The sequence below is a fragment of the Muntiacus reevesi genome, chromosome 17 (genome assembly GCF_963930625.1).
Source record: "Muntiacus reevesi chromosome 17, mMunRee1.1, whole genome shotgun sequence".
NCBI lineage: Eukaryota > Metazoa > Chordata > Mammalia > Artiodactyla > Cervidae > Muntiacus > Muntiacus reevesi.
In genome coordinates, this window is record NC_089265.1 from 14319641 (window position 1) to 14391729 (window position 72089).

A 72089-nucleotide genomic window follows, 5' to 3' on the forward strand; every position below is an offset into this window, starting at 1 on the left:
TTACTACAATTGTAAATATACATATAAGTGATTAAATAACTTACTAGGTGCAATTAAAGATTTGACTCTGAACTTTGTTCAGAGCAGAGTGACCTACAGGGCAGAGATGGGGCAATTCCTTCTTCCTGTCCAGCTTGCCACTCTTTTCTCCCTTCTCCTCCATCCCTTTTACTTCATTCAAGTTCTGGTAAAAATAGTACAGAAAATATGACTAGAAAGAGTATACTGCTTAGCAGGGGGTAAGATATTGACAAGAAGGCAAAACCATCAGAAAGACCAAAAACTACAACCAGCTCAGAAGCCCACTGATGAGAGAATGGACAAACTCATATTTGATAAAATGGTATGTTATTCTGAATCATGAAGCAGAGTGGAAAATATCAACACTTAGACTAGGTGAAAGAAGCCTTATATAAAATTGCTCATACTGTATCATTCATTTCATATGAAAGTCTACAACAAGTTAGAAAAAAATGAATCTGGGTCACAAAAGTAATAGAGCAGAGGCCACTTGTGGGGGTGGCAAGTAGGGTTTACTGAAAAAAAACAAGAAGAAATTATTTTCAAATGATGATTTTATGTATCTTGATAGTTGTTTGGATTCCACATGTGTATAATTTTTGTCACAATTTGTTATCAAAAGCTTAATGAAGACATTTAATATTTATTGACTTCATTGTAAATTATATGTGAAGAATAAAGAACCATTTAGATTTAAAAAGAAAAGTATATAGGCTTCAGACTTAAATATTTAAGTTCTGATTCTACCACTTAGCAGTTATGTGACCCTGAGAAAATTATGTAGATAACACTCTGTGCTTCAGTTCTCTCCTCTGAAAAACAGGGATGGCATACTTACTTTTTAAACTTGTTCTGTGCTAAGTCATCTCAGCTGTGTCCAACTCTCTGCAACCCTCTGGTCTATAGCCTGCCAGGCTCTGTCCCTGGGATTTCCTAGGCAAGAATACTGGAGTGGGTTGCCATTACCTTCTTCAGGGGATCTTCCCAACCTGGGGACTTAACTTTGATGGGTAGTGAAGACAGATGATGTGTGTAAAATTCCTACTACTTTACTTAGCGACAGTGTTTAAGACACTCCTGTCACTGCCTTTCCTTCCATTGTCAATGGAGAATAGTTGAATGGGTATCTTCAACGTGCAGATGGTCAAATACTGGCATGCCCACCATAATGCAGCAAAATGCCATCTGCTCCAAGGCTGTGCACTGTGCAAACATGACCTTTACAAGAAGAGCAGAGGTTAACTTGAGTGATGGTAGATATCACAGAAGTGCTAGAGGAGAAGGTGGGCTAGTTACTGAAACCCTGATGGCACTTACAGTTTTCAAGGAAGGGAAAGAGGAGTCAGGCTCACGAGGTGACCTGTGATCATGTGCTAGGGAGAAGGGGTAGAGAACATGGACACAGGCTAGCGTTTGTCTCTAACATGAAAATTATAGAAAGACGACAAGGGGCTGGTGAGGAAATACTTGTCAAATGTCCATAAGTGCACTTAATGTCACCATCAACTTTCTAAAACATTTTTTGATGTGGGATTGTCCAGTAAGTGATATAAGCTTTCTTCTGCTGAAAATACAGAGAGAGCTGGTGCAGTGTTATCTTCTTGGAACCAAAGATGGCTTGTGTCTCTTTACCTATGACCCATTTTTCCCAGATCTACTGGAATATAAAGGGGAGAAAATAATACTGAGGATACAGAACTGATTTCTTAAACTCTTTCTTTTTTTCTCCAGACATTGATGTATGCAGAGGGTGAACAATGGAAAGAGTATGTTTATCCTAAGTCTGGGTACACCTTCTGGATACATTACACATACACTTGTGTCTGACTCTTTGCGACCCCATGGACTGTGACCCACCAGGCTTCTCTGTCCATGGAATTCTCCAGGCAAGAATACTGCAGTGTTTGGCCATTCCCTTCTCTGGGGGATATTCCCAACCCAGGGATGGTACCTGTGTCTCTTGCATCTCCTGCAATGGCAGACAGATTCTTTACCACTGAGTCACCTGGGAAGCCCCACAAGTGGAGATACTATGTAAATAATAAACATATCACATCCCATTTTAAGCCAACTAATATTCAGTGTAGTATTAATAGTGTCTTAATATTCTTTATCTGGAGGCAAACCTGAAGTCATTTTAGGGTTGCACATCCCTTGAATAACATGGGTCTGGCAGACCTATATTAGAAAAGTCTCGAGCTAGTACTTTGCCAACAAAGATCCGTCTAGTCAAGGCTATGGTTTTTCCAGTGGTCATGTATGGATGTGAGAGTTGGACTGTGAAGAAAACTGAGCACTGAAAAATTGATGCTTCTGAACCGTGGTGTTGGAGAAGCCTCTTGAGAGTCACTTGGACTGCAAGGAGATCCAACCAGTCCATCCTAAAGGAGATCAGTCCTGGGTGTTCATTGGAAGGACTGATGATGAAGCTGAAACTCTAGTACTTTGGCCACCTCATGTGAAGAGTTGACTCATTGGAAAAGACCCTGATGCTAGGAGGGATTGGGGGCAGCAGGAGAAGGGGATGACAGAGGATGAGATGGCTGGATGGCATCACCGACTCGAGGGACATGAGTTTGAGTCAACTCCGGGAGTTGGTGATGGACAGGGAGTCCTGGCGTGCTGCAATTATTGGGGTTGCAAAGAGTCGGACATGACTGAGCGACTGAACTGAACTGAGGCTCCGGATATAGTCTCTCCCAGACAGCAACTGCACCCATCAGGCCAGGCTCCTCTAGAAAGTTGAGTGGGTGGACTCTTTCATTTTGTGGCATCAGGAGACTGATGGTTAATTGTTGATCTGTGTGGGAGTGGAGCTAGCAGTGTTAAGGACAAGGAGAGCAATAGTGATTGCAGTGTAACAGCCTCTGGATACACAAGTAAAAATGCTTCTGCATCGGAAACTCAACAAGACCTGCCACTTAATGTGGGTTTCCGCAGAAGCAGACTCTTAGCCTAGAATTGAAATGTACAAAATTTGTTGAGAGGTTCAAGGGACAAGAATGGTTGTAGGGAAAACAAGCCTTCAAGGTTCATATGCACCCTTTATATTCAAATCCCCACCATTAAATGAGCTCCTAGGTTAGCCTCTGACAAATAATAACAATATAATAAAAACACTTTGTGCCATTGAGAGAATTTCCATATTCAGTTTATCTTTCAGAATCTCGATGATGCCCCCCTCCCCAACTTAAGATGATCTGATTGCCTTAGGTTAAAGGAAATTAAAAAGCAGAATTTCTGTTTGTAAGCTTTTCCTTCCTAAATACCTCCTATCCTTAATCCTCCCAACACATATTATCTGTACTTGCTAATATTGGCCTGAAGACAGGTACATTTTCCCAAATCCATTGGTTTCTATATCTCTTATGTCCCATTTTCTGTTTAGATGGGTTCTCTCCTCTAATGAAATGACCAGGAGCTTTCATCCAGGCCAGTTTTGTTTACCCCAGGGCAGTGAGAGGTCTGTGTGACGTGCACCAGCATCGGACTCTGCAGCCTTGTCTTACAGTTCTGATTTCAACTGTGTCAACACAGATTCCATAAAGTTGGCTGAAGGAGTGACCTATGGAAAGCCTCTCTAGGGCAGGGACTGTAAATCTAATTTATGATTTTTACCCTTGAACAATAAACATCATTTCTCTGTGCCTTCTCTTTCCTCATCTGAAAAGCACGTGCAACATACTGTATCTCACAGAAGTGTAAAGAGGGTTAATGATATGTTAAGAGTTAACCAGGTAGTTGACATAAGAAGTATTCCAGAAGCAGTTTCTCATATTATTATGCAGCCCAGTTCTTTCATTTCACAGATGGAGAACTGAGGCCCAGGATCACAGAACTAGAATTAGATCTTATCTCTGATACCAAGGTCAGTGCTTACTTGAAGGAGTGAAATTTGCTTCATCTTCTTGTTGTGGAGTATTTGTTTCTGTGTATATTCACATATATGCACATAATACACACCTAAAGTACAGATAGAGCATCCTATTAATGTTTTAGAATTTGCCTCGTGGCTCCTGGAGTGCAGGAGACTGGATTGGGAAGACTGCAGTGCAGGAGACTGGATTGGGAAGGTTCCCTGGAGGAGGAAATGGCAACCCGCTCTGGTATTCTTGCCTGGAAAACCCCATAGGAAGAGGAGCCTGGCGGTCTACAGTTCATAGGGTAGCAAGAGAGGCAGACGTGACTTAGGTACTAAACAACGATTTGTATTTTATTGCCACTGTCAAAGGAAAAAAAAAGCTCATCAGCTTTTTTTTTAGCATGAGCTTCCTTGTTATTCTTGCTTTAGGATGGTTTTTGACATTTTTCTTCCTTTTTCTCTTTTAACTAAACTAAAAGTTCTCTTTTAACTAAATCCTTTGTCTTATTTGATAACTTCTCTTAAGTGGAGTATAAATTTATTCATCAGCCTAAAAACTACCTTTTAAGAGTATTCTTTTTTTGGTGGCCAATTCAACTACTTATCATAATATCTTCTATTATGGAAGAAATAGAAGCATGCTAAGAGTGACTTATCTCTGTGAGATGAGCTGTGGGGGTCTCCTATGAGGAGCAACACTTTCCATCTAATCCACTGAACCAGTAGGACTGCTTTGATGATAAGGATGATATTTGAAATACTCCGGGTAAAAGTAGCCCTGACCGAGTTCAGTAATTCTGCTCTTACACTGGCCCAGCTTGCCATCAGTCATTTATGATGCATTGCAAAGAGTATTGCTTCCCCTGAGAGAGAGTGCTCTTACCAAGCTTGTTATTGTGGTAGGTGCTATTTCCCTTGGATACCTTGGGGCGGGGGCTTCTAATATGTAAACTAAGCTTCACAATAGTGTCAGCATTATATGATTTTTTAAAGAAATTCTGCATATATATAGAACACACCTCAGGAAGAAAACCAGAATGTCTTAAGGGGGGTTCAGGATTTTTAAAAATAATTCTGGCATAATTTTGCTGATTTTTCTAAAAGGAAGTACAAAAGATTTGAAGATCAAAATGATCTCAGACCAGTAGCATCAGCATCACTTGGGAGCTTATTTGAAATGCAGAATCTCAGGTTTTTACCCTAGACTTACTGAGTCAGAATTTGAATTTTAACAAGATTTCCAGGTCATTCATATTGCATTAAAGTTTGAGAAGCACCAGTCTAATATAGTATTTAATAAGCCTAGTGCATGCTAGAATCACCTACGTAGAGCAGTACCTAAGCCCATCACCAGAGATTATGCTTTACTTTTTTGAAGTGGGGCCGAGACATCAGTCTTTTTTAAAAGCTCTTCAACTGATTCTAATACCTACCCATGGTGAAGAACTACAGGCTTAACCATGTGATAAGCAGCCAGCGGATGACTTCAGAGATCCCTGGTTGTGTTGGTTTCAGCACAAAGCTTAAGAGCATTGCCTCTGCCTCCAGAGCAGAGAATAGGATGAAATGCTTATCTCAAAGCTGGCAACCAGCAGAGTACTAGTGGGCCCCACAGCGATAGGATTATTCTTGGCTAGAGAAGATAGCAGTCAGCAGTAGAGTTTCTACCCCATCCACAGTGCTCTCCTGAGGGTGGATGTCTAGTGCCCTTCAAATGGCAGAGAAATGGAGATTGTCCCATTCTTAGCATTCCCTATTTCAGAATCATTTGTAATTCTGCATTTTAACTTTGATATATCACTCTTTTTCTTCAATAATGACACTGCCAGAAAATCCTACTGTCTCTCTTCAAGTCTATCTTCATTCACATAAGGGAAAAAAAAAAAAAAAAAACCACTATTTTTGCCAAAAGTTTGCACTTTCATCTCAGGTTCAAAGGATTTGTTAACAAAATAAGCCACATGTTATATACAAATAAATAATGTAAATATTTATTACAGAATTTTCTAGCTTACTTTCAGTATACTAACATTAAAGAAAACTGAAGTCGCTCAGTATATACAAATAAATAATGTAAATATTTATTACAGAATTTTCTAGCTTACTTTCAGTATACTAACATTAAAAAAAAGTGAAGTCGCTCAGTCGTGTCCGACTCTTTGTGACCCCATTGACTGTAGCCCACCAGGCTTCTTCGTCCATAGGATTTTCCAGGCAAGAATACTGGAGTGGGTTGCCATTTCCTTCTCCAGGGGATCTTCCCAACCCAGGGGTTGAACCCTGGTCTCCCGCATTGCAGGCAGATGCTTTAACACTGTGAGCCACCAAGGAAGCCCAGAAAGAGAGGGAGAAATAGAAAGAATAGTGAATACATCACCAAATTGGGTTTTGACCAACACCCAGACTTAAACAGTGCTGGCGAGTAAGTCCCCTTTCACAGCACATCTGGAGTCCCAGTTGGAAAAAGGTCCCAGGCAGCCTGTCAACTCAATGGGTGAGACTTAAAAGATTGTAGTTAGGGGTTCCTCTTTATCATCCCAGGAGGCAAACTGGTATCATCTATCTGTGAGCAAAACTGCAGCTCTAGTATTATGTTAATTTTTTACAATGCTGTTTGCTTCATTCTGCAAATCTTGGAATGTTGCTAAGACTTAAGTCCCTGGAGTGGTTGGTCAGACCTCCTCCAGGGTCTTAACAAATTCCAAGATCTGCTCCCTATCTGTCCATTGTGTTTCTCTTCCTACACTCCCTGGTGTTTTTGCTGGTGGCTCAGATGGTAAAGCTTCGGTCTGCAATGCAGGAGACCTGGGTTTGATCCCTGGGTCAGGAAGATCCCCTGGAGAAGGAAATGGCAACCCTCTCCAGTACTCTTGCCTGGGAAATCCCATGGATGGGAGCCCTGTAGGCTACAGTCCATGGGGTCCCAAAGAGTTGGACATGACTGAGTAACTCACTTTCATTTTTCTCACACATACAGCAGGTGTGACTGGCAGCCACAGCAGTAGTCAGGGCCGTGTCCAGGTAGGTCAGAAGCAAGGTCAGAGGCCTGCTCTGCTTGGTCTCTGAAGTCTAAACAAGACTATTTAATTTCCCTAACCCTGACTTGGGCTTCCCTGGTGGCTCAGAGGTTAAAGCGTCTGCCTGCAGTGCAGGAGACCTGGGTTTGATCCCTAAGTCAGGAAGATCCCCTGGAGAAGGAAATGGCAACCCACTCCAGTATTCTTGCCTGGAGAATCCCATGGTGGGAGGAACCTGGTCGGCTACAGTCCACAGGGTCACAAAGAGTCAAACACAACTGAGTGACTTCACTTACTCACTCAACACTGACTGAACTTTTTAACTGCTTTACTTCAAATTCGTGGTGAGAGTGATTACCCAAAGAACAAATACAGTTTTGAAATTCATAATAAAGCAGTGTAAACCGAGCTGTTTGTAATTATACAAGACTTCAGTCCCAGATACATACAACTCCGAATCTTTCTTGAGGTCAAAGAAAAATACCTTTCTCTTTCAAAATACATAATCTAAAAGACCTCCTTTCAATATCCCAAAGGAAGTATCTTTTTCCTTTCATGAATTCCTGTTGCAGTTACTGTTTGCACACATTTATTTCATCATTAATAATGAACTGATTTGCCATATTTCTTTTGTCAGTCTTTTGAACTATGTTTAATTTGTGCTGTTATTTCACATTTCACAACTTTATGGCTTTTTTTCCTTCACAAATTCAATGAAGGCAAAAAATATCGTGACCCACCCCCCTTTATATCACATGACTCCATCTGTGTCACGTGACCCCTCTTTGCATCAGTTCCTGGGCTTTGCATCACTTTTCCAGGCATTTTTTTCTTTTTTTAATGTCAGCTCCCCAGGCATTTTTTCCTGCGACCCTGTTTTCTCTCATATTTACTGGTACTGCTATTGAACAGAAAGTCATTTTTTTGTTTGTTTGTTTTTCAGCTCATCAGAATGTAATACTTATCATATTTGAGCCAATTGGCTTATTTTGGTTTTGCTCATTAAAATTTTTCCAATTTATTTCTCTCTTTATTAACCATGTATCTATAGTGTAATGCTGTTTTTAACCTGTCAATTGGGTAGTATTAAAATGCTTCACATATAAGAACAAACTCTGGCTTTTTAAATAGCTCTCAAAGTTAGGCATTGCTGAAAAAATATATTTATCTGTCCATCTTAACAGACAATAGTCTGCCTCCTCAGGACAGAGGCTTGTTTATAGCAGTAGGCAGGCCCTCATTCTAAGAGCTATTGCTGCAGTGGGCCCCTCTGGACAGATCTATCAAGTTCCATTCCATGAGGTCTGACTGTGTTGTGAAAACCTCTGCTTATCAATGAATCTTTGCATGAAAAGTCACACAGGATAAGGCATACCACCTTCCATAGAGCAAACCACACAGATTCCAATCTTATAACATCGAAGCCATTCCATTTAGAGTGATAGAAAAAAAGGAATTTACTTAAGAAGGGTTAGATTTGTCTAGACTATACTCTCTCTTGTTGAGAATATATTCTCAATAAGGCCAAAGAATGTTCCGCCTCCATTTTTTTCTTGAATTGTACTTATGTGACTACATGTATTTATTACTCAAGGGACAGAAAGTTTTTTTTTTTTTTTTTAATATTATTTTATTAGTTGGAGGCCAATCACTTCACAACATTTCAGTGGGTTTTGTCATACATTGATATGAATCAGCCATAGAGTTACACGTATTCCCCATCCCGATCACCCCTCCCACCTCCCTCTCCACCCGACTCCTCAGGGTCCTCCCAGTGCACCAGGCCTGAGCACTTGACTCATGCATCCCACCTGGGCTGGTGGTCTGTTTCACCATAGATAATATACATGCTGTTCTTTCAAAACATCCCACCCTCACGTTCTCCCCCAGAGTTCAAAAGTCTGTTCTGTACTTCTGTGTCTCTTTTTCTGTTTTGCATATAGGGTTATCGCTACCATCTATCTAAATTCCGTATATATGTGTTAGTATGCTGTAATGTTCTTTATCTTTCTGGCTTACTTCACTCTGTATAATGGGCTCCAGTTTCATCCATCTCATTAGAACTGATTCAAATGAATTCTTTTTAACGGCTGAGTAATATTCCATGGTGTATATGTACCACAGCTTCCTTATCCATTCATCTGCTGTTGGGCATCTAGGTTGCTTCCATGTCCTGGCTATTATAAACAGTGCTGTGATGAACATTGGGGTGCACGTGTCTCTTTCAGATCTGGATTCCTCAGTGTGTATGCCCAGAAGTGGTATTGCTGGGTCATATGGCAGTTCTATTTCCAGTCTTTTAAGAAATCTCCACACTGTTTTCCATAGTGGCTGTACTAGTTTGCATTCCCACCAACAGTGTAAGAGGGTTCCCTTTTCTCCACACCCTCTCCAGCATTTATTGCTTGTAGACTTTTGGATAGCAGCCATCCTGACTGGCGTGTAATGGTACCTCATTGTGGTTTTGATTTGCATTTCTCTAATAATGAGTGATGTTGCGCATCTTTTCATGTGTTTGTTAGCCATCTGTATGTCTTCTTTGTAGAAATGTCTGTTTAGTTCTTTGGCCCATTTTTTGATTGGTTCGTTTATTTTTCTGGAATTGAGCTTCAGGAGTTGCTTGTATATTTTTGAGATTAATCCTTTGTCTGTTTCCTCATTTGTTATTATTTTCTCCCAATCTGAGGGCTGTCTTTTCACCTTACTTATAGTTTCCTTTGTTGTGCAAAAGCTTTTAATTTTCATTAGGTCCCATTTGTTTATTTTTGCTTTTATTTCCAATATTCTGGGAGGTGGGTCATAGAAGAGAAAGTTTTTAAAGCTGGAGTTTCAAGAAGTTATCAGTAGGAGAACTGGGAAAATAAGATATGATAAGATCACTTCAGTTGAGTTCAGTCGCTCAGTTGTGTCTGACTCTGAAATCCCATGGACTGCAGAACATCAGGCCGCCCTGTCCATCACCAACTCCCGGAGTTTACTCAAAATCATGTCCATCACGTCAGTGATGCCATCCAACCATTTCATCCTCTGTTGTCGTCTTCTCTTCCCACCTTCAATCTTTCCCAGCATCAGGGTCTTTTCAAATGAGTCAGTTCTTCACATCAGGTGGCCAAAGTATGGAGTTTCAGCTTCAACATCAATCCTTCCAATGAATATTCAGGACTGATATCCTTTAGGATGGACTGGTTGGTTCTCCTTGCAGTCCAAAGGACTCTCAAGAGTCTCCTCCAACACCACAGTTCAAAAGCATCAATTCTTTGGTGCTCAGTTTTCTTTATGGTCCAGCTCTCACATCCATACAAGACTACTGGAAAAGCCATAGCCTTGACTAGATGGACCTTTGTTGGCAAAGTAATGTCTCTACTTTTTAATATGCTGTCTAAGTTGGTCATAGCTTTTCTTCCAAGGAGTAATCGTCTTTTAATTTCATGGCTGAAGTCACCATCTAGAGTGATTTTGGAGCACCAAAACTAAAGACTGTCACTGTTTCCATTGTTTCCCATCTATTTGACATGAAATGATGGGACCTTAGACCTTCAGATCTTAGATTTCTGAATGTTGAGTTTTACACCAATTGTTTCACTCTCCTCTTTCACTTTCATTAAGAGGCTTTTTAGTCTTCTTCGCCTTCTGCCATAAGGGTGGTGTCATCTGCGTATCTGAGGTTATTGGCATTTCTCCCAGCAATCTTGCTTCCAGCGTGTGCTTCATCTACCCCAGCGTTTCTCATGATGTACTCTGCGTATAAGTTAAATAAGCAGGATGATAATATATAGCCTTGATGTACTCCTTCTCCTATTTGGAACCAGTCTGTTGTTCCATGTCCAGTTCTAACTGTTGCTTCCTCACCTGCATACAGCTTTCTCAAGAGGCAGGTCAGGTGGTCTGGTATTTCCATTTCTTGAAAAATTTCCCACAGTTTGTTCTGATCCACACAGTCAAAGGCTTTGGCATAGATAGTAAAGCAGAAATAGATGTTTTTCTGTAACTCTCTTGCTTTTTTGATAATCCATCAAGTGTTGGCAATTTGATCTCTGGTTCCTCTGCCTTTTCTAAATCAGGCTTGAGTATCGGGAAGTTCACGTTTCACGTGCCGTTGAAGCCTGGCTTGGAGAATTTTGAGCATTACTTTGCTAGCATGTGAGATGAGTGTAATTGTGCAGTAGTTTGAGCATTCTTTGGCATTGCCCTGTGGCCATTGCTGAGTTTTCCAAACTCCCTGACGTATCGAGTGCAGCACTTTCACAGCATCATCTTTTAGGATTTGAATTAATAGCTCGAAGGGAATTCCATCACCTCCACTAGCTTTGTTCATAGTGATGCTTCATAAGGCCAACTTGACTTTGCATTCCAGGATATTTCGTTCTAGGTAAGTGATGACACCATCATGATTATCTGGATCATGAAGATCTTTTTTGTATAGTTCTGTGTACTCTTGTAACCTCTTCTTAATATCTTCTGCTTCTGTTAGGTCCATACGATTTCTGTCCTTTATTGAGCCCATCTTTGCATGATATGTTCCCTTGGTATCTCTAATTTTCTTGAAGAGATCTCTAGTCTTTCCCATTCTGTTGTTTTCACCTATTTCTTTGCATTGATCACTGAGGAAGCCTTTCTCATCTCTCCTTACTATTCTTTGGAACTCTGAATTCAAATGGGTATATCTTTCCTTTTCTCCTTTGTCTTCTGCTTCTCTTCTTTTCTCAGCTATTTGTAAGGCCTCCTCAGACAGCAATTTTGCCTTTTTGCACTTCTTTTTCTTCTTTGCACTTCTTTTCTTGAGGATGGTCTTGATCCCTGCCTCCTATACAATGTCATGAACCTCCGTCCATAGTTCTTCAGGCACTCTGTCTATCACATCTAATCCCTTGAATCTATTTGTCACTTCCACTGTATAATCGTAAGGGACTTAATTTAGATCATACCTGAATGATCTAGTGGTTTTCCCTACTTTCTTCAATTTAAGTCTGAATTTGGCAATAAGGAGTTCATGATCTGAGCCACAGTCAGGTCCTCGTCTTGTTTTCATTGACTATATAGAGCTTCTCCATCTTTGGCTGCAAAGAATATAATCAATCTGAATTTGGTGTTGACCATCTGGTGATGTCCATGTGTAGATTCTTCTCCTGTGTTGTTGAAAGAGGGTGTTTGCTATGACCAGTGCATTCTCTTGGGTAACCTCTGTGAGCCTTTGCCCTGCTTCTTTCTGTACCCCAAGGTCAAATTTTCCTGTTACTCCAGGTATCTCTTGACTTCCTACCTTTGCATTCCAGTCCCCTATAATGAAAAGGACATCTTTTTTGGGTGTTAGTTCTAAAAGGTCTTGTAGGTCTTCAGAGAACTGTTCACATTTAGCTTTTTCAGCATTACTGGTCAGGACATAGACTTGGATTACTGTGATATTGAATGGTTTGCCTTGGAAATGAACAGAGATCATTCTGTCGTTTTTGAGATTGCGTCCGAGTACTGCATTCTGGACTCTTTGTTGACTATGGTGGCTACTCCATCTCTTCTAAGGAATTCCTGCCCACAGTAGTAGATAATGGTCGTCTGAGTTAAATTTACCCATTCAGTCCATTTTAGTTTGGTGATTCCTAAAATGTCAACGTTCACTCTTGCCATCTCCTGTTTGACCACTTCCAATTTGCTTTGAATCAAGGATCTAACATTCCAGGTTCCTATGCAATATTGCTCTTTCCAGCATTGGACTTACTTCCATCACCAGTCCCATCCACAGCTGGGTGTTGTTTTCCTTTGGCTCCATCTCTTCATTCTTTCTGGAGTTATTTCTCCACTGATCTCCAGTAGCATATTGGGCACCTACCGACCTGGGGAGTTCATCTTTCAGTGTCCTGTCTTTTTGCCTTTTCATACTATTCATGGGGTTCTCAAGGCAAGAATACTGAAGTGATTTTCCACCCTTTTCCAGCAGATCACATTTTGTCAGAACTGTCCACCATGGCCCATCTGTCTTGGGTGGCCCTACACAGCATGGCTCAGAGTTTCACTGAGTTATACAAGGCTGTGGTCCATGTGATCAGATTGGTTAGTTTTCTGTGGTTGTGGTTTTCCGTCTGTCTGCCCTTTGATGAAGAAGGTTAAGAGGCTTATGGAAGCTTCCTGATGGGAGAGACTGACTGAGGGAGAAACTGGGTCTTGTTCTGATGGGCAGAATCATGCTCAGTAAATCTTTTAATCCAATTTTCTGTTGATGGCTGGGGGCTGTGTTCCCTCCCTGTTATTTACCTGAGGCCTAACTATGGTGGAGGTAATGAAGACAATGGTGACCTCTTTCAAAATGTTCCATGCAGGCACTGCTACACTCAGTTCCCCCAACCCTGCAGCAGGCCACTGCTGACCCACACCTCTGCTGGAGACTCCTGGATACTCACAGGCAAGTCTGGGGAAAATATATGAATATTGACATCACACAGTATTCAATGGACATGAGTTTGCATAAACCCTGGGAGTTGGTGATGGACAGGGAGGCCTGGCCTGCTGCAGTCCATGGGGTGGCAAAGAGTCAGACACAACTGAGCGACTGAACTGAAGTGAACTGAACATCACTCAAGAAATTCGTAGACTGGTGGCACAGCCTGATAAACTGATCATTCTAAAATGTTAAGGAATTTAGGAAAGTTTTACACAAAAATCGTTTGCCAGAATGAGCCTTGGGTTTCCCTGATAGCTCAGTTGGTAAAGAATCCACCTGCAGTGCAGGAGACCCTGGTTCGATTCCTGGGTTGGTAAGATCCCCTCAAGAAGGAATAGGCTGCCCACTCCAGTATGCTTGGGCTTCCCTGCTGGCTCAGCTGGTAAAGAATCTGCCTGCAATGTGGGAGACCTGGGTTTGATCCCCGGGTTGGGAAGATCCCCTGGAGAAGGGAAAGGCTACCCACTCCAGTATTCTGGCCTGGAGAATTCCATGGACTGTATAGTCCATGGACTCGCAGAGAGTCTGAGATGACTGAGTGACGTGAATATATATATATATGATGAGCCTTGATGGTAGAGAGTGTTAGTCATTCAGTTGTGTCCAACTCTTTGCAACCCCATGGACTATAGCTCGCCAGGCTCCTCTGCCCATGGAATTATCAAGGCAAGAATACTGGAGTGGATTGCTATTCCCTTCTACAGTGATGGTAGAGAAGAGCATAAGACGCAAAGTGCCTAAAGGCATGAATTCCAGAAACAGCTTTGAATGTCTATGTGCACCGCAAGATAAGACATTGTGATTGAGCATAGTAATGAGTCTGTGACAAAGAGTGAGGATAACTATGGAAAACAGTGAGATGCTTGGATTGATGAAACCTTGCCTTACATTTGTCAATTAAGTTTGGCCTTAATTATGCAGTCATTTGTTTGTTATTAATAGTATTGTAATAAGAGAGTGACCTAATGTAATTTGGGTTTTTGAAGAAAATAACTTCAAGGAAAATGTGGGAAATGGTTTAGAATGGGAAAAACAAAGCCGATTTAGATACTGCAGTAGTTCACACAAAAGATTCTCTCTCCTGATGAAGTAGACTCACTAAGACTTGTTACTGATGAGGTTTGGAAGGATGCGTATGTAGGAGGCTTTGAAAATTGCTTTGAGTTCATGCAGTTGACCAAATTATTTTGTTGGGCTGGACAAAGAGATGAATGAGAGTAAATGACAGTTCAGGCTAGGGCATGTTTATATTCGTAGGGCTGATTCTCGATGTTTAATAAGTGGTAGAAGCTATGAACTTGCATCTTGGAGGTGTGGTCTTTGTGAGACTTAGAAATTTGAATTTTTACAAAGAGTTCTTAAAGCAGAGGAGATTTTCCAGGAAGTGAAAATTTAGAAGGGGAATGATCAACAAGGGAAAAACAAAGCAGGAAGAAAAAGAAAATTTCACTAAGGTAGGGTAGAATGAGAAGGGATGGGGTGGGAGTGAAATTGGCAGGAATGCCTGAACAAAGAGGGACAGATGCCATAGACAAGTCAAATAGAAGAAGGACTGAAAATGCTCAGCAGCCTTGAATGTTGATGAGTTTGTTAAGAGCAACCACAGTAGGTTAGTTATCAGGACAGAATGTAAATTGCAGTTTCTGTTGGTAACAAATGTTCAAAGCAGGTCCCACAGGGAAGAGAAGACATTATTTGGTTGCTTCAGGTAAGTAGATTAATTTAGGGAAGGTTTAGGGAGTATTGCATTTGTTGGTTGTGGAACAAAAGGATCTAGAGAGAAGAGCTTGAAGATAAAATCCTTGGGAATCAAACTGTGTGCTGATTGAGAAGAGAAAGAGTAAAATTAATCTTGAGATTCTAGAGACTCCTATTTTTCCATGACAGCATGATAATTAATGATAGACTTAAAAATGGGAGGACTGAAAATTTAGGAGTTATCACCCCTTGGTCTGTAGTTTTCTGCAAAGCAGATAAGTTTGTCTGCTGAGGGTGGAAGCCTCAAGAGTCTGAATAGAGAGAGTGATGAGGGCTTGGATACAACACAGTATTGAAGACTCAGCACAGGGTGGAGATCATAAATTTATAATGATACAAATTAACAGAGAATTCTTTTCAGCAGCACCATACAGTTCATGAGGGAGAGTCGAGCAAGAAAGTGGACTGATTTATCTCCAGATTGTCAGCAAATCTAAAGCAAAGAACAAAGACAAGTGAGTCGAATATGCTGGTAATAGTGTCGGTCAGATAGTTGAGTAGCCTGCATAGAAAAAGAAAGCTAAGAAGCTTTTAGCCTAGGGAAGAGTGGACATTCTGAGAAAAGTAGGGACATTTCATGGAAGTTAGTGGATGGGAGAGTTGCAAGAGTTGATAATCAGAGATGGGGTTTCAGAAAGATGGCTAAGTCATGATGTGATAAAGTAGAGAAGAGATGAAATTAATAAATTATGAAGTGAGTATTTAGACTAAATTTATTCCATGGATGCAGTGTAAGCTGTCTTTTGTGATAGCAGGGTTGGGCTGAAGACAAAAAAGCAAGAAGTATATGTAGCATATGTTTTACATATATATATATATATATATATTTATATATACACACACACATATATATATATATATGAATGACAGAGAGCTGCTAGGAGACTCAGGTTAGTTTTCCCATTGTCTTGGGACAGTGAGGTGTCCAGACTTCAGCTGAATCATCTGGTATTTGAGCTCTCTGTTTACAAACCAATGGAGAAAACACCAGGCATATTGTTCAGGCTATTTATGACCTTAACTAGGATTCAACTATCACTTTAAAGCCTCACATTATTCCTTTTTTTTATGCTTAAGTAATATAAGCATCCTCTTAACTTTCACCTCCTTCATGAAACTTTCCATGATGTTCTTTGTCAAAATCTGTCTAGCTTTCTGTCTTCTATATCTCTGTTATAGTATTGGCCACATTCTTCCTTTTATTCTCTTTATTTATCAAGATTACACATTTTCAAGGATAAGACTTCACTTTTTAATTCCCACAGCCTTGGTGTGTTGTCTTGTTAGAATTGGGTACTCAGTAAATCCTTTTTGCATTGATATGGTCATTATCCTCTCATTTTGACTTAGTTCATAATATTGGCTGCTCAGATGATAAAGAATCTTCCTGCAATACAGGAGACCTGGATTCTATTCCTGGGTCAGAAAGATCCCCTGGAGAAGGGAATGGCTACCCAACTCTATGATTCTTGCATGTAGAATTCCATGGACAAAGGAGCCTGGTAAGCTACAGTCCATGGGGTCTCAGAGTTGGACACAACTGAATACCTAACACTTTCACTTTTCACATGTGTTGACTCTCATATATTTGTTTACATAAAGTCTAAAGATAACTGAGTAGTAGGTTTTCATGACAGATATTGTGAATGAATGGTCCAGGACGTGGAAAAAAACCAACAAAAAAAGAGCTTTTATGGGTTGTAAGAAGCTGGAAGTTATATAAAAACACTGAGCACCGTGTAAGTGGGGTAAGTGAAAGAGGTGGGATGGATAGATTTCCAAGATGTTTGCCAACTTCACAGTTTTCAGTGGGAAAACAATCTGTCTGCAATCAATTTTCTACATGTACCTATGAATTCATTAGACCGGTTTAGAAGGAAGAATTAAGACTCTGTGTACATTTGTGTGTGAGAGGAAGACAGGAAGTTGAATCTCCCTAAGGCTTTTGTCTTCATTGCTTCTCATGTGTCATTGTAATTTTCTCTTTGTCTCTCCATCCACCACAACCCTACCTAATTGAAGCCATTGATTTTAAGCCTGTCCCTGTACCTTAATAACACTTATTTAGAAGCTCCCCCTATCTTTTTGCACATTTCAGATGAGAGTCACTTTAATCGAGTTATGTTCATGGGAAATAAATCCTGTAATTCTCCCTAGTTTGAACTCAGTTAAGTGCCCCTGGCCTCTTTAGGCAGCTGATGAGCACACTCCTCCAAACTAAATGGCTTCTTTGACGCCGGACACCAGGGTGAAAGCAGCCATTAGTCTACAGTCCTTGGAGAACCTCTGTCTGGAATTTAATTCTTCAAATAATTTTGGGAACTTGACAAAGCCTTCAGCTGCTTGGGGGTCACATATTAGAAATTTAAAAGAAAAAAAAGCAGCAGTCTTTTCTGTCTCATGGTAACTCTGGTCATTTTTCACTGCATTTACTTTTCAGTATTATTGTATGTAATTTTGTATCAGATTTTATTCTATGAGATATGTTTACATTATGATCCCTCATTTAGATGAGCTTCATTGTTTTAAAATCCATTAGGAATTTTGAGATGCATTCTTTGACTAAGTAAATGGATAGTTCATTTATAATAACTAAACTAGCATTATGCCCTGTGTTTAGTAACATGAGTAGACCCATTCCTTTGACATAATTTAATGGCAAATACTTAAGAGATTTAACAATTTTAGTTTGATAGGTTCTCCTGAAAATAACTATTACAACTATATTTGTATACATATTATGTGTACGAGTATGATTATATATGTGTATGTGTGTATATAAACATATACATATTATTTATAAAGATATATATAGATAGATAGATTATATGTATATATAAAGCTATTTACCAGATAATGACTTTGTTCTAAGTGCTTTGAATAGCGATAAACAGAACAGTTTCTGTCCTCAAATAACATACTATTTAGAACCAAATTAGAGTGTACAAAACGTACTATAAAATCTGTTTTCCTTTTGTTTCCACATTAACTTTGTTTTAATGGAAACTCTGTTTGTGACAGATGTCTGGTCCCATATTAGCTTCTTTTCAATGCGTCTCTCAGGGTCCAAGTTACCACACACAGATCTGGATCTGAGCTGCATTTGTGTATCAGGATAGACCTTCCCTAACATTACTTTCCCTGTCTTCTTGTCATAAAGTTTGCTCATTTTGAAGATTCAGGACTCTTTACCATCTAATTCCATAGTGCTATTACTTTTTAATATATACCCCTATCTCTTTCCTTCAAACTTCCCAGCTCCAGTTTTCTTGCTTCTCTTTACAAAAAGAAAAATATTTTAAGAATTGATTCTAATAGTAATCTAACATAGAAGAAGCCATAAGTATTGTTGAAATGACTTGTGGTAATTTTTTTAATACTGAAAAGACTTTGAAGGCAGACTAAATTTTCAACAGTGGGAGTATGGTATATCCACTTCAGGTAAGTTTTTTCTGGCCCCCAGACTCATAGGGTAGTCTAGAGTAGAGCACAAAATTCATTTTACACAATGCCAGTATAAATGCATTTTATTGTCACTATTATTTTTGCTGTTAGGTTCCCTACATGAACATCTCCAATTCAGTTTGGCCCAAACATTTGATTGTTAATTGGAAAAATCTTCTGGATTTACTTATTCCCTTTTCCTTCTCACTGGCACACACATAATATAGGCAGGTATCTTTTTTATGAATTAAGGCCAGAGTTGTCTTTAGTTCTTTCCTTTCTGTCATTTGACTTATTCTTCAATTGCTGCCAAACTAATCTGAAAGAATGCTTTTCAGAGAGATGGCATGTCTGTTTAATGCTAATATTAATCATCATAGTGGAAATCTTAAATTAAAAAAAATTAATAACATAACATCTTGTCACAACATGATGACAAACATATGAAACAGGAAACTTAGAAGAATGACCTTCTAATTTTAATTAAAACATATTTATTCACTCTGAGAACTCCACCACCAATTTTTTTTCTTGACTCTTAGCTCATAGACCAATACTTTCCTCATTCTTCCTCTAGGGCCTGGTTCCTTTGCTTTCTCTAACTCCGTTAGCTTAAATGTTAAGGGATGTACATTAGAGGTGTATATTTCAGAATATATTAATCTTAGATATACTACTCAGAAAAATAGTGGATATAATCAATACTTTTCTGATATTACATTTGCTTATTCTCATTTGCATTTTCCAGGAAAGGATAATGCTTTATTTTCTAAGCATTTGTGATGTGGATTTTTAATTCCAGCATGAAATAGATAAAGGTATTACATTTTACAATCTACACAGGAACAGGAATTTAATGTGTGTGCACAGTCTGCTCATTTACCAGAATAATATATCCTAAATGGCTTCAATGTGTTCATAGACAGCGAACACTGAAAGCAGTAATTGGAAAAATACATCACCAGTCCAAATGTTCTTGCAGTCTTGGGTTGGAGTCTGGCGATTCTTTTGAATTCTTTGTTTGCTAAGTATAGAGGAGTCTAGAATTATTGACTGAGACTCACACTTGAAGCAGTTTAAGTTATAAAAATACAAAAGATGTAGATAGACCCATAGTTTAATTAAACCGAACAACAACAACAAAAAAACTGAGAATTTATTAAATTCATACTTTTCATTTGCATATATCATTTTCATAAAAACATCTTCTGGATGAATGATAGTATAAAACTATAAGATTAAGATTTGAATTTCTACCATAAATTCATATGTAATTACTGTGGAACATTTAAGCAATATAATAGTAGGTTTTGTTTTAGAATTAATAGGGTTTTTTTTTTTCTGGTGATTCTAACTTATTGAAACCATAAACATCAAGAAAAGCTAATTGTATTAGTTAGATAATGCTAGCTGTTGTAATAGAGAAGAACCCAAAACTCATGGCTTAATACAATGTTAAACTATATCTTGCTCAAAAAAAAAAAAAGACCAAAACAGCTCTTCCTGGTGGCTAGTAGGAGGGATTTTGCTCCATTCAGCCTTGTGAGGCTAGCATTAGCATTTAGCCATGCATTGCATTTAGCCATTCTAAAGAGCTTCTTCCATCTTCAGTGGGTAACTACCAGAGTCTGGGGTTTGCGAGAGCATTGTGCCTCTCCGGCTAGCTGAGGGCATGTGAATACGCCGCATCTTACAGAGCGCCTGGGAGAGCCAGTGAAAAATCTCTGGCTCCAACCTGAAACTGACATGTGCTTGGCTAATAACCCAAGCCCTGGCTATGACTGGGATACTGCTGGGATGAATGCCGTCATTGGCAAAGAGTATATTGAGTGCATGGGACAATGGTAAAAAGTAAGTGTGAGTGACTATCACTGAAGATGTAATTTTTTACTGTTGTAGATCTGACTATGTTGCCATAGCATAGTACATAAATTTGTGCAACGCTTTTGTGACTCAGTGACCACACTCAAAGTCAGGTTGAATGTGGTCAAGCTTTCTTTACCACCTTGGTTATTGCTGTCACTGTCTTCTGAGGAGTGCCCCCTTTGCTTTTCCTGACCCCTCCACCCCCACAAAAAAAAAACCCCTCTTACATATCACTACTAACCTTTTCAAAATCCATACCTACTAAAGGAAAGTACCACATATAATGCAGAAGAATGTAGGAAATAACCCTGTCGCAAATCATAGAAAATGCACCCAGAAATAATGACTTGTCAGTCAGGGGGAAAGAGCGTGGAAGATTTTAAGATCCAGGTTTCCCAGAGGAACCTGTCACTTCTGCTTATACCCCATTTGCTAGAATAGTCACATGATCACAACAAAATGCACATGAGGCTGAGAGATAGAGATCTAGTTGTGTGACAGTGAGGACTGGGCAGACACTTTGGTGCTTAGTTAGCAATCTCTGGCACACCAGCTATCAAGAGAAAGTCAATAGGTGGCAAAATTTTCTTTATAACTTTTAGTTATTTTATTTGTGTACAAGTATGTGTCAGTATACAGAAATTCCATAACTAAGTAATTTTGAATCAAATAAACAAAATTAAAAATAAAATTAAGCCTAAAAATAATTATTGGAGTAGGAAGATTGGGGATTGTGGTTGTAATACTATTTCTCTTTGAGTTCTGTAATGCTTCTTTGGGCTTCCCTGGTGGCTTAGAGGGTAAAGCGTCCACCTGCAATGCGGGAGATCCGGGTTCAATCCCTGAGTCAGGAAGATCCCCTGGAGAAGGAAATGGCAACCCACTCCTGCATTGTTGCCTGGAAAATCCCACGGACGGAAGAGCCTGGGAGGCTGCAGTCCATGGGGTCGCAATTTCTTTAGCCACGTTTAAGCAAAACACATGAAATAAAAATTTTTTCTGCTGCTTATTTGAAATGTTTAGATTTTTTGCTTCTTTTCGAATTATTCATTGTACTTAAGCAAGAATAAAAATTTAGAATTAATAATAATACCTAACATTAATTCAGCTCTTACTGTGTTTCAGGCCCTATTCCAAATACTTTAAATGTATAGCTCAACTTATCCTTATAGCAGTCATATGAAATAGGTACTGTTTATGTACATTATAACTGAGATAAATGAAGCTCAGAGAATTTAAGTTACTTGCCTAGTAAGATGTTGGATTTGAGATTCAATCTCACATATTCCAGATTCAGATTCTGAGCTTGTCTTCAGTTATGAGGAAGAAAACAAAATCCGAAGAACCTTAGAGTTGGCTCCCAGACTACATTTTAGTTAGTAGAATGTCTAGCTTTAGGATTTTGTGAACGTTCAATTCAGGTGTTGTGTTTTTTTTGTATTTACACACATAATGTATTTTCAAACTTACTTTTATATGCCAAATGGGTGGTGATACTGAATTTCAAATGAAGTCTTCAAAATATCAAAGCATTTATTTCCTACTTAAAATTATCCTAAGGATATACAGTTGTAACTAATATTTTACTAGACTAGCTTTTAAATTATTATGTCACCACCTTTCCTCATTTCTGTTTCCAACCTTTCACACCAAGTTCATTCTCCCTCACTTCCTTAGCTCCCAGATACTTAATTGGCTTTTTCCATGGATTTTGACATAGAACAATTCATAAATCTTTTTGCTATAATTGCTTGACTTACTAGATGCTATGCAGCTATAATTCAATGAAAAGGCAGTGTTGTTCTTAGCATCTTTCTTCCCCAGTAAAGAAGAGAACACAGTCTCTAGCCCAGAGCCATTGTGAATACAGGTGGTCTTGAATGGATTCACTCCCTTCTGTATGTATGAGGCAGTTTTTGTTAGTTGTTGTACCAGACTACACACTGTACTAAGTACTTTTGATTCATTGGCTCATTTAGTCTTTATAAAATCTCCATGTATTCATACTGTTTTTATCTCCAGGAGAGGAAATTCAGGCTTAGAGTAGTTTAAAAACACGATCAGTTAGTGAAAGAGCTTGGGTTTGAACCTAGAAATTTTGATTCCAAAAACAATCCTTAACTGTTCTGTAACTCCCACCTGTTCCTGCACACTTAAATCATGTGCTGTCACCCGGTCATTTCACTTTTTTATATTAATTCCTCTAGGATGCATATCTTAATGCATAATAGTACTCTTTGAAAGGCTTCCCCAATGGCTCAGCAATAAAGAATCTGCCCACAATGTAGGAAGCTCAGGAAATGCAGGTTTGATCCCTGGGTCAGGAAGATCCCTGGAGGGGGAAATGGCAACCCACTCCAGTATTCTTGCCCAGAAAATCTCATGAACAGAGAGGCCTGACAGGCCACAGTCCATAGAGTCGCCGAGTTAGACATGACTGAACAACGGAGCAGGCAGGCATCGCTCTCTTTACTGTCCAGTGAATGTGTTAGGATTTAGGTGGTTAAGAGAATAATGATGTGACTCGTGAGAGGATGTACCGGAATTTATCATGTGCCAAGCTCTGGACTAAGCACTTTATTTAAAATATAGTACCTAAATCCTCCAAATTATTGAGTTGATAGCATTATCATCACTTTACAGATGCAGAAACTGAATATCAAGGATAATTAATAACTTCTCCTAGCTCACTCAGCTCTTAAGTGCAGAGCTGTGATTCAAATTCAGGTTTGACCCTAAAGCAGAGATTTTTAGACATTAAACTAAGAATCTTTCCTCAGTACTTACTAAATACTGGATTCTTTCACAAAAATTATTTAATTATATTATCACTGATGCTCAAGGCTATATTAGAACAAAGATAAGGGGAATTTAAATGAACATACTAGTAATAAATAGACATCACTTTGCCAACAAAGATTTATGTAGTCGAAGCTATGGTTTTTCCAGTAGTCATGTATGGATGTGATAGCTAAACCATTAAGAAGGCTGAGCAATGAAGAATTGGTGTTTTTGAATTGTGATGTTGGAGACGACTCTTGAGAATCCCTTGGCCAGCAAGCAGATCAAACCAGTCAATTCTAAAGGAAATCAATCCCTGAATATTCATTGGAAGGTCTAACGCTGAAGCTGCAATACTTTGGCCACCTGATGTGAAGAGTCAACTCAATGGAAAAGACCCTGATGAAAGATTGAAGGAAAAAGGAGAAGGGGGCAACAGAGTATACAATGGTTAGATAGCATCACTGGCTCAATGGACATGAATCTGAGCTAATTCCAGGAGATAGTGAAGGACAGGGAAGCCTGGCATGCTGCAGTTCACGGGGTCCCAAAGAGTTGGACACAACTTAGCGACTGAACAACAGATAAATGCTGGGGCTGGTATCAAAACCCAGATCTTTTTGTTTGCAGATCTCAATTTTATCCCTACCATGTTTCCTCCAGGCCCTCTCCCAGAGCCACCATTACCATATTCATTCATTCATCATTTGTTCAAGGTATGTCCATTTTGTATCCATCTTTTCTAGACACTGCCTGCCCTGCATGCTATACATAGTAATGAGTAAAGCATTTCCTGTTCCTGGAGCTTTTGGTCCAATGAAGGAGACAGATATTAACCAACTCATACAAATATATATTGGAAATTGTAATAAAGGATTAATCTTGTTTAAAATAGGGATTCATGCCTGCCAATGTAGGGGACACGGGTTTGACTGCTGGTCCAGGAGGACTCCACATGCCTCAGGGTAACTAAGCCCATGCGACAGAACCACCAACCGTGTGCCCTAGAGTCTGTGCTCCACAAGAGAAACCACCACAATGAGAAACCCGCACACCCCAGTGAAGAGTAGGGCCCGCTCCCCGCAACTACAGAAGCCCATACAAAGCACTGAAGACCTAATGCAGCCAAAAATATAAATACATAAAATAAATTTTAAAAAATTAAGTAGAGATGTTCAATGGAATCTATAACTCAGGGAACATCATTTTAACTGGGATGTGAAAGGTGAATAGAAGTTTACTATAAATGACCTTAGAAGGTAGAAAAAGACTGTGCCAAGTATTCCAGAGAACATTTTTCTGTCAGCTCCTGAACAATTTTTTTTTTCCAGTGGCTGATGAAGCTCTATTTTTAAATAAGGTTTCTTGAAAAAATATCCTGGCTTAATTACATGAATATCAAAGACTATATAAGCATCTAATAGATGCATGATATTTCTTATCTAGAATCTGTGTATCCAATGGCATCAATTATCTGGAATATACTTTCCAGTTAGAAAAAAATCAGTAGAATTTATATCATCCATAAAGAGGTCAACAAGAATAAAAATATCAAATATAGTTTCTGGAACTTAAAAGTACATCCATATAGTAATCATTAAATACTTAGAGATATATAGCCTTCTATATTTTATCAGACATTAGCATGTTGATTTCTAGTAGAATAATTGACATTTACTTAGTAGTCCTGAGCCACTGACTATTTAAGTATAGTTGTATGAGGAGCTAGATAAATTATATGTTATACATATTATAAATGTATCCATACTGTTTATTAATTAATAGTTTAAAATAAAGGTTTGTTATGTGCAGAATTGGTTTGTAGTTTTATTTGAGGTAAGAGTACTTCTGTTTATATTTTTAATATTTCCTGATATGAAAAATACTTTACATATGACTAATATTCAATCAGTGTGGTATTGCATTTGATTTGGAGTAAAATTCTGAAAACTTAGGTAAGAAAACCTAGGCACATGACCTTAGATATTATAGACTTTTTCCTCCAATACATAGGAACTAAACATACAGAAGAATATTCATCTTTGTAAAGTTCAAAAGTCAGCAAACCTTGCATATAGATAACTGAGGAAGCTGTTTATTTAATACTGAGATACAATCATAGATAAACTAGCATTCTGAATTTGACATCAAGGAAGTTAATTCCTTATCTGTCTCAAAGCTCCATCCAGGTACACAGAGAAAGAGAAGCACTAAAGCAGACAGGTAAAAATGGTTACAGTGATGAGGCATCTGCAAGGGTCAACCCCATGATACAAAGTTCATCAGATGATGGATAAAGGAGCTTTCCTTGCTCCCTCAACTATACATGATGCATATCTAACAGGAATGCTAATTTTTATTTTCTAAATATTTATATTTTAACCACTTCCTGTGCTATTTGGTATATTAAAATATACATTTTTGTATTTCTAGATATTTATGCCTGTGTCATTAGCCTTCAAATGATATGCTTCCTTTCATACTTGTTAAGGAGAGTAGCTATTCTTAAAATCATATGTCATAACTTCTGCCAATCTTTGTTTCACTCCAGGTTCCCTTTAGTTGACTTGGAAATGTGAATTTTGTTTTCTTGCAAAAGAGGAAGTTAAAAAATATATTGAGAACATTTCTTTAGGTCTTTATTCCTGCCTTCTTATTTCCATTTATTCTATTCTACTTAATAGTGAATAAGTTCAGTATGTTTTCAGTTGCAGCATTTTCCTATTGAGGCATATTCTGCCCAAAATCCCAGTTTTCTGAATGCGTGTGTTTTAATTGGGCTTCCATGTGGTGACAGAAGTAGGACTCCCTGCTAGTCCCTTTCTAGCTATAATTCTCAGCACAGATGGTTTTTACTAAACTATTTCTACCTCCCACCCTTTGCTACCATTCTGACAATAAATACTGCTATAGTTCCCTGAGGTATTCATTCATCTCTCAGGCCTCCAAACAGACTGGGCAGCATCTCATGACTGGGAAGAGTGACAGTGGGGGGATAGGATTGTTCCAAGACACTGGAGCAGACCGAGTCACCACCCTTGGGAATTTGAAACAGACAATGTAAGACAAAAATGGACCAGTCCGATTTCTAGTTTAGTGCTCCTTATGGTTTATTTCAGTTTTTTTTTTTTTTTTAATTTTCCAAAGGAAAAAGTGAAATGGAAATAGAATATGTAAATCAATTTGAAAGAATCTCAAGAATATGTGCATTTCAGAAGGTTTGGTGGAGAATATGGAACAAACTGTGGACTGTTACGGGAATCTGTGCACTTACCTAATGGTCATGGGGAAACACTACCTTGGAAAAATTGCGATGCCTGACTTTAGGCGCTTTTCATACTCCTGCTCTGCCTGTCTTTATTCCCATCAATATGTACCATTTCATTGTGGCCCCACTAGATTAATTGGCTGGCAGGTATAATGATTTTTATGAGACATACCAATGTTTATTGTGTTCATTCAACAAATGCTGATTTATCGCTCATAGTTTGCCAAGCGCTGAGGATAGAGGAACACAAAGTGGGCAAAAACAGTCACCATACTTGTGAATTTTCATAGCAATTCACCACACTGTATGAATTCATAATTGCAAATCAAGGTAAGTAGTATGAGAAAAGAGGACGTGTTTCTATGAGAACATATGATTGAGTACTCTAGCCTTGAGTGGGAAGGAGTGATAACAAGGCTTTCTTTCCCAAAATCGAAGGATGGGTGGAATGACATAGGTATGTGTGTTTGAAGGTGGGGGACTGGGAAAGCATTTTAGACAGAAGAATCTTTAGAGACAAAGACTCATGTGAGAGGTAGATAGCACACGATGGCTGGCCCAGGGTCAGGGCTGATAGTTTGACAGCCTGAAGATTAAGCAAGGTGAAAGTACTGTTTATCTGTATTGGTGGTCCAAGTCAAAATATGATACATGTGAGATATAGAAGTACAGGGCTTCCAGGGGGCAAACTTAGTAGCTAAGTGCCTCCTAAATTACACTGTGGAACATCAAGGAAGGGGGTTGCCCACTTCATCTGTTTTCAGTGTGAAAGAAATTGGTCTACCCAGGGGAAAACATGGAATAATGTGTATACCATGAAGACAAGAGTTATCCCCATTTAAATGTCCAAAAGTCTGACTTTTACTTAGCTTTTACTTAAACTTTTAACTAATGAAAATGAGCTCAAAATTTTAAAATAAATCCTCTAGTGTTTCAGGCTGGTTATAAGTTCTTTAAGAAGATAATCTTTTAAAGGTTAATTTTTAGTACCATTAATTACTTTTGTTTGTTGTTTTCCATGCCTTTAGTCCTGAGTATGAAAACTATTACCATCAGAATAAGCTTGATAATGTCCCTGGGTACCTGTCTTTTTTGAATTATCATTTCAATGTCTTTGTTGCTTACAGGGTTCTTAAATCCCCTCTGTTTTTCAACTCATAAACCATTTAATATTTTCAGAAGCACTGTTTGAAACCAGTGCTTGAGAAAGGCAGATAAGATAATCGAAAAAAAAAAAAAAAAAAAAGCAATAGATGACACTGAGACAATGAAGAAAGAATAATTATATCTTCAAAGTTAAAAATATGTGAAAGCTTCCTAATACAGGGTTATAAATACAAACATTACTTATCTAGGGAGTATTTATGCCCTCAGCTTGTAAATGAGTTTCATTTATAGAAAAAAGTAGAATTTGGATTTCTAGTGTGGCATATAAGTTTACTAGTTTCAGTTCTGTCCTAACAACAGGTAAAAATCTGAGAAAACTGAAAAATCAACAACTCTTCTTAGATATGTCAGAAAAGTAAGATCACAAGGCAAATCACTGCCTCTGAAACTGGAGAGATGGACAGCTGGATACAGAGACTCACAACCTACTAAAGCAAAAGCCCATGAGAAGTAAACTCTGTGGGGACCAATATTAGGATAGAAAAATCCCAAGAACTATAATCAACGGATTGCTGGAGTCTCAGTGGGGAAAAGTGTGAGAGTTAAAAAATGTAGGAGGACCCAATCAGAGATGAGACCCCAAACTTCTATGTGTTACTTCTAGGAGCTCTACCAGATTCTCACAGGAAAGACTGGAGAAAAATCCTTTTGTGTTTCTTCAGACAGGAAGAAGGGAAAAGTAGTCATTTTGAAACAGACCTGCCCTCAAGAGAAACTATTTCACCAGAGCCTAATCTGTTGGGCTTTTATTAGGACCCAGCTGACCCAGGGGAAGGAAATAATCAACTCCATCCCACTCCAGCTATTCTGTCCCATCTAAAAGAGAGTGGGTGGGGCTGAAAAGCACAGTGAAGTTGTTCGTCCAAGGACACAAGTTCACTGAAACACTGGGATTAACCATACTATAAAATGCTTCCCTTTCCTCTACACCTTGCCAACCACATTATATTAGGTCTATTTATTGCAGTTCTTTTTTACTATGCACATCATATCTATCAAAGGAAAAAAAAGAAAAAAAAAAAAAATCTACAAGTCATACTGAAAAGCAAAATACACAGTTTGAAGAAACTTAGAAAGCATCAGAACCAGAATCAGATATGGCAAGAATGTTGGAATTATCAAACTGTGAATTTTTAAAAAAAATCTATGATTAATATGCTAAGGAATTTAATGGATGACATAGATAAGTAGAGGAGTAGATGGGTAAAATAAACAAAGAGAGAAAAAGTGAAGATAAAATAACAATTTTTTTTCTTCTTAATTGACCTAACAGGTGACAGAGGTTATTCAAAACAAATGTAATAAATTGTATTTTATGGCTATAGTTTGTATATAAGTGAAGTGAATAAAAGAAATCATACAAAGGAAGCATTAGGAATATATATTTTTTATTATTATTAGGTACTTATACTACCTGTGAAGTATCATATTTTTTTACTTGAAAGTAGACATAAGTTATTTGTAAATGCATATTTTAAATTCTAGAACAACCACTGGGGATTAAAAAAAAGTATAAATTGATGTACTAAGAAAGGAAAGAAAATCAAATCATATAAAATGGTCATTACACTTCAATCAGAAATGGATAGATCCATCAGGCAGAAAATAGTAAGGACATAGTTGAACTCAAAAGCATCATCATTCAACTGGATATAATTGACATTTATAGGCTGCTTCATTTAGCAACAGTAGAATAAACATTTTTCTCAAGCTCATATAGAACATCACCAAGGGATGTCACAGTCTGGATCATAAAACATAACTTAACATATTAAAAAAATAGGAAGCATACAATGTATCCTCTCAGACCACAGTGGAATTAAACTAGAAATAAATAACAGAAGACACCTGGGAAATCTCAATATTCATTGAACATAGACAGTATAAATCTAGATATTATATGGATCAAAAAGAAATCTTAAGAACTAAATGATAATAGAACTTATAAAAATTACAAAATGCAGCAGAAACAGTGCATTTAGGGATATTTATAGCATTGAATACATATGTTACAAAAGAAGAAAGATTTAAAGTCAATGATCTAAGCTACCACTTTGGAAAACTGGAAATAAAAAAAAGCAAATTAAATCTAAAGTAAGCAGACAAAAATAATAAAAATTAGAGCATAAATCAGTGACATTAAAAACTGGAAATCAGTAGAGACAATGAACAAAACCAAAAGCTCTTTCCATGAAAAGATTGATAAAATTGATAAGCTTTTAACCATGTTTACAAAGACAAAACTTAACAATACAAAACAAAAACAGCAAAAACAACAACAACAAAAAGGATAGAAATTACTAATATTAGAAACGAAAGTAAGGGCATCATTACAGATCCTATGGATGTTTAAAGGCTAATAAAGGAATATTTCAAACAACCCTGTGCCCATAATTTAGATAATTTAGATGAAATGGACCTATTATTTAGAAGGCTCAATCTACCGAAAGTCATAAAAGAATAAATAAGCAATCTGTATAAGCTTGTATTTATTAAAGAAATTAAGTCGATAGTTAATAACCTTCCAAAAGAAATGGAAAGTCCTAAATGAGTTGGTAAATTTGATAAGTTCTACTAAACATTTAAGGAAGGAATTATACCCATTTTCTATAATCTTATCAAGAAGATAGAAGCAGACGGAATACTAACCAACTCTTTCTGTGATTTCAGCATTACCCTAATACCAAAACTTGTTTAAAGGTTTATTAGGAAAAAAAATTATAGAACAATATCTCTCATGAGCATAGATACAAAATGCTTAACAAAATCACAGTAAATTGAATACAGTGTATGAAAAGAATTATACTTAATGAGGGAAAACTCCAAAACACCTGTACTGAAAACTGTAAGATCTAATAAAATAATGGAAGATGACACAAACAGACAGAAAAATATAGTGTGCTCTTGGGTTGGAAGAATCAATATTGCCAAAATGTACTACCCAAGGAAATCTACAATTTCAATGCATATCCAAATACCAATGGCATTTTTCACAGAACGAGAAAACAAATTTTAAAAGTTTGTATGGAAACATAGAAGACTCTGAATAGCCAAAATAATCCTATCACTCCTTTCAACATCATACTGAAGTGGTAATTAATGCAACAATATATGAAAAGAAAATAAAAGGTAAACAGGCTAGGAAGGAAAAAAATGAAATGAAAAAATAAGACTGTTTTTGTTTACAGTTGATATTGTACAAAAATAAATTACTTTCCTATATACAGCAAAGAGTAAGTAGAATTTGAAATTAAATACTTACTCCCATTTACACTAGCAAAAAAAAAAAAAAGCAAAAAATCAATTAAGTACTTAGTTGTGAAAGTGGAAGTCGCCCAAGTCATGTCCGACTCTTTGTGATCCCATGGACTGTACAGTCCATGGAATTCTCTAGGCCAGGATACTGGAGTGGGTAGCGTTTCCCTTCTCCAGGGGATCTTCCCAACCCAGGGATCAAACCCAGGTCTCCCACATTTCAGGAGGATTCTTTACCAGCTGAGCCACAAGGGAAGCACTTAGGTATATATTTAACAAAATATGTACAGGATCTACTTGAGGAAAAGCTACAAAATTGTTGAATGAAATAAAATCACTAAATAAATGGAGAGGTGTTCCATGCTTATGAGCAGGAAGACTCAGTATTGTCAGTTCTTTCCCACTTTATCTATAGACTCAATACAATCCCAATCAAAATACCAACAAGTTATTTTTGTGCATATTGACAAGCTGATTGTAAAGGTTATATGCAAAGGTAAAAGATTCAGAATAACCAAAGATAATATTGAAAGAGAACAACATTGGAGGACTGACACTAACTTATTTCGAGAATTACCATTGAACTACAATAATTAAATCAGGGTGATACTGGTGAAAGAATATGCAAATAGATCAATGGAACAGAATAGAGAACCTAGATAGAGACCCATATAAACATGGTCAACTTATCTTTGATGAAGGTGCAAAGATATGCTGTAGAAAAGAGATAGTTTGTACCTGGGTTCAATCCCTGGATTGGGAAGTTCCCCTGGAGAAGGAAACAGCTGCCCACTCCAGTATTCTGGCCTGGAGAACTCCATGGACGGAAGAGCCTGGCAGGCTACAGTCCACGGATTCGCAAAGAGTCGGACACAACTGAGTGACTTCCTTGTTTCACTTTAATACATGGTACCAAAGTGACTGTACATCCAAATGCCAAAAAAAGAAAAAAAGAATCAAGATAGATTTTATATTTTTCACAAAGATGATCTCAAAATGGACCAAAGATTTAAATGTAGAAAACTATAAAACTCTTGGAAGAAAACATAGAAAATCTAGATGCCCTAGATATGGAGATGATTTTTGTTAGATACACATCAAAGGTATGAGCTGTGAAAAAAAAGAAATGATAATGTAAACTTCATTAGACTTAAAAACTTCTGCTCTGTAAAAGTACTGTCAAGAGAAGGAGAAGACCTTGAAAGACCATTTAGCTTCTTAAAAACAAAAGCATACTCTTACCATTCAATCCAGCAGTTGTGTTCCTTGGTATTTACTTATTTGAATTGAAAACATATGTCCATAGAAACCTGCGCACAGATGTTTACAGCAACTTTATTCATAATTACCAAAACTTGGAAGCAACCAAGATGTCCTTCAGTAGGTGAACGGATAAACAAACTGTGGTACATTAAGACAGTGGAATATTATTCAGTGTTAAAAATAAATGTGGTACAAGCCACAAAGAGACATGGAGGAAACTTTAATACATTTTAATAAGTAAAATAAACTAATCTGAAAAAATACTATATTATTAATAATATATGACATTCTGGAAAGGACAAAGCTATGGAGATGATAAAAAGATCAGTGGTTGTCAGTGTTGAAGAGGAAGAGGGATGAATAGGTAGAGTACAGAATATTTTTAGGGCTGTGAAACTAAACTGTACAATACCAGAATGGTAAATCTGTATCACTATACATTTGTCAAAACATCAAGAAAAAGCTCAGTGTGGATTTTGGAATGTAGGTGAGCATGGTGTAGGTACGTGGGTCCATTGATTGTAACGATTGTCCCATGTTGTTGCAGTACCTTGATGATGAGGGAGAATGTGTGTGGCATGGGGCAAGAATTTTATGGGAACTGTATTTTCTGCTCAATTTTTTGTGGACCTAAATTTTCTCTAAAACATCAAGTCTTTTAAAAGAAAAGCTATCATGCCTCGTGGAGGTGGCCAAAGAACTTGATCTAGAGGATCTCAATACTTTACTAAGCACTCAGACCTAAAACTTAAAAAAACTTTAAAAAACTTAAAAAAAAAACTTAAAAAAACACAACTTCAGAAGACTTGAAATCACAGAGGTTTGTAGAAGATGTTAATTAAGAATGGACTGGATAACACTGAACACTGAATACTACAATAGTATTTGGGATCTCCAGCTCCAAACAAAAGGTATGATCATTTTTTGAATAATAGAGTCCTAATTAAGAGATGTACAGATGTGCTAGTGGCTTGTTATTATACATGTGGCTCACTGTAAATGTATTTTATAATGAAAATAAAATAGCCAAAATGCAGATATCATTGGACAAATTTTAATCCATGTAGGGAAAAACATGAAAAGCCAGAACTCATGTCATCAACATACTAGATTTCCATAAAGTTCAACTGTCACAAGTGTGTATATGTTGGTCATGTGTATATTATATTTTCAGCAGTACAGGTTCATTAGTTATGAGGTGCCTTTCTGAGTCAGAGTTATCTGTAAATAGGGTCACTTTCTTATATAATTTTCAGTAGTGATTCAATCAATAAAAACTGATTTGATAGAATTTTTCATTCAAGCTTCATGTGTGTTATTTATGCATAAACTGCTAAAGCCAAGCTATGAAATGGTCTAGAGAAAAAGTTTTATGCTTCTTTGTGAGAAATAATACTGTATTTTTTCTGAAGGCAGGGAAATCTTACAAAGTGTTAAAGCAGTAAGGAGTACCCTGGTTTTTTTTAAATGTTTAAGTTTTATGGTTCACTTGATGATGTAGATTCCACTTAGCACGAAGCATATCATGAGAGTTACAATGAGGATGAAATGTGACTCATGTATTAGATGTGCTACCTTGATTTTCCTTGATGGCCTTTCTACTTCAGTTAAATATGGACAAATGCGTTTCACGGCACTTTTTCCAAGATAGAAACTTTGGTTTTTTTTCTTCTGTAAACAAGACCTTTTACTTTTGGCAATAAAATGTAGAGGGGTGGGATGGAGTGGGGAGGAGGTTCAGGAGGAAGGTGATATACGTATACCTATGGCCGATTCATTTTGATGTATGGCAGAAGCCAACACAATATTATAAAGCAATTATCCTCCAATTAAAAGGAAATAAGTTTTTAAAGAATATAACCAAAAAATGGACTATGATTTGGAAACAGGTATTCAAATTTTAATAACTTAAAATCTAGAATTCTTCATAACACATTTTGGATAAAAAGATCTATGCAGTAGGTTAAATGATCTTTTTTCAAAATAGGTCTTACTGTGTGAAGTAAAATCCCATTTTCAAAAGTTGTTCTCAGTGCCCTGATTGTGAAAAATACCCAACCTATTCCAAGAAGATAGACTGACCAGAAATGCTTGGGTACTGTGACAAGTGAGTATAGAGAAGGCAGGTCTAAATAGAACACCAGGAAGAAGAAGAAATGAGGGGAGAACTGGGCATCATTATCTTATATCAATGTCTCTGGTTTTAAATTGAATTTCCACTCTACTTGCCTTGTAAGTTCACATGGAGTTCTAATCAGTCCAGGAATAAAAAGTGACTTGAATAGATGAAAAAAATGTATATACATACACACACACACACACACATATATATTTATAAAATTTTGAAAGAATATGACACCCTACTTCTGATTTCCAGAAGATGAAATTATGTGAATCATTTTTTATATTTCCATGAGAATAAAGTAGAAATAATAATAATAAAGTCAGGGATATTCCAGTTGAGAGTAATAGAATTAAACTCACCATGACAAGGGATGCATTTTAGATCATGACACTTTTATAATGCAAAGTTTATATTGTTTCTGACAGAATGAAATCCAACCTCCTTAGCTCATCTCAGTTTCTTTTCAATGAAGCTAGACATTTAATTAATTAAAAGGTTTTTGGTTTAGCATTGATGATGTCTAGCTTCCTGCTACCTATCTAGCATATTTGAATCCCACTTGCATGCAATAATCATTCTCTAGTCTGAATTTCCAGTAATACCTCATCTCTGCCCATAAATGAACTCTTACTCCTCCTATCCTAGTATTATAAGTCTTTATTAATTTGATTTATTTTCTTTTTGCTTTTAATAAGTCTGTTTTGGCATGATGGAAATTACAGCTCGATTACCTGTTGTTCCCATGCTTCCATTTCCTGCAAACTATGTAAAGAAAGCTTTCTATAAACTGTGAACTCAAACCTGGAGAATGAGTAGTGGAGAATCTTGTTTTGTGTGTTTGTTAAAAAAGATTTGGTGGCTAAGTACTGTTTTAATAGCTAATTGAGAGCACAATAGATAAAGGTTTTAGTAGCTTAGAATAGCTTTGAAAAGAACTAACAAATAAAGAAGCTGGCATCTGAAGGAAATGGATGATTTCTGTTATGCGAAGAAATAAGATTGATAGGTTTACAATTAAGGAAGAAAAATAAGAAAAAGTTTCTCTCTATTATGTTTTTTATCAAGTATTTTTTAGGAAATCACAACATGTATAGCATAAAGAAAAAAATAGTGGAAAGAAAATAGATCCTAGAATTGCTTCAATAATACTCTTTTTAACAGACTTTATTTTTAATGCTGTACATATTATTCTGCAATTTGCTGTGTTTGTTCAGCATTATTGAATACTTTATAATTGTTTATTTTATGGTAGTATTACAGTATATTTAACTGCCTGTAAATTGACAGACATGTAAGCAATTTCCCCAAAATCACTATTATAAACCATTGAAAAAGTATGTCTATCATTTGGTTGTTTGCCTGCTCTCTGTCCATCTAGCTATTTGTTGATGCATTTATGTTCATGTTTTCCCTGAAGTGGAATGACTTGGTATAACATTTTAAAAAGTTAATAAATATTGAGGGTGGGATGTTTCGAGAGAACAGCATTGAAACATGTATATTATCAAGGGTGAAACAGATCACCAGCCCAGGTTGGATGCATGAGACAAGTGCTCGGGACTGGTGCACTGGGAAGACCCAGAGGAATCGGGTGGAGAGGGAGGTGGGAGGGGGGATCGGGATGGGGAATACATGTAACTCCATGGCTGATTCATGTCAATGTATGACAAAAACCACTACAGTATTGTAAAGTAATTAGCCTCCAACTAATAAAAAGGAAATAAAAAAGAGTTAATAGTTATTGACAAAATATCCTGTAATAAAGATATAGATTTTTATCTATATGGATGTAGTTATGAATATAGATTTTTATAAAACTGCTGTGTGGATCTATATAGGGATATATAGATCAAGAGTGTATGTGACACTTTATCAAGAGTGTATGTGACTACCTATTTTTCCCAAGTCTTTGCAAAAACTAGATATTATCATTATACCCATTTATTATAGGTTATCCATTTCATTGCCATAAATTTGCTTGTGGTAGTCTGTTATGATCCTTTATATTTCTGTGATGTTAGTTGTAATTTCTCATTTTTCATTTCTAATTTTACTGATTTGAGACTCAAACAGAGTGAAGTAAATCATAAAGAGAAAAGCAAATATCATATATTAACATATATATGTGAAACTTAGGAAAAATATTACAGATGAACTTATTTACAAAGCAGAAACAGAGACAGAACAGACTTAGAGAACAAATGTATGGACACCAAGTGGGGAAGAGGGGGTAGGATAAATTGGGAGGTTGAAATTGACATCTATATATACACTGCTGCTGCTGCTGCTGCTAAGTCGCTTCAGTCGTGTCCGACTCTGTGTGACCCCATAGACAGCAGCCCACCAGGCTCCCCATCTCTGGGTTTCTCCAAGCAAGAACACTGGGGTGGGTTGCCATTTCCTTCTCCAATGCATGAAAGTGAAAAGTGAAAGGGAAGTCACTCAGCCATGTCCAACTCTTAGTGACCCCATGGACTGCAGCCCACCAGGCTCCTCCGTCCATGGGATTTTCCAGGCAAGAGTACTGGAGTGGGGTGCCATTGCCTTCTCTGATATATACACTATGATATATAAAGAAGATAAAAAATGAAAATGATATCTGTAGCATGGGGCTGGGGTGGAAGAAGGTATAGTCAGTTTGTAGTACCTAAGTTAACCTTAAAAATGCATTCCAGTATACACTGTAGTCAATTATTCAGTCATGTCCTACTCTTTGTGACCACATGGGCTGTAGCCCACAAGGTTCCTCTTTGGGATATTTCAGGCAAGAATACTGGAGTGGGTTGCCATTTCCTCCTCTGGGGAATCTTCCCGATCCAGGGATTGAACCCACATTTCCTGCATCCCTGCAGTGCAGGAGGATTTCTTACCTGCTAAGCCATCAGGGAGGCTCTCCATTAAACATTAAGTGCTGGCAGATACTGTTTGTTTCCACTTATGTGAAGTTCCTAGAATAGGCAAATTCATAGTCAGAAATTACATTGCTAGATGCCAGTGACCTGAGGGTGGGGTGGGGTAAGAAGCGGGGATGGGGACTTTAGTGTTTACTGGGGACAGAGTTTCAGCTTAGGAAGTTGAAAAACCCAGGAGATGGATGATGGTGAGAGGTGCACAGCAATGTGAATGTACTTAGTTCCACTGAACTGCACAGTTAAATATGGTTAAGATGGTATGTTTTATATTATGTGACCTTTACCACAATAATAAAACATCAAAACGAAACCAAAAGCATTATGCCCATATGATGTACATCAATTAAAAGTTCTATTTATTTGATATTTCGTAAAGTTGAACATTTTTTCATGTATGTATCACTTAATGAAGCGACATTGAAATGAATGTAATAATTATTTTTGAGGACTGAGGGACATCTCTTTCAATAGGATTTGTCCTAAGTTAAGCTGCCAATTATAAATAGCTCTGTCTGTTCACTATCAATGCTTTTATGATGACTATGAAATGTCTTCTTGTTCTATGCTTCTTATGAATGCTTGATTTTTGGCATCAGGATTTGGAGCGTATAAAGTGTACTGACAGTTCGATGGGTACAGTTCACATAGAGTAAATTTAATAAGCTTCATAAAGAAGAGGCAGGATAAAATTATGAAAACACATTTAAAGGAGACAATGTTCTCTCATTTAATAGGAAATTGTAGTTTTCAAAGTGTCTACAAAAGTGACTCATTTACTTAGTCTGTGCAGATGAGGATCCAACTCATATAAGACTCATGTGAGGCTTTGGCGACTTACCTTTCCTCTATCTCTCGTCTCTGGAGTCACCAAATCCATCTATGTAAGGAAAAGATGGTCAAGAAGATGGTCTCTAGAGTGGAACTGCTTAGGTCTGAATTCTAGTTCTGTCTTCCCTCATCTGCTTTGTCATTATGGGCAAATTATTTCACTTCTTGTGCTTTGGATTCCTAGTTTGAAGAGAAGCAAAAATGGGAAAATAGTATCCACCTGGTAGGGTTGCTGTGAGCACTGCTTGTGTAAAGAGTTGTGGTGGTAGTGTAAATAAGCCTCCTGCGGTTGTAATAGGCATTATTTTAATCAGTCAGTCATTTGGAAGAGAGGAAAGGCCACTTCGGTTACAGCAATTAACTTATTTACTGAAAATATATAGAAACAAATGAAATATGAGATGATAAAAGAATACATCATATTTAAAAACTTACTATAAAACTATGTACACAGAATTTAAAAGGATATTCTTCCCTACCTTCCTCCTCCTGAATCATATAGGATGTAGGAAACAGAATACAGACTTACATTGTTAATACTCACCTACTATATTAGGGTTAATAGTTGAGAAGGCTGGCCTGGGGTTATAATTCTTGTTTGCAGTCTTCAATGAAAAAAATAAATGGGTTCCATATTCAAACAGCTGATTTGCAAAGGTCTTTTGGAAAACCACATGTTCAATTAAAAATCACTTTGTGTCTTTATTTTCTGGGGCTCCAAAATCACTGCAGATGGTGACTGCAGCCATGAAGTTAAAAGATGCTTACTCCTTGGAAGGAAAGTTATGACCAACCTAGATAGCATATTAAAAAGCAGAGACATTACTTTGCCAACAAAGGTCTATCTGGTCAAGGCTATGGTTTTTCCAGTGGTCATGTATGGATGTGAGAGTTGGACTGTGAAGAAAGCTGAGCATCAAAGAATTGATGCTTTTGAACTGTGGTGTTGGAGAAGACTCTTGAGAGTCCCTTGGGCTGCAAGGAGATCCAACCAGTCCATTCTAAAGGAGATCAGTCCTGGATGTTCATTGGAAGGACTGATGCTGAAGCTGAAACTCCAGTACTTTGGCCACCTGATGCAAAGAGTTGAGTCACTGGAAAAGACCCTGATGCTGGGAGGGATTGGGGGCAGAAAGGAGAAGGGGATGACATAGGATGAGATGGCTGGATGGCATCACTGACTCAATGGGCATGAGTTTGAGTGGACTCCGGGAGTTTGTGATGGACAGGGAGGCCTGGTGTGCTGCGATTCATGGGGTCGCAAAGAGTTGGACATGACTGAGTGACTGAACTGAACTGAACTGAACTGAAGAGTTTTTACCTAGGCCACAGAAGTTAGAGCTGGAAATCCTAATATTCTAATATTTTTACTAATTTCCATCTTATACTTAAAATATTTATAGACACATGGATATAGTTATGTGGTTACTATATAATACTTTTGGTAAAATGAAACTGGGTAAGTATCTTCTAATATTGTATTTTTCCAGGTAGAAGTGCTATCACTAATATAATGAGAAAGAGGCTTATCAAAACATTGATCCAGAGAAACAAACAAACCAAAACGTATGTTTAAGAAATCAATGTGTAAAGAAGTATTTAAATACCTTCTACCCATAATCCCACCAGCCTTTTCAGGCCATAGTATTTATTTTCCCAAGTTCTCAAAAGGGTATTCTTATAGACTGGCCTGACATGTTTTAAAAAATATATTACTTAACTCCAAGATGGAATTCATAGTAAGCTTGATGAGAAACATGTCAGCTTTTTTTCTGAGGTTAACCCTGGAATGAGAATAGATCTTACCGAGCAGACTTAAGGATGCCTTCTTTGTGCTTCCACTTAAGCTTTAAATGTCTCTGGTGGAATAATTATTATATTTTCACAGTCTGTGGTGACTTCCCTAGTGGCTCAGATGGCAAAGCATCTGCCTACATTGAGGGAGACCCGGGTTCGATCCCTGGGTCAGGGAGATTCCCTGGAGAAGGAAATAGCAACCCACTCCAGTACTCTTGCTGGAAAATCCCATGGACAGAGGAGCCTGGTAGGCTACAGTCCATGGGGTCGCAGAATTGGACATGACTGAGCAACTTTACTTCACTCACTTATTGCTAAATGTGGGTCACTACTATAAAATGTTCTTTTAAAATCCCTCTATCTCAAGTACATAGTAAAGTGCTTAATCAATGATAGGATTGCAGTAAATATTTAATGAATAAATTATTAAATGAAGGAACTTTCAGTTATACAGATAAAAGTGAGAAATGGTCCCAAATTTTGGATGTCCCAATATATTGGCTTTAAACATTTTATGTCCTTGAGATATCGTTAAGTTTGGGATGATCTTAGCTACAAGAGAGAGCTATATAATAATTTAGAAATGTTTTCCTGTTAACATTAATAGTGTTATTAAGAATATAGATGCTGGTACCTAGGAACTGATATGAGAATAGCATAGTGCAAATATCAGTTATTATAATCATCATTCATTTAGCAATTTTGACACTTTATTCCATTTCATCCCAGAATTAAGGCAGTGACAGAAGACAGGCTTTGAAGATAAGGAGAGCTGAGATCAGACTTCATCTCTAGGACTTATTAGATGCTTCTGTTTTGAAGTTTCCTCATCCATTTTAGACTCAGTTTCCTAATTATTTAGACAGATTGACAACAAATTACTTGTATATTTTCTTGATAAATTGCGTTATCTATAATCTTTAGCCATTCTCTGGTATATAGTAAGAATTTCACAATTTTAGCTGTTGTTGCTACTAGTGTCATTATTTAACAATAATCTATTAGAGGTAGCGGAAATCTGATACATCCATATTGTTATGCAAGCTTTTAAAATTCTTCTGGCTAAATCTCCAGGTGGTGATATGAATCACTTTCATGAAATAATTTGCACATTCATTATGTAAGTGTCAGATACAATTTAGCCAAGATTCCCAAGATTACTAAGATTAAAGATAGATATTCTTTTAAATTTTTTATTATATAGTGGTACTGCTTCATTTTAATCAACATTTTTTCCTTCATTTCCTTAAGGGTATAGTAAAGAAGTTAAGCAGTACATTCCATCAGTGATTAAGACATAAGGTTTTGCTTGCACATGTAGGAAAGAGGTTATAGGAAGGAAAAAAAGTCAATTTTTAATCTCATGCAGTAAAGGTCAATGGTGGCCTCAAGTGAATTTCCTGTGATGTGGGAAAGAATGAGAAAACCTGCATTCCATGTATACTTTTGTTTACCCCATGCAAAGGGTTGTGAAATATCTAAAAGTTGATTGTCAGAGGAGCAAAGAAGGAAAGCTAGATCAGAAGACTAAGGAATTTGCCAGGGCAAGTGGCAACCGAATTGGGTGGAATGGGGAGAGCAAGAGGAAGGGATGGAAATTCCAAAGACAAAACATATCTGTCTTCCTTTCTTATAGTTTTGATAAAATCTCCCATAGAAACAACTTTGAAAAATATTTGCAAAACTCTTCTTGAAGAGAAAATAAAATGCTGTAGATATAGACTTGAACAATTTTTCCTGGTGGGAAATGATGAAGACCTGTACCAGCGCAATGACAATGGCCGTAGGTAGAGATGGAAGGATAAAAATAAACAAATGACATGTCAGAGAATTGGGTTTGATGACTGACTGAAGGAGGAGGGCTGGAAAATGTCTGTCTTGAACAGTGAGTGGATGGAACTAACCACGAATGATCCTATCTTATCTTGATATATGTTGTATTAGTTTTCTGTTGCTACACCGGAAAGTAAATTTAGCAGTTTTAAGCAATACAGCACATTTTTAATCTCACAGTTTCTGTGAATCAGGAGTCTTGGTTCATTTTAGGTGGGTCTTCTCAGGGTCACCTGTGTGTGCGTGCGTGTGTGTGTGTGTGTGTGTGTGTGTGTGTACACACTCAGTCATGTCCAACTCTTTATGATCCCATTGACTGTAGGCCGCCAGGCTCTTCTGCCCATGGGATTTTCCAGGCAAGAATACTGGAGAGGGTCGCCACTTCCTCCTCCAGGGGATCTTCCTGACCCAGAGGTCAAACCCTTGTTCCCTGAGTCTTCTGCATTGGCAGGAGAATATTTTCACCACTGTGCCACCCTGGAAGCCCCAAAGACTGCAGCAGAAGTGTTGACTGGCCTGAGTTCTTAATCTGGAGGCTCAGTTGGGGTAGATTTTTGTCCATGCTCACTCAGTTGGCCGAGAGAGTCGTCTTCTTGTAGTTGTTGGACTGAGGGCCCTGGCTTTTTGCTGGCTGTAACTGGAGACCATCCTAAGCCTCTGTCAACTGCCTGTAGCTCCTGAAGTCTGTTCCTTATCTCCTAAACACTCTCCACAGTTTCTTATGTGGGCTTCCCTAGTAGAACTGCTTACTTGTTAAGCAGCAAGGACTAGTACAGATTAGAGGCAGTCTGCTACAAGTTCCAGTCTTATATAATTGTGGAAGAGACATGACACATTCTGTCAATTTGACTCAAATCATAAGTCTTATTCACAATCAACACAAGGGGAGTTTGCAAGGACATAAACACTAGCTAATGAAGATCATGGGTGGACACCCTGGAGTTGGTCCCTTATACACATGGAGAAATCAACATCAACTAATAGGATAAAGAGATGCAGATAAAGTATTAGAGGAAATATATGGGCACCTATTTTTGTATAATGATATTAATTAAGCTACAAAACAGGACCTAAAATACAGCTTTAGTGAGTTACCCACACAATACCATGGAGGTGAATCACAGTACCATTTCCCTTTTATTCTGCTCACTTGGAAGTTTACACGTGATTATATATGCCTGCCTGTACTTAGCTGTGTTGACAATAAATTAATGTGGTAATTAGTTCTCATTGTTTAAATGACTTTATTTTTAAATGAGGAACATACCTTGTGGGCTTTTGAATGGCAAATACACCTGCATCCTTCCTCGGGCAATTTCCCTTAGTGAAACCATGTCACCTAAAGCAGTGATGCTTCTCCATTTAAAGCAGTGTGGTTACAGATAATGTTGACAGCAGGAGATTTTAGGTCTAGAAAAGCCTGAGGCGAATAGATTATGTTTAGGCATTGGGAAAAAAAAAAAACACAGGCACATTATTCAGCTTGTGCCCAAGCAAACTAATGTATGCCGAACTTGTGAAGCTTTGTTTTGATAACTTCTGGGCTTGTTCTTGGCTCAGTGCTTGTTTGTCTGAGACGTCTTTTCTTCTAAGTGCTCCTTTTTGTCACGACAAATGCTATTTAGGGGACCGAGGAGCTGAGATCATAAAGTGAATTCTTAAGGCAGTCTAATAGGGTCATTGTGACACACTCTTCCAGTGGTCATGCGTTTCTGCCTCACGGTGTTCACTGTCGCCTACAGCAGCTGTGGATGTGAAGGTTCTGGTTTTACCATATGTGTAATTGTGGGAATGAGCATTCAACTGTTTTAAGAGATAAGGGTTTAGTTCAGAACTTCAGGAGTGTGTTCAAAGATAACTGAATTTTTTGCAAGGTTTCAAACCGTTTACTTTTTTTCCACGCTTTATGCAGCTGACACTTCTTTCTCCTTTTTTCTGTTCACCAAGTCCATCCTGATAACTGTAAGTTGGCAGCTTTTCAATTTCTGGATTTGGGGCAGCATCATTATATCATATTGCAATAAAAATACGTTATTGTATAAGCCTGTTTTCAGGGAATAAAAAAATAAAGTTGACTTCAGAATGTTGAATCATAGTCAGACCTTGTGCATTTCCACTAAAACAAGCAAACCAAAGCAAACAAATATAATTATTAGTTCATTTGCATACATAGTACTTTAGTTGGAGCCTGCATTGATTTATTGAGTACCCATGTGTAAAGAGTCGGACACGACTGAAACGACTTAGCACGCGCACACACATGTGCAAAGAACACGTAGAGATAAATGTGATAGAGTGAGCAGCAAACACATTGTGAAATAAGACAGGTCTAAGATGGAGAAAGAGAGAGAGAGAAAGGAAGAGAGAGGATGAATGACCTGTATATGTTCACTCAAATGAGTAATGAGGAGGGCTGAGTCTAATAAACAATTCTCCCCCTCCTTACCTCCCCCCCCCCTCTTTCTATTTCAGAAGACATACTATAGAAGAGCCTCTGGCATAATATTCATTATAGCCTCTGTTTCTTATCATTTCTACCCTTGGCATTTTATAAATGACAAGGATTTCACTTAGCATGACTATTTAAATATATTATTTGAAAATTCAAAACATAACACTGAAAATTAACTTGAGGTCAACCTTAGTTATCATGAAAATGAAACTCTGTTCTTATAAAAGGAGACAGCATATTCAGGAATATAAAAAATGCCTCCCTCTCTAATATGCCATCATTCGTATTTCTTCCCAGTGTAAAGGCTGTGCTTAGCCTCAAATATGAGTTGACAAATTGTCTAGGGTATGAATAAATCAGTGTTTCCTCACCTATATATTTACCTACTTTCCACAGTCTGTGGGTTATGATATTTCCTTTTAATCAAATTTTTTCTCCATCATGGCCCAGGTTTATATTTTTTGTCATCTCCCTTACTTTTCCTTTCCTGCATGTGGTCAGTAATATAAATACCTCGGCCTTCCCAGGTGGCACCAGTGCTAAAGAACCTTCCTGCCCGTGCAGGAGCCGCACACCGGTTCCATCTCTGTGTTGGAAATATCCACTGTGGAAGGGGATGGCAGCCCACTCCAGTATTCTTGCCTGGAGAATCCCAAGGATAGGGGAGCCTGGCGGGCTATAGTCCCTAGGGTCGCACTGAGTAGGACACAACTAAAGCAAATTTGCACACATGCATACACATGAATACCTTGAAAAGAAGTGTCATTGTTTGCCTCTGTTACATTGAATGTTTATTACAGGTGTTGCAAAAAAATTTGAAAAGAGAGATCTTTTAGAGATAGTATTGAATTCAACATGAATTCCACTGTTTTTAGATTGTATCCTCAAAGGACTATGAGTGTCTAGACACATCAGTGGAGATGATTATTAAAATCTGTTCTGGTATAATCTGAGCTGAAATGAATATTCCAGCAAGATTAATTTATCAGACAAAAATGTTCAGTGGGTATGGAACTGAAATTGGTGGTTTGTTCCTATCTATAGAAACTAGTGAAGGATAGGATTAGGTCTAGAGGTTAGCTATTTATAAAGACAGAAACATAGTCCAAGGTCAAAGGACAGGTGTTTTGCTTGCTGTTTATACATCCATATAGTTTGAAAACAGTCCCAAGATTGTACTCTATCAAATGAAACCTTACCTGAGATCTTTGAATATCAATACAAATTTTCTGCCTGGTACTTTAACCAAACATTTGTACTATTGGTGTACAGACCATTTTGAGCTATTAAAAGCCCAAAAAAATTCAGTGTTCCATTTTAATGAGCTCTTTTGCACTGTGGTAATTTTAAAATGGCGGTTTAATCAATAATATGTACAGTAGCAGAGCCTTAGGGCATTTAAAATGTCAGTTGTTTAATTTTGAAAAATGGATGCTAGCCTTACAAAATCATCTCATCAAGCATTTGCATTATATTATGCTTAGCACAGAGACTTACGTTGTACTTAGAATGTCTTCATCAGTTATAGCAAGGCGATGTAAGGCTTGGGGATCTTTATGTGTGATATCCAATTACCAGATCTTAAGGCCTAATTAATTTTCCCAATTTCTTTTCTATACAGTAAGACAGAATAGCAGAAAGAAAAAAAAGTAAGCTGCTATCAAACTGTCCAACTTATACTGTTAGAACTTATGATTATTGATTCTCTTTCCACAATGCCCTTCCCCATAGACACATCACATACATGCATATGCAGACAAAATATTACACAGGCACACAACACCTGGGTTGATGTATTCTAGAATGCAGGCATGACTTGTAGGACTGACTCTACAGGTAATGGTGCAAGTGAGTGGTCATAATAAAATATGAGAAAAGGAAATCAGTATGCATAGACGTACACAGACACACACACTCTCTATCATAACATAAAAATAAATAGCAAATTACTCGTCACCAAGTCTATAAGGCATCTTTGGAAGCTAAACAGATAGCTAGTGGGAAGCCGCTTTATAGCACAGGGAGCTCAGCTCAATGCCCTGTGATGACCTAGAGGGTGGGATTGAGGGGGAAAGGTTGGAGGGAGGTCCCGAGGGAAGGGATATATGTATACATGTAGCTGATTCACTAGTGCAACACTGTAAAGCAACTATACCCCAATTAAAAGAAAAAGAATATAAGGAAAATTTAAAAACACAAAATTCACTTTAAGGAGTGCTAGGGAGTACCTCAAGGATGAGAGCATCATTCTCCAAAATGATTAAATTTAGAAATAATGAAAGATCAATTATGAGAGAGTTACGATATAATTCCAAAAAATCGAGAACTCTAATAGATTTGAAATAAAAGCCTTAAATGGAAAGTTAAAAACCCCAGATTTTTCTCCTGAGTAACTTTCTGTGTATTTCTTATAAAAGCAGAAAATTTGTTTAATGACAACTGAAGGTTCTCCTGGGAAGGACTTCCATTTTTTGTGTTATTGTAATAGTAAGTAATAAATAAAGCTGTCAACTGAGCACTTGCTATTTACCAACCACAGTGCTTTCACTTTGCATAAATTAACTCCTATTTTATAGCATAATTCCTCACTTGAAAATGAAGACTTCATGACTCACCGAGGTTAAATACCTTGCCAAAATTGCATAGCCTGAAAGTGGGAGAGACTCCAACTGAAGTCTGACTCTAGCAGTTCTTCTCCTCACTACTCTAAGGACAGTAACTGCTACCTGTCTAGATTAGAGGATTTGAAGGAACCAGAGGGGGAAATATAATATTTGAAGAGAATAGTCAGATTAAAAAATAATGATTCAAGAATGAAAAAAAAAAAAGAATGAAAAAGATAAACTTTAAAACCTGGTATAATACTGAAACCTGAAACTAGGTATTTTAAAATTTCTTCTATACATAAAAGAGGGATACAGTAACTTAAGGAATAGGTATAAAATTGGTTTAAAATTGTAATGGCCAAAAAATGAAAAGAGGAGAAGCAAAAATTTAATAAATCCTTGTGAGTAAGAGGACAAGTTGAGTAGGAGTACATAATGACAAATGTGCTATTCAGCCTTATGTGAGAATTGGCTTTAGAGAGGGAAAAGGAAAGGGAAAAGGAAATACATTAATATTTAATGAGCATCTACTATGTTCTAAGCACTTGATTCTCCCAGGCTGTCTTTACAGAAAACAGAGGAGTTAGACAAGATTGCCACAAAGCAGATGCTGAATGAATGAACAAAACTTCCCTTATTAAAAGAAAACAAAACAAAACTTCCCTTATAAAGCTTAATTTCATCCTACCTCACACTTTTCCTTATGGTTGTATAAGTATATTATAGATAGGATTATTTCATTAACAAACAATTGTTGAGTCCTGACTATATGCTAGGCCCTGGGACAGGAGCATGGTAAGTTATAGCTTGTGATCAACAGTTCAGTAGTATATAAACAATTACAATGTGATGGGATGAATGTAATAATAGAGGCTTGCACCAAATTGCTTGAGGCATAGAGGAGGGAATGATCAATATTTTTATTGCTTGAGGTAAGAGACTTGGGAGTTTGACTTAAGGATGATACTTCAGTCTGTTCAGTTCAGTTCAGTTCAGTCGCTCAGTCGTGTCCGACTCTTTGCGACCTCATGAATCGCAGCACGCCAGGCCTCCCTGTCCATCACCAACTCCCAGAGTCTACTCAAACCCATGCCTATCAAGTGGTGATGCCATCCAGCCATCTCATCCTCTGTCGTCCCCGTCTCCTCCTGCCCTCGATCCCTCCCAGCATCAGGGTCTTTTCCAAGGAGTCAACTCTTCACATGAGGTGGCCAAAGTACTGGAGTTTCAGCTTCAGCATCAGTCCTTCCAATGAACACTCAGGACTGATCTCCTTTAGGATGGACTGGTTGGATCTCCTTGCAGCCCAAGGGACTCTCAAGAGTCTTCTCCAACACCATAGTTCAAAAGCATCAATTTTTCGGTTCTCAGTTTTCTTCACAGCCTAACACTTAGGGCAGTTTTAAAAAAATGCTTGGGCTTCCCTAGTTGCTCAGTGGTAAAGAATTCACCTGCCAATGCAGGAGATGCAGGTTCAATCTCTGGATCAGGAATATTCCCTGGAGGAGGAAATGGTGACCCACTCCAGTATTCTTGCCTGGAAATCTCATACACAGAGGAACCTGGTGGGCTACAGTTCTTGGGGTCTCAAATAGTTGGACACAACTTAGTGATTGAATAACAACAATGACCTTTCCATGAAAAAAGAGCAAAAGGTCATGGAAGATGCATAATAAAAAACCAGACAGATGTAGCTTTTGGTATGTAGTTCACAGGGACATGACGGCCACAAAACCTGACTAAAAATTTAGGAGGCTCATTTGCCTTGCTAGTGGTGATTACCTGGAACCTGGAGAAGGCTTATAAGGCCAGAAATGCCTTTCAGTCAGTCCTGAGATTAAATTAATCTCAATAAGACAAGGTACCAGTGCACTGGTTTAAAATGAAGTATTGATAAGACAGTGGGCAAAGTGTTGACTATAACAATGAAGTGTTGGATATAACATGGTTGTTCATTCGCTAAGTCGTGTCTGATACTTTGCAACCCCATAGACTGCAGCACGCCAGACTTTCCAATCCTTCACTGTCTCCCAAACTCATGTCTATTGAGTTGGTGATGCCATCCAACCATCTCATCCTCTGTCACATTCTTCTCCTCCTGCCCTCAATCTTTCCAGCATCAGGGTTGGCTCTTCATATCAGGTAGCCAAAATATTGGAGCTTCAGTAGTTGTCCACTCAATGAATATTCAGGGTTGATTTTCCTTAGGATTGACTGGTTTGATCTCCTTGCTATCCAAGGAACTCACAAGAGTCTTCTCCAGTCCCACAATTCGAAGCATCAGTTCTTTGGTACTCAGCCTTCTTTATGTCCCAACTCTCACATGCGTACATAGCTACTGGAAAAACCATAGCTTTGACTATACAGACCTTTGTGGGCAAATAGATGAATGCTAGGAAATACATAAGTAATTACTATAAATACTGGGGCAAGCTGAAGGGATTTTTTCAGAAGACCTGTTTAAAAACTAAAGTAGAGATTTGGAACCTTTGAATTCAATCCTCCCTATATCTTTTGATTTGAATAACTACTATACTAAGATCATTTTCAATTTCATGATTAAAAAAAACAAAGTGTAATCACAGAAGTACAGAACAGACTTTTGAACTCTGTGGGAGAAGGTGAGGGTGGGATGTTTCAAAAGAACAGCATGTATATTATCTATGGTGAAACAGATCACCAGCCCAGGTGGGATGCATGAGACGAGTGCTCGGGCCTGGTGCACTGGGAGGACCCAGAGGAGTCTGGTGGAGAGGGAGGTGGGAGGGGGGATCGGGATGGGGAATACGTGTAACTCTATGGCTGATTCATGTCAATGTATGACAAAACCCACTGAAATGTTGTGAAGTAATTAGCCTCCAACTAATAAAATAAAAACAAACAAACAAACAAAAAAAAACAAAGTGTAATCATAGTTTACAAAAGAAAAATGTCAGGAATAGAGTATAGTGTGTTTAACTATTGGTGTAAATTCTTTCTGTTAGTATCTCAGGCCAGAGGGAGGTACTCAAAATCATTTGATACTCAAAATCATTCTTTCTAGCTATTCTCCAGTTTTTAATCACTTGACCACATAACTGCATATTTTACGTCAGAGAATATGTTTTTTTCCACCCTTAATTCAAAGGCATCTCACTGTAACAGCTTTAATTAAAATTTAAGTATTTTTTTAGTTCCTGTGTTTTTAAAATAATAAACACTGATCTGCTAAATAAATAGAATCAGCTTTCTATGATACAAACATCTTTCTATTATTTAACTCTATGATTCCTATTATTAAATATATTCAAGTTATAAAAACTTATGCATATTTATAATTAATGTATTAATAGTTTCATAAATCATTAAAATTTTATTAACTTCAAATCATATTGCTAAGAACACCGAATATAGACTCATGACTGTAGAATTATGTCAGTAACAGTAAAATTGTCTCATAAAGGTATCTGGCAAAATGAATAATGATGTAAAGAAAAGTTTCAGGAAAATAAATTAAAACAACCTCAAGATCCCTAAGCAATATCCTCTTTTAATAAGAACTATGTAAAAAGCCTAAAGAATGACCTATAAAAATTGAATCTAGACTTAGGTTATGACTATATCATTAATAGATTACTTTTAAGACGTGGAAACTTTTAGGGAAGGTTTGACAGGACCACAGATGTGCAAAGAAGACACAATCCAGGGAATGTGGAAGAAGTTCAGTAAAGGCCAGGGTACTTGGGTTTCATGAGTTCCTTTCCACCTACCTTTACATCGTTCCCAAGGCTATAGTGATGTCCCGGTGTTCTGGGAGCTGAGCAGCATCACTGAGAGAGGCTGTCACGAGTCCCCGGCTCGTTCCTTATAAGGGACTGCACCGCTCCTTTCCCGAGCAGCACATATGTTCAGGGCTCAGCCATTCTAGAAAAGGATAGAAAAACTGAGCCACCATGCCCAAGCATTGGCAACAGTGTCCTGAGAGAGTGAAATAAGTCAGAGAACATACACTATAGGATCTGGGTACCTACCATCTGCTCCCAGCTCTGCTTGCAAGTCAGCCAGTCCCTCTTCATCTCTACTTCCTGCTTTGTTCAGATATGACTTGAATTTAGATTATTTTATGGGTCCTTCTAGACTAAAATTACTTTAAGTAAGTAAATGTAAGTGCAGTCGCTCAGTTGTGTCCGACTCTTTGCGACCCTGTGGGCTGTAGCCCACCAGGCTACTCCATCCATGGGATTCTCCAGGCAAGAACACTGGAGTGGGTTGCCATTTCCTTCTCCAAAAATTACTTTATGGGTGAGTAAATCATAAACTTTCTCTGAGAAGAGCCTAATTCTCTCTAGTCTGCACTCTACTTCCTAATCTCTACTAGATTTTTCTTTCAAAATTCTTCAGATGGTGCTTAGGCTAAACTAGTATAATTTAAAGGAATTCATTTTGTAAAGGTATTTGAATATGATGCGGTCCTTCAGCAAGCATATGACTGTGGCTTAGGAGTTGATTCATCCAATGCAGGTTGGACCCTCTCGGTGTGGATGGTCAGCTCCATCACCTAGACATGCCTTTCTCTAGGCAAAAACGTCCCACCCATGCCCATATCCCTCTCTTCTTCCTGTTTTCCATTTTTCCCTTCCATTTCCCACTTTTCTGTCTTCTCCATCTGTCTCTGTAAAAGGGCTGAGGTGATGGTGATAAGATACAGAGATTTTGCACAGCTGGCTGAAATGCCTATTACCACTGGCGGGGGTTGAATTCTGCTATGTTGCCTCTTTTGCAGAAGAAATCATTGAAATGAACCATCCCTTACAACTGTATGGTTACCAACTTTTCATCCTCTTTGTTAGAAAAGGCAGTGATTGCAGAGAAAGGGAGACAGCGCAGCACGCTTAGGTTTGGAGCAGAAAGCACAATGTTCAAATCCTGTGTTTGCTCCTTATTATCTAAATAATGTAGGGAGGTTTACTTTGAATTCTGAGCCCAGGTGTCTCCTTTTTGGTAACTTTTAGTATCATGATATCCACTTAATAAGTTCTTTAATAGGCGAGGTATAGAATATCCGGTACACAGCTACACATTAGAACAAGATTGAAATTCTCCTACATGCAACTTAAGTATGATAAAGGAGACTTTCTAATGCATCTGAAACAGCAGAGTTGGTGATCTGTGAATTTTTCCAGGGCAGCAGCTTGCCCTATTTTTTTCCCTTCAGTCTCAGTCCCTTCCCAAGGTATTTGTTTCATAAATGTAGAGCCAATAAGTGAATTGTTGAACAACATCAATACTTTTTCAATATCTTATAAAAGGAACAAAATTTGTTGCAGAAGAAGCTAGAATTGATCCATGATTCACATTGTCTTCAGGGGCTTAGTTATTAAGTTACACACAATAATACCTCAGTTCTGATATTAGAGAGGGAAACCAAAGGTTCAACACAAACATTGTCAACAGAGTGTTTTCCAAGATGAGTCAATAGCTCTAAGACATTAACAGACCAAATGAGTGTGTCTAAGAAAAAAAAAGCAGATCAACAGGACTTGGCATGCATACGTCCCTTTTTACTTTTATCTGCAAATCTATATCGAAATAGAGGTTACCAGGATTGTAAGCACTAGGCTTTTTTTTTTTTTTTTTTTTAAGATATCTAGTCATATTTTCTTTTCTGAGGAGGAGGGTAGCAATAATTTTCTGAAAAGCATCTACATCTTTGTTGGTTATATTATTGGCAGGTTTAAAACAACTCAAGGAGATCAGAACCAAATGTGGAAGATGAATTATGTGGGAAAGTGGGCTTTAAGGTTTTTTGATGTACTCTAGTCCTAAAGAATTTATTGGAACTTTGATAATAGTAGAGGGTTTTTTTGTTGCTGTTTGTTAGTTTGTTCATTTTTAACTCAGAAATACTGTATCAGAACTTTATTCTTGAGAGTCATCAAATTTCTTGTATCTGCTAAAAAGCAATCATGACAGAAATGAAAGGGGGAAAAAAAAACCTCCCATTTTTTTTCCAGGTATTTTAATCATTCTTCAATACCTTTGAATTGTGAAAGAGTTGTATGGATATAATAAGGTTTCTTTAGATCCAGTCAGCTTTCCAAACAAGTGAAACCGACTGTCACGTATTATCCCAAGTCTATATTGTATAATTTCATGGACAGCAAAGTCCCACCTGTCCAAAGATGCTTGATCCATATTCTTTTCTTTTTAAAAATTCTTTTTTTTTATGCATTTATAGATTCATGTGTTTATTCAACTGATTCATTCGATATGTATTTATATTGAGTTCTTTTTAAGTTAAGCACTGTTAGAAGCACCAAGTTTGTGGTGGTAAGAATATTACCATGGTTGCTGATTTCCTTGGGTTTGTGTGTTTATGAGAAAATAATCAAATAAGTATAAAGATAATTACAATTTCACTGAACAATGATAGCTCACATTTATTGGGTACTTAATGTGGGCAATGTTATAATAATTATTGGGCACTATTCTGAGTGTTTGCATGTGTTAACTTAGTTCTCACAACTATCACTTTAGGTAGATAATATTGTATCTCATTTTATAAATAAGGAAAGTAGAGCATAGAAAAAATAAGCAGCTTCTACAATGTCATGCAGACTAGCAACTATGCATTCAGTTGCTAGTCAAGGAGTCTGGGTATAAAGCTTATACTCAAACCCACTACTTATTCTGAGAAATGAGAGGAAAGAAGACTTGAGGAAGCCATAATAGAGTATGAAAGTTTTCCCATTTAGCATAAGGCATACATTTTGAAATGACATTTAAGCTGATCTAAAAAGCAAATGCCTAGATAGAATGGGGAGAGGATGGCTCTAACAGAGGAACAGGCCATGTACAGCTTTGCCACTGCAAGGGGCCAAACTTACAGCACAGATATAGCCTGGTGAGTGATGGAGTTAGACTGGAGAGTTCAACTGTGGCTGGAAAGATAAAAAGACAGAGGGCAGGAGGCAAAGAGAGAGGCTGGAAGAAAACGAAAAATATAAAATCTCCAAAGTGCAAAGAGAAGTCATTTATGGAGAGATGTGATTCAGTTTATCTTTTAAGAAACTTCCGGTTGTGATGTAGAGATTACATTGGGAGGGCAAGAGGACAAGTAGGAAAACTGATTAGGAAGCCATGAGAGTAATCCAGGAGATAGATAATAAAGGTGACAGCATGTCAATGAATTTAGGATGCGCCTGAGCAGGCAAGAGAGGAAGAACCCAGGATAACACAACAATGGCGTATTACTTTCTGGGTTTGGATTTTTGACCTGTGGTATTATTGCCTGATGTTCTCAACATTAGGACACTATCCTGAATTATGATATTTTCTTTCAATAGCCTCAGTTAAAGTATACAAATAATAACTGGAATCACACTGGATTTTTTTCATTCATTTGTTAAATGAATGTAGCATAGAACAAGAATTTAATAAATAGGAATTGAGGCAGTTGTAAATGGAACATAAGTGACTAGTACTCAAGAGAAGATGTGGAAGTGTTGCATGGTGGAGTTGGGGGTGAGGAATGAGAACTGTGAGCCCAAAGAAGATGTGTGCTGAATCCAGGCTAGTCTACACGTTTATTATGTTTGGAACTGGCACTTCTATTTCAGGTTTGCACAAATGCCAGTGCTCACATGAGCATCTTGATTTACTTGTTAATACACTCAAATATTTGTTGGATACTAGTTTACTATGTATTTGATAATCTATCATGTGTGTCTGGTGGACTAATTAGGAATGAATGATCCTTTCAGAGAGATTTATCTCTGTCATTATTTTTAAAATTATTTTATTTCTTTATTGAAGGGTAATTGCTTTACAGAATTTTGTTGTTTTCTGTCAAACCTCAACATGAATCAGCCATAGGTATACATCTGTCCCCTCCCTTTTGAACCTCCCTCCCATCTCCCTCCCCATCCCACCCCTCTAGGTTGATACAAAGCTCCTGCTTGGGTTTCCCGAGGTATAGCAAATTCCCGTTGGCTGTCTATTTTACATATGGTAATGTAGGTTTCCATGTTACTCTTTCCATCCATCTCACCCTCTCCTCCCCTCTCCCCATGTCCATAAGTCTATTCTATATGTCTGTTTCTCCACTGTTGCCCTGTAAATAAATTATTCAGTACTATTCTATATTCTGTATATATGCATTAAAATATGGTATTTATCTTTCTCTTTCTGACTTACTTCACTCTGTATGATAGATTCTAGGTTCATCCACCTCATCAGAACTGACTCAAATGTCTTCCTTTTTATGACTGAATAATATTCCATTGTGAATATGTACCACACCTTCTTTATCCATTCATTTGTCGATGGACAGCTAAGTTGCTTCCATGTTCTAGCTATTGTAAATACTGCTGCAGTGAACAATGGATACATGTGTCTTTTTCAAGTTTGGTTTCCTCAGGGTATATGCCTAGGAGCGGGATTGTTGGGTCATATGGTGATTGTATTCCTAGTTTCTTAAGGAATCTCCATACCGTCTTCCATAGTAGCTGTATCAATTTACATTCCCACCAACAGTGCAAGAGCATTCCCTTTTCTCCACACCCTCTCCAGCATTTATTGTTTGTAGACTTTGTAGAATGATGGCCATTCTGACCGGTGTCAGGTGATATCTCATTGTAGTTTTGATTTGCATTTCTCTAATAATGAGTGATGTTGAGCATCTTTTCATGTGTTTGTTAGTCATCTTATGTCTTCTTTGGAGAAATGTCTATTTAGGTCTTTTTCCTACTTTTTGATTGGGTTGTTTGTTTTTCTGGTATTGAGTTGTATGAGCTGCTTGTATATTGTGGAAATTAATCCGTTGTCAGTTGCTTCATTTACTATTATTTTCTCCCATTCAGAGGGCTGTCTTTTCACCCTGCTTATAGTTTCCTTTGCTGTGCAAAAGCTTCCAAGCTTAATCAGGTCCCACTTGTTTACTTATATTTTTATTTCTTTTACTCTAGGAGGTGGGTCATAGAGGATCTTGCTTTGATTTATGTCATCAGGTGTTCTGCCTATGTTTTCTTCTAAGAATTTTATTGTTTCTTGTCTTACATGTAGGTCTTTAATCCATCTGAGTTTATCTTTGTGTATGGTGTTAGGAAGTGTTCTAATTTCATTTTTTTACATGTAGCTGTCCAGTTTTCCCAGCACCACTTATTGAAGACGTTGTCTTTGCCCCATTGTATATTCTTGCCTCCTTTGTCAAAAATAAGGTACCCATAGTTGCATGGGTTTATTTCTGGGCTTTCTATCTCGTTTCATTGATCTGTATTTCTGTTTTTGTGCCAGTACCATACTCTCTTGATGACTATAGCTTTGTCGTATAACCTGAAGTCAGTCAGTTGCTTCCTCCAGCTCCATTCTTCTTTCTCAAGACTGCTTTGGCTATTCGGGGTCTTTTGTGTTTCCATATGAATTGTGAAATTTTTTGTTCTAGTTCTGTGAAAAATGCCATTGGTAATTTTATAGGCATCGTGACAACTCAAAACCTAGGGGATGTAGCAAAAGCAGTCCTAAGAGGGAAGTTTATAGCAATAAAATCCTATCTCAAGAAACAAGAAAAACATGGACTAGACAACCTAACTTTACACCTACAACAACTGGAAAAAGAAGAAGAAAAACAACAACAACAAAAAGAAATTAATAGAAGGAAAGAAATCGTAAAGATCTAAGCAGAAATAAATGAAAAAGAAATGAAAGAAACAGTAGTATATATTAAGAAAACTAAAAGCTGGTTCTTTGAGAAGATAAACAAAATTGACAAGCCTTTAGCCAGACTCAACAAAAAAAAAAAAAAAAGAGAGAGAGAGAGAAAGAGAGAGAAGAATCAAATCAACAAAATTAGAAATGAAAAAGGAGAGGTTACAACAGACACTACGGAAATGCAAAGGATTATAAGAGACTATTACGAACAGCTATATGGCAATAAAGGAGATAACCTGGAAAAAGTGGACAGATCCTTAGAAAAGTTGAATCTTCTAAGACTGAACCAGGAAGAAATAGAAATTATGAACTACCCAATCACAAGCACTGAAATTGATGCTGTGATCCAAAATATCCCCAAAAACAGAAGCCCAGGACCAGATGGCTTCACAGGAGAATTTTATCAAACATTTAGAGAAGAGCTAATAGCCATCCTTCTAAAGCTCTTTCAAAAAATTGCAGAGGAAGGAACACTTCCAAACTCATTCTATGAGGCCACCATCACCCTGATACCAAAACCAGACGAAGATGACACACAAAAAAGAAAACTACAGGCATAACTCAATAAATTACAGGCATAATTCAATAAAATTTTAGTAAACAGAATTCAGCAAATATCATGACACTCATATACCATGATCAAGTTGAGTTTATTCCAGGGATGCAAGTATTCTTCAATATATGCAAACCAATCAATGTGATACACCATATTAACAAATTGAAAGATAAAAACCTTGTGATATTCTCAATAGATGCAGAAAAAGCCTTTGACAACATCACCTATTTATGATTAAAACTCTTCAAAAAATGGGCATAGAAGGAACCTACCTCAAATATTAAAGGTCATATATGATAAGCCCATAGCAAACATTATTCTCAATGGTGAAAAACTGAAAGCTTTCCCCCTAAGATAAGGAACAAGACAAGGGTGTTTACTTTCACCACTATTATTCAACATAGTTCTGGAAGTCCTAGCTGCAGCAATCAGAGAAGAAAAAGAAATAAATAAAAGGAATCCTGATCAAAAAAGAAGTAAAGCTATCACTCTTTGCAAATGACATGATACTGTACATTGAAAACCCTAGTGTCAGAAAATTACTAGAGGTAATCAGTGAATTTAGCAAAGTTGCAGGATACAAAATCAATGCACAGAAATCACTTGCATTTGTATATACTAACAATGAAAAATCAGCAAGAGTAATTAAGGAATCAATCCCCTTCACCATTGTAACAAAAAGAATTACACATCTAGAAATAAACTTACCTGAGGAGACAAAAGAACTATACACATAAAATTATAAGACACTAATGAAAGAAATCAAAGATGGCATAAATAGATGAAGAGATATTCCATGTTCCTGGGTAGGAAGAATCAATATTTTGAAAATGACTATACTACCAAATGCAAGCTACGGATTCAATGTGATCCTAGCTCTATTATTTTTCACAGAACTGTTTCTGCCACCTTATATTTACTTCTGTGGTTTGATATTTATGATTACGTGTGGATTCAGATGTTAAGACTTTTTTTTGTATATGCTGTTATCAAAATGCCATTACTAATATCTTCTATCAGAGGTATATTATTGTTAACAGCTCATCTCTGGGGTCATTCTGCCTTAGTTTAAATTCCAGTTCTGTTAGTCACTTGGTTACTTAATCTCTCAGTGCTTCAATTTTCCATCTTTCAATTGAGAAAAATAGTATTATTTTATTCTTGTGAGAATTAAGTGAGCAAATAGATGTAAAGTACCTAGTGCCTTACATATGATAAGTTTAGGTGTATATCAATTATTATTATTATATTAATGTGTACAAAGCACAAAATTGTCTTATATGTATGTGTGTGTATTTTAAAGAAATAGATTTTTAACAAATATGTTTAATAGCCAATGAAATATATAGTTCACTTGCAAAATTTGTAGGTGCAGTAGAATTTCAACTTTTTAAAAGTTGAAGCACAATGAAAACTTTTGACTCGATTGACCTAATAAAAAGATAACAGCGTATTTCTTTCACTCTTGGGTTTTGAAAGATTAAAGCAAGTAAAAATGCCACTATCTCTGCCATGTACATCTCTAAGAAAGTCAAGAATAAAAGGAAATATAAGCCACCAAAGCAATCCAGATTGAAGTCCTTTTCATTCTGCTGGGAGCCACCAAACAAAGCAGATGTAAGCGAATCAACTTAAAAAAGAATCATAATTCCTTATTTTATTATTATTTTTCTATATAAAGAACAGGAAATGTGCATTTCATGCTCAAATAAATTTACCATACTCTAAGGGCAGAATTCTCTTTGGACATGCTCTAGGGAAACATGTCTTAAGTGGACTCTCTGTGGAGTGATTCAATCAAGTGATACTGTCATTATATTTTTTTAACTCGAAAAAAATGTTAAATTTAGTATTAGAAATTTTCTAGTGAATACAAGACTCAGTGAATGAATTACTCAGTGAATGCATTTCTCCTTTTCCCTTCTTAAAACCCTCTGGTGCTCTAGTAAATAGTATAGCCTATTTACTATACTATAGAATTATGAATTATATAGCCTCAGTCAGTTTTAGCAGAACTATTTTGTGATATTAAAATTAAGACTTATACAGCTACTTTGTTATATTCAAATTAAGATTAAATGGATGGTATATTATATTTTTTCAATTCTAATGGATAAATAATGTTGAATAAATTTATGTTCCCAGGGAATGTTATTTATATTATCTAATTTGTTAAGAATATCATATTACTTAAGCAAGTTAGTTTTAATTTGCATGCAAAAACACCTTTTTAAGGTATTGGGTATTGTACTTTTATAAATCTTAATAAAAATTTCAAGTAAGTCCAAAATTTGACATTAATTATAAAACAGATTTATTACATTTTAATAACCATCTTTTGAAACAGTGGCCAAAAATATACAAAAGAAGGAAAAGCTTTTATCCCGACTTTCACTTTTATGTAACAATCCTGAAATGTTGATGATGAAACACTTACCTCATCCAGTTCAGGTCTCTACACTCATTACAGGGTTCGAGTTTTGTTAAGCACCGTTGCGTTCAGTTCAGCATTTGTTCTAACCAGCCCCTTGACCAAAGGTATCCATAGCTAGTGCTTTGAAGGGAGTGCTACATAAGGAAAGGTCTGTGATCTTGAAAAAAATTGTGTCACTTTCTAAGCCTCAGTTCTGTATTTTTTAATTGGAGGATAATTGCTTTACGAAGTTGTGTTGGTTTCTGGTGTACAACAGTGAATCACCTATGTGTATGTATGTGTGTATATATGTATACATATATTCCCTCCCTCTTATACCTCGCTCCCACCCCTCCCATCCCACCCCTCTAAGTCATCACAGTTATGCATCTTTAAAGAGGCAGTAGTGTCTATCTCACATGATTTATTTTGATGATTAAATTAAATAATCTCTTTAAAGCGTCCATATCTAGGCACATACGAGGCATGTTATTTCACTTTCCTTCTAGTCTATATTGTGTTTGTTGTCCTTAGTTGCTCAGCCATGTTCAACTCTTTGAAGTCCCATGGACTGCAACCCTCCAGGCTCCTCTGTGTGGAATTTCCCAGGTAAAAATACTGGAGTGAGTTGGCATTTCCTTCTCCAGGGGATCTTCCTGACCCCGGGATCAAACCTGAATCTCCTGTGTCTGCTACATTGGCATGAGGCTTCTTTCTCTGAGCCACCAGGGAAGCCCCATATGTTTACATGAAGCTTCTCAAATACATCAATTGAGATTTAGGTTGCATAGAGCCCACAGACTACTGTATACTAAGTGTTAATAATAGTGGATAAAAAATTCTGTGAGAGAATTACTTTATTTTTAGGAGAAGATGCCATATACATACTACATATTTTCTTGGGGGTTAGATCTCTGTTTTCCCTCACTTTGAAATAAAGTATAAGAATCACTAGAAAATGTTGTGGGAAAAGAGAGAAGAATGGTAAAATTGTCTACCCTTTCATTTAAAGCAGAGATTTTTCTAACTTTTCCTCTTAAACACTTGTGAAGGTAGAGATATAAATTCCTAGCAAAATGGTATTTGTATCTATAAATATTCACTGTGCAAGAATGTTTTTCCTCTTAAATAGCATTGAAGGTTCAGGGAGATGGCTGTTTTTTTCCCCTTGTTTTCAAATACTCCTTAAATTTAAAGTATATTCTTACCTCTGTTTGAATCAATTTAAAATATTATTATATTTGTTTAAAGAAGTAAATACAAGGGTGGTTCTTTTATAATTTATATTGATACATCTCTAACCTTGAAGTTAAAGTCACTTTTATTTGAATAGGGGTTAAGTCAGCCCTGGTTGTATTTTAAAAATATTAATCCACCTAAGATTGGTGTTATAGCATGTTCATTGATCCCTTTAATATTTTTTTTTTCTCTTTACCACTGTTTCCTCCTCTTATTAATATTTTCTCTCATTTTGTAGATAATAATAAAAGCTACCACTTAATCACACACCAAGTGCTGGGGACTGTGGTAAATTCACTATATGTTCGTCCTCACATCAACCCAGTGCTGTACTTACAGTCTTCATGTACTTAGTATCATACACATTTGGGATTCAATTGTAATAGAGACTCCTCTGTGGTGCTAGTGGTAAAGAACTCACCTACCAATGCAAGAGACATAAGAGACATGAGTTCAGTCCTTGAGAGGATCCCCTGGAGGAGGAAATGGCAACCCACTCCAGTGTTCTTGCCGGGAGAATCCCATGGACAGAGGAGCCTGGCAGGCTATGGTCCATAGGGTCGCAAAGGCTCAGACAGGACTGAAGTGACTTAACATGCACACACCTCATTATAGGAGATGGTAAATAAGGCAAACAATATAACATAATGAAAAGGGAACTGACTTGGAAGCCAGAAGACTTAAAATATTGCCTTATATTTAGGTCATAACTACTCATGTCATCTTGGGGAGAAACACATAATTTTTGTACACGTATGGTAAAAAATTATATGTACATTTTATGTACCTTTTCCAAGTTGGTACTCAGGATTCTACTAGGTACATTGCCAGCTATAAGTGTGATTTTATTGAACAATATAAGCATGTAAACAGATTCTTCTTTATTTTTTTCTTGGCTTGGCCTATCTTATGTTTACTAAATACTTAGAGGTACGCATTCATCAAGTCCCCATTTCTTGTGTGCTAGGCATTATCACTTATTTTAAATTGTGTGCCTCACTCAAAATGTTCAGGGTATATTTCCTCAAATTCTTTGTTCTGAGCCATTCTAGCTCAGCCAAGCTACATTGATCAATTTTTATGAAACTGACTTTTCATTCTTTGCCTCTCCTTCCTGTGAGTAGTACTCACTCTGTTACTACTATTTTCCTGCTACTTTCCTAGATCCCTTTGTTGTAAAGTTCAGTTCAGTTGCTCAGTCATGTCCAACTCTTGGTGACCCCATGGACTGCAGCATGCCAGGCCTCCCTGTCCATCACTACTCCTGGAGCCTACTCAAACTCATGCCCATCGCCTTGTGATGCCATCCAATCATCTCATCCTCTGTCATCCCCTTCTCCTGATCTCAATCTTTCCCAGCATCACGGTCTTTTCCAATGAGTCGGTTCTTCGCATTAGGTGGCCAAAGTATTGGAGTTTCAGCTTTAGCATCAGTCTTTCCAATGAATATTCAGGACTTATTTCCTTTAAAAATGGACTGATTGGATCTCCTTGCCATCCAAGAGACTCTCAAGAGTCTTCTGTAACACCACAGTTCGAAAGCATCAATTCTTCGGCACTCAGCTTTCTTTATAGTCAACTCTTACAACCATACATGACTACTGGAAAGAAAAGGATCTCCTCAATTTCAGAGGAATACGTCACATGATTTAGGACTACATCTGAACCTGACTTCTTACCTTATTCATTGCATTTTATCCAGAAGGTGATCTGTATCAAAGATCAGATTATTGACCCCATTATTGTAACCATTGATTTCATTTTTAGGAATTGTAGCTTTATTTTTTTCTTCAGTATTCCATGAATAACCCAGGAAACTCAGAAGGAATTTCTCTTTAGATAACTGTACTTCTTCAACTCCCATCAAAAGAAGTACACACAGATAAACATACTTTTATGGATTTTATCAACACATTTCCCCCACCTTCTTTATCCACTATATTATCTGTCCCAAACATTGTTTTCTTTCTTTCTTTCTTTTTCATTTAACAAAATAATCTCTTTCGTTCTTTATAGCTGGCTACTTCTTTTGCATATATGCTATTTACTTTGTCATTAGAGCTTATTTTTATGTCTTTCTTAAACAGTATTTGGTCTTAATTAAATTGTCTTCTCCAGGGACTTCCCTGCTGGCCCAGTGGTTAAGACTCTGAGCTCCCAATGCAGGGGGCCCAGGTTTGATCCCTGGTTAGGGAACTAGATCCCACATGCTGCAACCAAGACCTGGTGCAGCCAAATAAATGAATAAATATTAAAAAAAAAAAAAAATTGTCTTCTCCAACATTAGGAAATCCTGATATAATACGCATTCTTACTTCATTAAAGATGTCATATCTTTAGATACGATCATAAGAAAATGACTTGTGATATTCCAGGATCACCTCCCTACTCCACTGAAATATTAAAATATGTTTCAATTAACTAAACAGTAGATTTTATTTGATAGCTCTAACATTCCATATATATTTGTAATTATTCAATAAACACCTTAGACATTAAAAAATATTTTGAGTGACTTAATGATATAAAACAAAACTTATAATTAGTTGCAGGTAGCACTTTATTTTATGGAACGTGCAAATTCCAATTTAGGGATTTTATGCTGAGACATATAATATAGGACAGTGGCGCTGTCTGCAAAGTATGGCACTGTGTGTATCTTTATTGATTAAATGAGATCACCATATGAAAATCCCTATTACAGCACTTGTCACGGTGACCATTCAATAAAAGTTCAGTATTGTTTAGAACTATGAATAGCAAAATGAGATCAAGGCAATCAGTTGTTAACACAGTTAGAATATGATGAGGCATTGGACTAGTTGATGTGTTTTTAGGAAAACAGGATTATTCTACAGTACATCCAGAAACTTATAAAATGCTGTACAGACATTCTTGGCATTTCAGTAGTTTTTGCCTAGTGTCCCATTATTATGAAGTTTAGAGTGTTCCCTTTCTTGCCAAAAGTGTTTAACATTTTCTTTCAAAGTTTGTTTCTCTCTAATGTAAAGGTGGCTTCTGATGTCTTTCTGGAATCTAACCCAATGTGTTATTCACTATACAGAATTTATTTGTCTGGAAAGCATTTTCCTTCAAAATGAGTTCTAATACTCAAGAACCAACAAAAGAAATGAAAGAGCACATAGTTGAGGAAACTAGTGAAAGTTGTATATGTATATATATATGCTATATTTTATATGTAAATACCTATATATTTGTGTAAACATATAAGTATTTAGTATATATAGATATTTGCTATCTATATTGGGGCTTCCTAGGTGGCACTAGCAGAAAAGAACCCTCTTGCCAATGCAGGAGATGTAAGAGACATGGGTTTGACCCCTGGGTCTTGAAGATCCCTTGGAGGAGGGCATGACCACCCACTCCAGTATACTTGCCTGGAGAATCCCATGAACGGAGGAGCCTGGCAGGCTATACAGTCCATAGGATTGCAAAGAGTATCTATAACTGAGCATCTATATACACTAAATAGATAAACTGAGTGACTAATGCACATAGACACACACACACACAGCTTCTGATAGCAGCTTTTAGAAACACTGAGTTAGTAATGTAATTTGTATGAATCCAACCCTGAAAACATGAACTTATATGACCCTCTTACAATGGGATAAGAAGATGTTCATTTATTTCCGTTCTAATGTGCCACACATCCCTTGCCAAAGTTATACTTCCAAGTTAGGAGCACCATTTCCCCCACTGTCTCTGTTCCTACTGTCATCTTCTTTGCCACTTAATGGATTAGAGTTTCAGAAAGGGGTGGGAGGTGGAACACAGATGTCCATGCTGCTGCTTTATTGAGGTCCATGCCTGCAACTTGGATCCGTGCCCGAGGTCTATGCATTAGGTTTGGATTGAGGGAGATGTAGGAGAGGGAAGGAATACAGTCCCATTCTATACAAATAGCATTATTAAATTTTGAACTCTATAGTATAGAGCTTCCCTCATAGCTCATTTGGTAAAGAATCTGCCTATAATGCAGGAGACCCTGGTTCAATTCCTGGATCAGGAAGATCCCCTGGAGAAGGAAATGGCAACGCACTCCAGTATTCTTGCCTGGAGAATCCCATGGACAGAGGAACCTGACAGACTACAGTCCATGGGGTCACAAGAGTCGGACACGACTTAGCGACTAAAGAGAGAGAGAGATAGTATATATTGTCTAGAAGTAGAAGCCACCTACTTGCCTACATATTATATATTGGCATATCAAACTTATAACTATTATTTTCCACATTTTGTGAATCTTCTCCAGGAAAATTATGAAACAAAGTAAGAATACTTGCTTAAATCTTGCAAGGAAGTCAATAGTAAAAAGGGACAAGGAGCCAACAGCCCTTAATACTTATAACTCAGTGTTATGACTAGAAAAATATTTATATTGGTAATGTGTACATAATAAGAAAACATTTCCATTATAAATGCTTTAGTTTGTGTATTTCAACTGCCTCTCCCAGTAAAATAAGGTGGGATTGAATAGTTTTTATTTTTTGTAGTTTTGTAATCTGGAGCCTATTTGGTGCCTTGGAAGTACCAGAAATGCATAACTTGCATTTCTATTTTGTGCATTTAGCAAAATCTATGATAACAGCAATAAAGAGGGAGTTAGTATTTAAATGGCGATGAAGAGTGATAATAAACATTTCACAGCTAATCAGTATCACTCTACAGATATATATTGTTCTAAACGTTATCTTTCACCTTTTATTTATAGTAATTGAAGACTGCCACTGGGAAGCTGCATCATGAGCTACTTGGGCTTCTAAAGTGTCCATTGGATATTTAATCACATAAGGTAAATGCCAAATTTACTTTATTAGTATTTTCAGGATGTAATGAAATACTATTTTTTGTATTAAGATTTATCTTCTTTATACCGAGAAGAAAGTAAATTTTCTTTTATTTGGTCACACATTTAATTAAGTAGTTCCTCTGGCTTGTTAGCTCTAAAGTGACTAGGGAAGTTACTGACATATTGACAACCACTTCTAGGCTTATGCATTTTCCTCTGTAAAACTATCATATGTATTATGTGTTTTAGATAATCTGTTCTCTGTTTTTGTTTACATAAAGTCATCTTGTCTCTTTAAATACTATGTTAACATGTTCACATGTTATACATAAAATTTAATGGCTAAAATATTTTCTTTATTAGTATTTATGACTTAGGTAGTTGTGTTGGAGGTAGATTATTATTAATTTAAAGTGGTAGTTGAGTTACATTATTTTTTTCATTAATTCTGAAGGGTATACCTAAATTCACATTTGCTCATCCTATAGTTTACAAAATTACAGCTACAAAAGTAGAAACTACTTCAGTAGTTTGAGTATTTATAATGTGGATTACTTTCTTTTCCTTCGAAGATATTATTAGTTTTTCTACTTTGTCTTTCTCTACTAGTGGTCCTTCGTCAAGCATCACAACAAGAATTTTATTTTATTATTTGTTTTATTTTTATTTTCAGTTGTAAGACAGTAAATAAAAACATTTGCAATCACTGCTTTCTTTTTACCACCTGAGATCGCAGAGAAAGGAATTAAAATTCCAGGGGTGCCCAGGATGACAAGGCTTGGCTAGTAACTACTAAGAAAACCTCATTTAATACAACTAAAGGGAGATAGATGGGGCTACTCACTTGTGTCCTCATGAAGACCAAGAAATGAAGAAAAGAACATTTTCTTCTAAAAAACAAGTTTCTAATATAAAGAATTTGCCTGCTTCTAGCACTGTTTCACATGTCTGTCAGACAAACAATAATAGTGAAGATGGAATGACTTGTACGTAAATGGTTTATCCAACTACAAATGGTGGAAACAGACATAAACATGAACACGTAAGTCTAGGATGGTGTTTTGGTTTCTAAATGAAATGCATTTTCTATACATTCAAATAGACATTAAATGAGAAATAGAAATACATTTCAAGGCATATAGGAAGGAACTTAAATATACATAAAATAGACTAAATTGTTCACATTTAAAAAATCAAGACATTTTGATAAAACTTAAATCATAAACTGCATGCTGAAGCACGTGGCTCGTGTTTTACAGGGGGCTCTATTATGTTAACTTGGATGAGCTAAGAGGTAAAGAATGAGCAGTCATGTGAAGAGAATTAGGGGAAATTGCTCATCTGTATAACACAAAACTGTCCATCCTTCACAGAGCCCTTCCAATCAAAGAGAACATTTAGGCACTTATGGTAAATTTGACAGATTTGAAGACACTGTGAAATATGATTTCGTCTTTGAATATTTTTATAGTTTAGCCTTTCATAGTTCCTTTAGTCAGTTCAAGTAATCCTGGTAAGTTAATATCTTGTTTTCTGGTTGAATTTATGTGAAAGTCTACCATCTATCCCTTCCTGTGAACCCAAAGAACACTGGCTATCTTCAGATATAGTTTGATAGTAAATAGAAGGTGGTTTTATTTTTTCAACAAAAGAAGGAGAAATACATACAATTCTTTTGTTATTAATATTTCATTTAATGTTGGTGTGGTTTTTAAAAATATCCAAACCATATGGAAATTTGCACTGAGAACTTTCATTTTAACAGAAGTTTAAAACAGGTATCATAAGCAGAATGAAAGGAAAGAGCCCATATATTCTAGAAACTTCTAACAAATAAACTCACTTTCACCTTCACTTTCAGCCCCTTACTCCCAAACACTGACTGCTTTTCCTTTGTCCACAATCTTCATCTAAAGTGACAGATGGAAATTTTAACTTTGCCCCCCTCACTCCCACAGGTAATGAACTATGCACCTATTTGTTAATGCTAATGTTTATTTCTTGAAAACTTTAGGTGAGTTTTTAAAAATTATTTTCCTCATTCTAAATATCAGAATATGTATGTGTATGTATATCAATATTGGTTAAGAGTGAGATAAATTATGACTATAGCAGAGATATTTTATGTTGTACAAAGAAGCATATATTCAAGTTTAGAAAGTAAATGTATCCAGTGTGATAGCCAGCGTGCAGTTAGAATGTGAATGAAATTAATAGGTACATTGAACAGAGTCTGTAAAATAGGTTAGCTCAGAATAGGAGCAGAAGACTCCCAACTGAGAACTGAATACACAAGTTAAAGAAGGACAGTGATAAACTCAAAGATAACTGCCCTGAGCAAATGTGATAATGAGGGAACCTGAAGATTTGAAATGATTATATATGCCTTTTTTTAAGAAGATATGGGAGTATTGTTTAATTTACAATGCTGTGTTAGTTTCAGGTGTAGAGTAAAGTGAATTAGTTATGCACAGATACGTATCTGGGGGCTTCCCAGGTGGTGCTAGTGGTAAAGAACCTGCCTGCCAATGCAGAGACTTAAGATATGCGTGTTGGATCCCTGGGTTGGAGAGATCGCCTGGAGGAGGGCATGGCAATCCACTGCAGTATTCTTGCCTGGAGAATCCCAGAGACAGAGGAGCCTAGCAGGCTACAGTCCATAGAATCGCCCAGAGTTGGACGCAACGGAAGTGGCTTAGCACACACATGTACATACATATATTTGGGCTTTCCAGGTGGTTCAGCAGTAAAGAATCAGTCTGCCAGTGCGGGAGACACAACAGAAGCCGCGGCTTTGATCCCTGGGTCATGAAGATCCTCTGCAGGAGGAAATGGCAACCTACACTAGTATTCCTTTATGGAAATTCCCGAGGACAGAGGAGCCTGGTAGTTCAGCAGTTCATGGGGTCACAGAGTCAGACATGAGTTAGTCAACAGCAGCGGCATCCATATATCCTCTCTACATCCTCCAGTTCTCAAAGGCTGTTGTTTTTGTTTTCATCGTATTAGTTTTTCTTTGTTGTACAAATCTTTTAATTAAGTTCCAGAGACTGAACCAAGAAAATATTGCTACAACTTCTGTCAAAGAGTGGAGGGTTTTGCCTATGTCCTCTTCTAGGAGTTTTATGGTACTGTTCTTACATTTAAATCTTCAAACCATTTTAATTACATTTTTGTACATGATTTGAGGGAATGTTCTAATTTCATTATTTTACATGTGACTATCAGGTTTCTAGTTATCACTTGTTGAAGAGACTGTTTTTCCTTTACTGCCTATTCTTGCCTTCCTCATCATAGATTAATTGACCATAGGTATGTGGGTTTATTTCTGGACTCTCTATTCTCTTACATTGATCTATTAATATACATCCATTCCCCGCCTCCCAATACCACACTATTTTGAGTATAGCTTTGTAGTATTGTCTGACATCTTGGAGAGTTATACCTCCAGCTTTTTTCTTTATCTCATGATTCCTTTTCAATTCTGATCTTTAGTGGTTTCTTATAAATTTTGGACTTTTTTTTCTATTTCTTTTAAAATATCCTGAATATTTTGATAGGGATTGCATTAAATCTGTAGATTTCTTTGAGTAATATTGCTATATTAAAAATATTGATTATTACAATACAAGAACATAGTATATCTTTTCATTCTTTTCAATCATCTTCAGTTTCCTCATCAGTGTTTTATAATTTTCAGCATATAGGCCTTTGCCTGACTTCATTCATTTTAATGCTGGATCTTTTTTGATATGTGATTTTAAGAAGGATTTTCTTTTTTTTTTACTTTTTCATTCTGATATTTCATTATTAGTATACAGGAACACAACAGATTTCTGTGTATTAATCTTGTGTCCTGCAACCTTGCTTTATTTATTAGTTCTACTAGTTTTTGAGTGGAGACTTTAGGATTCTCTATGTTACTCCACATATCATTTGCAAATAGTAATAATTTTACCTATTCCCTTCCAATTTGGATACATTTTGTTTCTTTTTCTTGTCTGATTACTGTGTCTAGGACTTCTAATACTATGTAAAAGAGAGGTAGTGAAAGAGGCATCCTTGTCTTGTTTTTGAATTTATCGGGAAGCTTTCAACTTTTCCCCGTTGAGTGTTATGTTGGCTATAGGTTTGTCATAAAGGGCCTTTATTATGTTTAGATATGTTCCCTCTATAGCCACTTTGATGGGAGTTTTTTGTCATGAATGAATGTTGAATTTGTCAAATGTTTATTCTATATCTGTTGAGATGATCATGTGGTTTTTATCTTTCCTTTTGTTGATGTTGTGTATCACATTTATTGATTTTCTTTAAGCTTTCTATTTTGTATTGGTATATAGCCAGTTAACAGTGTTGTGACAATTTCCGGTGAGCAGTGAAGCTATACGTACACATGGATCCACTCTCCCCAAGCCCCCCTCCCACCCAGGCCACCACGCAACATTGAGCAGAGTTTCATGTGTTACGCAGTAAGTCCTTGTCAGCTGTCCACTTTAAACATAGCAGTATGTATATGCCCATCTCAGACTCCTCAACTGACCGCTCTTCCCATCTACCTCCAATAACCATAAGTTCGTTCTCGAAGTCTGTGAGTGTCTTTCTGTTTTGTGACTGAGTTCATTTGTCTGATCTCTTTTTATATTCCACATATAAAGGATGTCATATGGTATCTCTCCTTCTCTGTCTGACTTACTTCACCCAGGATGACAATCTCTAGGTCTGCGTGTTGAGCCTTTCGTGTAATCCTGGAATAAATCCAACTTGATCATGTTGTATGATCCATTTTATGTATTGTTGGATTAGGTTTGCTAATGTTTTCTTAATTTAAGATGATTTTATAGAGGAATTTTGTTTAGAAAAAACATAGAATTTCTTCAGGGATTTTTGGTTTAGGCTTGTCTCCCAGTGGTAGTAGTGCAACTTGGAGGATGTAGTCTTGATCTGGGAATACTTTAATGATGAATTTTTCCAATGAGGCAGAGGGTGGAAATGTTGGCTTTATTACCTTGAAGAAAGTGAAACAAGTAGGCTGTCTTCAGAGCTGAAGTTGAGAGAGAAATTCAGAAGAATGTGGGTCAAAATATTTAAGCCCTCATTTCCTTTCTGAGAATGTTGAGGCTTAATCTTCCTGGAATGATTCTATTTTAATAGAATAGGATATCAGCTAGGATGTCAACTTTAAGTCAACTGTTTACTCAGTTTTAGTTCATCTGTATTAGAAGGCCAAGAAAGCAAACCTCAAGATTCTTTTTACCTCCCCAAATCTATGAATTTCACCTATCTGAAATGTTTCCAATAGTGAAGCAGAATGTTTTAGTGGTTGCAATCTCAAACCCAGTGCAGCATTCCTGGTTTCCACTTACTGCCTCTGTCACTTTGGAAATTTAGGGGAGGTTTCTGAGGCCTTAATAGTCTATGAAAATAGGATGATGAAACTACTGCTTATGGTGTGATATTGTTATTCAGATTCATGTATTAATGATGGTAAAAGAATGACTTAACATCAACCATTGCTAACTATATGCTTTGCCGTTTCACTGTTCTTGAGTTAGATCCCAACAATTAGTTACCTAGGAGTACATTTTATAGCATGGATTAAAGTTGAATATTTTATGGGTACCTTGTTTATTATTATTTTTTAATAATTTAGGATTATGATTAGGATAAGGTGTTGACCTTTCAATAAGAAAGTTCACGTATTGGGTAAGAGCAGAGTTTTTCCTGAGGAAAGTCTAGATGTTGGCTACAAATATTCCCTTTTGTACTTCTCTGCATAGGTAAAATGGTAGCCTGTTCATATAAGTATTCTGCTTTAGGCATCTAAGAAGATGCCAAAATTATGCATGTTTTTAAACCTAAGGATATGTTTTAATTAGTAACACCAAATGAGTACAATCTGTTACTTATTAAAGAATATATACACCATAATTTTTCCCAGCCAGTATTAATCAGCAAAGTAGTAGAAAGAAATAATATTGAGGGAGGATTGCCTGAATGATATGAATATTTTTCATTTGTAAATATAACTTTAATTTTATCAGTGGATTAAATAAGACTGTTAAGATCTTTGTATTTACTCTATAGAGGTTCACTAAATTGAATCAGTAAATCAACTTATGCTGAATTATGTTAACAGATGTCAGAAACCTATGCTTACATTTATTGTAGTAATGTTATTCATGGTATGGTTCTTCTTCATTCTGTGTAGAGTGTCTCCAATAAGGAGCAATGGAACACTTTCTCCAGTTTCAGCACTCCAAACTTGGAGTAGGGTTTCTCCTGGTAACTTGTTTATTTTTAGCTTATCATTCCAGTAGATCATGTAATCGTTTTATTTGAAGGTCTTTGTAGGATGCTAGGAAGCTTATAATTAATTCTGTTTCATGTGTCAGTGAGTAAATAGGGTTGAATGGCATATATGGTATGCAGTACAACTGCCTTTGATCAGTCTAAGCATGAATACCATGTGTTTTATTTGGTTCTAGGGCAGGTTTGGTCAGGATGCCATCTTGTCTTCTTTCAGTGTTTTTATTATGGTGGTGTTGTGAATCTTAACCAAGATAATCACTTAATATATTAATACATATTCTTGGTAAATGTTAGCTCTGCTGATATTGATATAAGAAGTTCCCAAGAAGCAGGGAACTTTTCTTTTTCTGCTACCTTTCTTGGCTTACCAACACATACACACAC